Source organism: Fistularia commersonii, chromosome 22 (genome assembly GCF_037954325.1).
Source record: "Fistularia commersonii isolate RoL2024-O1a breed Wild chromosome 22, RoL_Fcom_v1.0, whole genome shotgun sequence".
In the NCBI taxonomy this organism is placed as follows: Eukaryota; Metazoa; Chordata; class Actinopteri; order Syngnathiformes; family Fistulariidae; genus Fistularia; species Fistularia commersonii.
In genome coordinates, this window is record NC_141305.1 from 5,035,512 (window position 1) to 5,104,769 (window position 69,258).

Sequence of the window (69,258 nt, forward strand, 5' to 3'; positions counted from 1 at the left end):
TATGTGAATGAAGGAGTGACTGGTTGTATGTTTCCAAGACATGAATGAATGGGTGAATAGTTGTATATCTCAACAGTAGTCGGGTTGAAATAAATTAGAAACTTTCATGGATAATTCAAACAAACAGAAGACTGCAGAGTAACACTATGAGTAGCAATCACACGTCAATATGAAATGGGCAAGGCGAAATGGTGAATGATGCTACTGTCGCTGAGCCAATAAGAGCCCAGGATACAGAACACCATGCTCAGGTTGCTCACCACCCTAGTACATGCTTATTTTAGCATAAAAATAATAGAAATAATATATTCATGTATTCCGCAAAAACCTGTGGTATACCAAAAATCTGCAATATAAAATTAAAGTTACAATAAATTGAGACCGCAAAAAGTGAGCAGCGATTTGGCAGGGGATCACTACACATGACGTGTGAATGACAGAGAGAATGGTTGTATTGAATTGTATATCTCTGTGATGAGTGAATGGTCGTATGTCTCGATATGACGTGTATAAGAGTGAACGGTTATGCGTCTCAGTATAATGTGAATGGTTGCACAGTGGCTATCGCCTCTGCCCTACTTATATGAATGAGAGAGTGAATGGCTGTACGTCTCTATGACGTGAATGAAAGGGTGAACAGCCGTGTCTCCTTATGACATGTGAATGACAAAGTGGATGGTTGTATGTCTATATATGTGGCCTTGCGGTCCAGCACGTGCCTCCGCCCAGCCTACACCGACAGCTGGCGTAGGCTCCAGCCTAATTTACCGTTAATCGTATTAGCGGTAAATTAGAATACACAAGTTGTTAACGCTTATTCATTACTAAAGCACTTCAAACGAGGGTAATGTGATTTTCATGTTGTTTGTACACATGATAATCAGGCCTGTACTGACCTGTGGTCATTTCTGGCTGCGGTGGTGTATTCAGCTTCCTGCTCCCACCTGAGGTCTGTAACGTCTGCTTGTTGTCTGCAGATGCTATCGTGTGGGATCCATGTGAGAACCGTATGTTAGCACATGCTCTTCGTCCCTAATAGCAGTTACACCCGTGACAGTTATCTGCCCCGAGGTGAAAAGCCAAGCACCTGCACCGGCGTAGCTTTATGTAAACAGGTAATTCGGCAGTTGGGTGAATGCTGGAGGGAATTGTGAGATGCAAATTGAATCATTTGCACACACAACATTGTCAGGGCGCACTGGAGCTGTCATACCTGAGGGGATATAAAATCCCTTATTAGACACATAAGATCAGTGGGAGTCAAGGCGGGGCCGACCCAGAGGATCGCCGATGCAAATGCGTGTGAAATGAGGCGAGAGATTGTGCAGATTACACCGAGGGGGGTAAACAAAACATCACCTCTGGGGAAGATTCAGCGTCTTCGGCTCCACATCCAGAATAAGTCAATGCTGATCGGCTTCTTCATACTGAGGATGGGCTTGTGAGAACAAATAATGATTTCAGTGTACACCTTTGCAACACTTATCTTTTATCTGGGATTTTCATTGACGACATTTTCAGTCCCTTGCATCTTTTACGTAATTTGAAATAATTTTATGTTGTTGTTTTCACATATGGACACTTTTTTGTCTAACTATTTAGAACCAAAATTAAACAAATCCATGCAAGACGTTAGGGACTCACAATAACAGATCCCAATATTTAAAAACTCGTCAACTCGTAACATTTTTCACCTAGAATAATAAGAACATTGACTTTTAACAGACCGATGAATTTAGGAAAGACATTTAGTTTTGTCACAGTAAGAATGAAGGTAGTCTTCGAGGGATTGAAGTCAAAATCTTCATATTCGATTATACACTGCTGACATTATTTGGTATAAAATGAAATAAACCCAGTGCCCCCATCTGAGGATTGTATGTTTGATACATTGAAAAACAATTTTAATGAAATGCTTTGCGTTCTCTTTTTTACATAAGTATTACCTTATCCAAATAATAAGGATAAATGAAGAGTTAGTATTGAGCAGCACTTTCTTCAAATGACAACATCTTCACTGTTGAGGTTAAAGCTCTACCTCACACAATATAGCAACAGATTTAAAATTCATGTTTTTAATAAGACAGACAAAGAAGGAAGGGGAGAAGGAATCGGAGATTTATGGATGTAGTGACAAGTAGTGAAAGAGATTCAGCTGAGCAAAGTAATATCAAGTATTTGCATGTGGTGTCAAAAATGTGGACAATGCCGAATATTTAGTGTGGTGTTCATAAAAATACTGTTCTCAAGTCGGATTCAAATTATTATGGAGCAACATGTCAGTGTGTTTTTGCCTAGAAAGTGACAACATTGCCTGAATTATTACCAACAGTCATGTGAAGAAAGTCAAACCGTGAGCACAAGGATACATGAAGCACAGATGCCAGTCTGACTGTTCCAATGCTAAACCTATCACGTCAAGTGAAAGTCTAACTTGGGTGTGGTACCTCTGGAAACCCCATCCAAGACAAAATGTTACCTAACGTCAACCCCGATTACCATGATTTTTCTTAGAAACCTTTCAGAAATAATGTTCTTCCTATACGTCAAGTAAATTGAATTCAAACTTGGTACTTGTACCAATAGAAAGCCCACACTGACCAGAGGCCAACGCCAAATCTGCCTCACCAACCGAAAGTCAGACAATCTTGGAAGCAGCACAGTTCTAAAGCCCACCTAGAGGTACGCTCAATTTCCATTGCAATCTCATATGGTTCTTCAGATAAATTATTTCGAGGATCACTACTTTGGATGGTGGTTTTAATCCCCGTACTTATTCTTCGCACTTAATGACCACGTTTTTTTTTTTTCTTAAATACTTCGAAATTTAGCAGGTGCATGGGGAACATGGAGACCCCGAGCATTAAGACCCCCAGTTGGAATCGGACCAGGAACCCTCTTGCTGTGTGGCAGAAGCACCAAATCCTGCACCGTCCTTTTGTTTTGTTAATTTGGTAAAAGGTGGTCAGATTCTGACAATCCCCTCAACACTTACGGACGAAGTGTACCATGATGTAGTAGTCCCTAATACAAAACTGGGCAGAGTTTTCATGACACTGTAAAACAAGCGATATCCACTTTACTTTTATAGAATTCAAACAAATAGATGTTGTTTTGTCGAGGCCCATGCCATGTGTCTGCATTAACAGAAAATTATTTTGGATTTTTCTTTCCTCAGCTCAAAATCTCTGTGCACAATGATTTTCTTGGGAGCTCTGTAGTCTCGGAGAGGGGAAAATGGAAACCTGCCAAAAAGCGGGCTCTGATTTTGAAGAATCCTGCCTCGGGTCAGAAAACAGTGAACGCTAGCGGGCCTTCATCTGCCCTCATATCCAGGCAGAATAACGATGACTCTTGTGAACACAGCTAATGATGTCTGGCGCGTACGGCAGAGGGGGGATTTGTTGTCTGACGAGCACCTTTAATGAGTTTTATTTGTTTTGCTTTATCCTCCTCCATATGCAGAGCAATGAAGAGGGAGGGGTTTTGATCCAGCCTCTCCACACCTGCACAGGGCTCATTATCCAACTCACACAAGGATCATCTCATAACTTCAACTGAAGGAAAAAGAGACCTCATGAACTGCCTTGACACAACATTTGAGAATAAACTCATTCCTTAGTCTAATTGGAGGAGTGTTGACATCAGTGCTGATTATGTTCTTCATCATCTTTGATTTTGACTGATAGAGCAGAGATGAGCAATGATGTGGGGGAAGAGAAGGTGGTACATGGTGACAAATATTGCAGCATCCTAATGGACTATCCTCTCCTACAATCCAACAGCCCGCACAGAACAAAGACATAATTGCAATTGGATCGCCTCGAGGTCTTAATGTCAAACTTGAAGTCCTGAAAAAACATGTTCCCATGAATGCAATGTGTTATTTCAAAAATATTATTTCTACCAAATCACTGCATGATTTTATATTGTTCTTTATACATCAATAGATTTTTTTGTGTTGGCTCAACGGTTCATACATTATAACTGTCGTCTATAAATATTCATTAAAGGTAAGATTACTAGTTTACCTGAACTAATTTGTTACCCAGGCCCTTTAATGAAAATAATGAAAATAAAATTCATTATTTATGCCATGAATTGAATTTAATATTCTTTTCAATTACAAGTTGACATTTCAAGTAGTTTTATCATGCAAATTTCCATTTATGTAAACTACGAAAGGGAACGCATGTATGTATCACTATGATCAGTTTCTCCCTGTGGTGGGAGCTGTATTTTACCAAACTGCAATGGATAGATTCCTAAAGCTTAGCAAATTCCTAAAATGTTAAGGGGAAAACAGTTATCAAGTCATGAAACCCTCTCTCACATTTAAATCAAACATTACTGACCCAAACCAAGCAAGTTGAACTGATAGATGATTGGAATACAAGGTAAAGAACATGGATCCTCTATATGTCAATAAACCAAACTGATGCCTCAAAAATGTTTATCAAAGAAAAAAAGAAAAGAAAAAAAAAGAAAAAAAACATTTTTTTTAACAATAAGAATTAAAAAAATACTACTGTTGAGGTTGCAAGCAACCTTTAGCTTGTAACGCAAGCCCTTTAAGGAAACTTTAATCGCATATATTTCCGCAATTGCACAAGGTGACCAGAAATCACTGAAAATAAAAACATTCATCAACTTCGTAGCTTCACAGTTTTTTGCACAGCATATATCCAGCTTATATTTTAAAGCGCAACAATGAAAACAAACCCACAATAATGCAATCTATTATATTTGCGGTAATGGAACCGTGTAACATCACATTTTGTGATCATTATCTTTATCATTCCAGTCTTTTGTTTTAGCCTCCTTGAAACATCTACTTCCTGCCTTTTGTAGAAGCACAGTCATTGATTCTGTCATCTTATGACAGCCAGTCACATGATAGATGTGGAGATGAGGCCAAGACCAGTGAAGCGGTTGTGTCCCATGGATATACATTGTGATTTCAATCAAGTTAACATGTTTACAGTTCTTACTATTATTCTATTCTGATACATCCAGTTTTGGTCAGATTTACATTTATTTATCTTTTTTAAGAGTAGTAAGTAATCCAATAAGAGCAATCACCCACGCCGTCCACAATAGCCATGACAGACTGACACATTAGAGATATAGTGGGTTTTTCCTCCCTGCTGATTTTAAGGTCAGTGGAATAATCTCTCTCTCAGTACATTAGGCCTTATACTTGAGTCTTTGGAGCATACAATCAGGATTTACAGTCCATACAATTTTATACAAAGAACCACTATATATGATTTTACATTCATGGATTTGGAACTGTTTTTCTGTATACTTCAGTCATGCCCACTCAAGATTGTAAAGGTAGAATCACGGAATGGAAATAATATTTTGTGTGCATTAACGCATATTAAATTTCCCCACTGTGAGACCACTATATCTTTTCATACATCTTTTGGTGTTGTTTAACGCACCTGACATTCAAATCCTGTGAGATTTATAGGTTCATATACTAATTTCTACATGTTTTTATGGGTTTGCTACTGTCAACGGTTTGAACTACTGTTACAGTACAAGCCAACCATGAAGCAGTCTCAAAAGTAACGGACGTCAATTTTAAGCTAACTGACATTAAAGATTATCTTTTAAAATTATTAACTATTCAGCAATAAAAGACTACCTTTTCATACATCTTTTGGTGTTGTTTAACACACCTGACATTCAAATCCTGTGAGGTGTATAGTTTTCTATTCTCATTTCTAAATGTTTTATGGGTTTCCCACTGTCAACAGTTTAAACTAATGTTACAGTACGAGCTAACCATGAAGAGGTCCCAAGAGTAACGGACGTCACTTTTAAGCTAACTTAACTTAAAGCTCAACTTTTAAAACTATGACACATTCAGCAAACCCCTTCCCAATCCACAAAAACTTACCATTAATATCCTGTTAGAGTTCTTTACACATTTTATTCCTCTTTTTATTGTTTTTCGCTTTGACGCCGACCCATCAATTTAATCGAAATTTTCGACTGTTGTATGTTTACAATTTTAAATAAAGTTTCCTTAAAAAAAATAGTCTAACTCATCACTTCGTCTCACCCCCGGCGAGCGCCCCCTAGCGGCGAGGAGCCACATTGCATGTATATTCGGTCCGCTCACAGTGGGGAAAAAGCCGTAAGTTATTTACACCAACTTATAAATCTTATTTTTAATATTTCTGGCGCTAGACCATCTTATAACAGATCCTGGGGAATCCCTCACACAATTGTGTTTCTCTCAGCTTCACTGGCGGCAGAGTTTAATCCAGATGTGCCACATTCTCAATGATTGAAGTGGATTTTTTTTTATTTATTTTTTTTTATAATACTCATTATAACATCGGATTTGACGGTGAATTCTTCGGGGTCTACTTTCCGAATCCAGATTACATCACGAGAGGTTTAATAACTCGAACGTGCTATTTCAACGATGAGAAATGACCAAAAACGTTTAACGATATCAATTGAGAGCAAGTGAACGCACCACCGAGGAGTGGGATTTCAGAAATACGGCGCTTTTGGAGAAGAAGAGGTCTCAAAACTTCAGTCATTAAACTTTAATCCGTGTGTCCCACATAAAAAAAAAATAATCTCCTTTTTGAACGGTATCGTTCACCCATCCCCACCCCAATCCGTCTGTAGGACCCCCGTCCCCAACCCATCCCCAGCTCCTCCTCATTAAGCATATGTCTAATTTTCCATTTCAGACAGGAGAGATAACGCGGAAGTGCACACAAAAGCACTTTTTTTTTACTCATCTTGTCTAAAAGTCTAATGAGAGCAGATCAAATGTAACTGACAGGGGATGGAGGAGCGGAGAGGAGGGGCCCTGAACGCACCGTCGCTGCAGCGGCGCGGAGCGGGACAAGTGAATGCAGATGATTCCGTAATGAGGGATTAAGTGATGGATTAGGGGTATTTATTAAGATGTTTCTGATCCTCATTAGGCTCGAAATCTCGTATCGGGGCATCGATTCCCCTTCTGCTCACCGGCCGGATTGGCTGTTCTGGAGGAGGACGAGAGAGAGAGAGAGAGAGAGAGATGAAGCAAATGTAGGGGAGGGAAGATGGAGAGTCATGTGCTTCTGATGTGGTCCTGAAAAGGAGAAAAGGAAAGAGTGAAGAAAAGTTGAAATCACGCGTGGAAGGGAAGAGGAGCGTTATATACACTTTTAGTGACATTAATGTGATTGTTTACATGTATTTATTTAAACGGATCCCTGTCGCATCAAACCAGGGACCTTCTTACTGTGAGGTGGAAGTGAAGTAAAAAAGTAAAAGGTGAAATGTAAAATAATAATAATAAATAAATAAATCATATATATATGATTTATTGATTATTATAATAAATGTAATACATGGATACATAATTAATTATATATATATTTTAAGTAGAATTAATTATTATTTATTTATTATTATTAATTATTCATATATCATAATATATTAATTCTGTTTTATTGACGTAATTATTCATTATATATACTATATATTTATTATATGTGTGTATAATAAATTAGTAATATATGTAATGTATATATTCATATAATATGTATATATTTATATATTATATGTGTATATATATTATATATGTTATATGTATATATGTATTATTTAGATATAAAAGCTGATTACATATAATATAGATAAATGATAGAATATATAAGTATTTATTTATCCATTTTATATTATGTATACGTATATTTCCTCGCAGTGAAGCAGCAATATGTCACCCTTTAAGAAAATGATACATATATAAATTAAAAAATGTTTGAAAAAAACGTATATATATATATATATATATATATATATATATACATGTGTGTGAGTGTGTGTGTGTGTGTGTGTGTTTGTGTTGCTTTTTAGTATTTCCTAGCAGAGTGAAGCATCATTTTATCAGCAAGTCAGGTCTCAGTATGAACTTTACATTAATCATTGTCTGCCATAGCAATATCAATATTAATATCAATTTCATTGTATGATTTGACACAAATTGCTGGTGTCCCCGGGGCCAGGGTTGCATGTTAAACTGTGTGACCGATGTGTTGATATATTCCTAATGAGAACAGGAAACACACATGGCTTGATAGACTCAAACCCAGATGGTGCAAAGATAATATTTAAGTTTTGAAACAAGACCGAGCACCGGTGGGAACGCCGTTAATAAAATCAGACAATTTCTGCCATCTTAGTATTTACATGAACCCAGTATTTCCCAATCCTCATACCCACTCTTTCACATGTTTTCTAATTGTCTTTGCGCTTTAAATATGTATATATATATATACATATATATATATATATATATATGTGTGTGTGTGTGTGTGTGTGTCTATGTTTATATACAAAATATGTATGTAATAAATCTATTTTTCTTATTTGTAATAAACAAATGGTAAAATATACAATCAGTTATTTATTTTATTGATATATATTTTGTGTGTGTGAATATAAAACACATATTCTTCACCATATATATATTTGACAAATAAATGCATTTAAAATATGTATACAATAAATGTATTTATTCATGTGTTATGTATTCATAATAGACAAATAATAAAATGTATAATTATGTATTTATTTCATTTATATGTAATTTGTGTGTGTGTGTGTAAATATAAAAGGCATTTACATATATATATATATATGTATGTATATATACCCATATACATATAGTATAAAGCACATATGAGGTCATTAGATAATATATACTACAAAATATATAATATATGCAGAGGTATTTTAGTGTTCACAATTACAAATTTTATTTTATTTTATTTTATTTTATTCTGCAAGAAATTACCGTTTGATAAAACACAACCGAAACATCATTCAGACCTGTTCAAAGCTGTTCAATAAAGAACCAAAAGAGACACGAACACAGCATGACTTCAGAGTGACAGCTTTATTCAGAGGCTTAAATGCAGGACTCAGTGATACGCTTCACACTGGTGAACCTAACGCCAGTCATCCCTGGCATCTGGAAGCTCTTGTACTCGCCGGTCCTCACGTACATCATCCTGCCACGGAAGTGGGGCTGTTCAAACAGCAGCCAATCTCCCTCGAGCACGTTGCAGGACATGCAGCTGGACATGCGGGCGTGATCGCTGATATTTTCGCAATCCTCCCTCAGCTCGTGCATCTGCCCGCTGAAGTTCTCCCTCTCGTAGATCCTCATCTTGGACGATCCTCTGTGCTGCGGTGGCAGAAACGCCAGGAGAACAATGAGCCTGCATTCACTCTAAATCGGGGAACGCGGGGAGCGGGTCAAAGGTCGCGACTGTGAACTTACCATGGAGATCATGCGGCAGGACCTGATGCAGTCGCTCATGCCCATCATGCTCATGTAGTCGGCGTAATCGCCCCTCCGCAGGAGATACTGGTTGCCCATGTAGTTTTTGCGGTCATACACCATGAAGCAGCCCCTCTCCACCCTGCAGGAGTGGCACCTGCTCAGGACAGAGGACATGTCGGGGCAGTCACTCACGCACTCGTAGGAGCGACCCTGGAAGTTCCTCTCCTCGTAGAAGGTGATCTGTGGGGAGTTCAAGCGCACATTAGAATCCACAGCCACATTTGGCCACAAGGGGGCGGTAGTGAATCGAATTCACTACACTAATTTAAAATTCAGGTTATAGAATATCCATCTATAATCAATACTCATCTCTCCTGGACTTTATATTTTAATTCAGATTATTCAATTCATCCCATTGGTTAGTTAGTCTTGTTGAGTATTTCGTTTTCAGCTACATCACACAGAAAACCAAAAAAAAAAAAAAACAAGTGGGAACCCCTTGCTTTAATATCGAGTGTGATCACATGTTTTAACGAAAATATTAATTTTCTACGGCAGGTTGAGTGTAAAGTGAAGCATAAAATAACACGGGATTAAATAGTCAAAAGCTTGTCTGTGAATTCCCGTTAGATACATTTTCACGGCGGCCATCATAGTTTACCTTGCTCATCGTGTTCATTCCAGTGGAAGTCATGTTGCAGGACAGAGGGCCGGCGGCTGTTGTCGCTCTTGCTTTTACACCAAACTGTACAGTACGACAGTTTAACCCTTTCCTTTTATACAAGGCCTGCATCCTGGCTCTTTGTCCAAAGCCCTGAGCCAGCAACAGTGTCATGGAAATTCACAGAATATGAAGGGATTGTGCAGATTTCCAGGGACCGGTGGGCTTAGAAATCCTTTCAACAGCTGCTTCTCGCACAATGTTTGGGCCGGTTTGGGGGGTTGAGGAGAGGGCGAAAGGGTTAACAATCAATGGTTGCCCCCTTGATAGTGTTTTTCTTTTTTTTTTTTACTTGTTCTCTTTGAGGTTTAATGATTTTTACAGAAGCTGACCGGTGCGACTGTATTTGTTCTGAGCACACGTGACACCTTTATAATGAATGTGATCCTCTCAACACAAAAAAATGACCACGCGTAAGGATATTCATGTCAGCGTAGTGACAACTTGTAAACTATCATATGAAAATTTTCTTGAATTTTAGCAGATCAAAACAACATTAAATGACTTACAGTGAAATCTGTATGGGAAAAAAATAAAGAATCTAATCTATTCTAATTAATCCACTTTTTTACATTAAAAAATTCTTCGGATGAAAATATCATCACTCTTTTGTACGGATGTAGTTCAGTTTAGATGAACTGTGTGTCGTGTTGATGAACAGAGGATAGTGTCGATAAAATGTAACAGTATTTTTCCATAATGTGAAAAAAAATACATAATTAAAAGGAAAAACAGCCAGACTAAATATAAAAAGAAAAACTGACGCATCCATAAAACTTAATATAATGTAAGTATATTATACTTACAGTCCCCTCGAAATTAAATTAAAGAAATAAATCCCAGTTCGGGTATTTAAAAGCTTTACTGAAGCTGTGATTTTTTTCTTGGTCTTTATAATTAATCATTTTTTCTATAAGCAAACTATAGTCAGTTGGGAGCTATTTAAAATCTCAAAAGTAGCCCTCATGGATCGATTAAAGAATATATACATATATTTTTTAAATATCATTGTAAATGAAAAGGTACCTTCTCGTAGGATGTAGTTCCTTTATTTGGCCACTGGGTGGCGCTGTGGCGCCTATTCACTCACAGAGAGACAGTCTTTTCTTAGTAACGAGCTAGAATGTTGTCAAACGTTGCTAAGGAAGTTACCGGGCTTAACTGACAAACAACAAGAAACGAGAGGTAACTGCTTCGGCGCAACCACAGTGAAACATACGAGGTGAAGGACACAAACACCGCAAATGTAGTCATACTTTCTTTAAACGCCGCTTCCCTGCGAGTTAGCCCGGCTAGCCGAGTCCGCACCAATGTTTACTGCTTTACTAGCCACAGATAGGTTAGCTTAACTTAAAGGATTACCTCGGGTTAGCCACACAGGCGATGCTTTGAATTTCATCGCGACTGCTTCAGTAAAGTTAAACATATATTTTCACATAATATTTGGGATCTATATTGGGATCGTGAAAGCTCATAAAAGGTAGCCGACGCTGATTTATCTGCACCCACTGCTGTAGTGAAGCTAACTGCTAATGATGTGAAACAACAAGTAGTCGACGGTTTGGCTTTTCGTTTGCAGTTACCTCAGCGGTTGGCGTCTATGAACCCTTTCGTCCCAAATATTTTTTTTTTGTGTAAGAGTAAGTGATCGGCACAACCCGCAAAGTAATCGATTTGTAGAGATAAGCAAAAATCATTTGCCTGGAGTATATCTAGCCCACACAGCTAACTTTAATTCCATTTCTCAGTCCAGTTCTGGAAACTTCTGCTGTCACCATTTCGTGGAGTATTGCATGCCCAATCTTAGGATCCCTCGTGACTATTGTTTTAGAAACTATTATCTAAAAGCAATTCAGACTCAAAAAGCTTTTTGAAATATGTCCTTGAGAACAATGTAGTAAAACAGTCATACCCTGTGATTTGCAGGAGTGATGAGACAGCTTCATCCACCTGGCTGGATCTGCTCCCAAACATGAGGAAAGGATGACTGAAGATGGAGTGGTCAGCAGTCTCAGTGAAACTCTCGGTAAAGGAGATTCTGCCTTCAATGACAACAGGCCACCCAAGACCTCCCTGGGAGATACCAAAGCGTGCAAGGAGCACGACGATGCACTTAAACTCCGCCAAGTTGCAAGAAATGCGGCAGGTGACATGAGTCCATACCAACCTCAGCCACCTTCGGTGCCCAAGCTGATGAAGGGAAGGAAGACTGGCTCGCTTGAGGAGACCATCAGAGCCAGGAGGATACGAAACAGCCAGGAAAGTCTGAGCGACCCGACCGAGACCGGCTCGTCCACAGACTCTCTGAAAGAGGACCAAGCGGGTCCACATTCGAGCGGGTTTGTCCTCAGTAGTTCCGCCATCCTCAAGAGTGACCAAGACTCCAGCATCGGACCCGTCGCTTTGACCCGCTCCCTGGTGTTTCGGGACAGAGGGAGCAGTCTCTCTGAGTATGAAAAGAGACCCCACAGCCAGCAGAGTGACCCCCTGGACCGCCGAGGGAGGTCCAGCAAGGTGCGTCTGTCTCCGGTGCAACCCGCAGGGCCACTTCCCACTCTGGAGAAGAGCTTCGCATCAGCCACTTTAAGGGCAGCTAATAGGATTGACAGGGATTGTTTGGATTATTGTGCGCTGACGAGAGAGAAGCTCGGGGAGAGGCTCCACAGGAACCTTAGTGACAGCCGGCTTCTGGAAAACATGGGGTCGGACAGTGCCTCGGTCAACTCCATGAGGTCCACCTACAGTGTACTTAGCCCCATCAGACCCCAGGATGTGAGAAACAGGTACTGTAAACCATGTAGGTGACGCTCCTTAGGTCAGGGGAGTTTTACAGTTTCTATTGCTCTCCAGAAGACCTAAACTCCTAACTTGTTCATTTTGAAAATTTTTAAGGTAACTTGGGACTGCACCGTGTAACTTCTGTTGCAATAATAATACTATGACGCAGCACATACATCTAGGCTCAGGCTTGACGGAGATGATCAAAAATTCAAAAACACTCCAGAGAGAGACGCTTACAAGCTTTCTTCAGCATCCTTTAAGTGTTACGTGACGGCGGTGTCCTCTCTTCGCACTGCATAGTGGGGGCACTACTGCTCCCCCTCTGAGGAGTGTGTGTTTCAACTATACTGACTCATTGACGGTTTACCTCTCCCAAGTTGCTCTTGGATTGTGTGCGTGTGTGTGTGTGTGTGTGTGTGTGTGTGTGTGTGCGTGTGTGTGCGTGTGTGTGCGTGACTCACGTTTCTAAGGGGGACGAGGGGAAAACTTGACCGAGCTGCAGATCAGAGTAGATGCCTCTTCAGCACAGTTTTTGACAGAAGAGTCAGTGTTTGGAGGAAAAGCTTAATAGCGTAAATAATTAAAAGCGTACTTCGTAAATTCGGTCCAGGTGTGAATCTGCACCGTCGTGATTCACAGTCAAAAATACAATCGGCGATGTTTTTTTTTCACAAACGAAAAAATGTAAAATCATGTTTGGCTCGACACGGAAATGTACATGCGATATTTCTGCGCCTCATTATGCGTGTGTGTATTTTTTGTCTAACCCCAATACACCAGGATCATTTGCTATTTTTGAATACTACTCCCACACTCAAACCAAAATAGCAGAACCGTGTCCTCCTGAATAATGAGGACTTGAACTTTGTTGTGTTTTTTTTCAAAAGGAGTTTCCTGGAGGGCAGTGTGCTGGGAAACGGTGCCCTTCTAGGGGCCGAGGAGCTTGACCGCTACTTCCCCGACAGACGGGTGGGCGTCTACATCGCCACATGGAACATGCAGGGGGAGAAGGTGCGGTGAAACTGCTCCATCTAGTCTCATTTACAAAAAAAAAAAAACATGATTGTAACTAAGGTGTGTTGTTTTTTATTTTCCCCCCTCAAGGGACTTCCGGTCAACTTAGATGACCTCCTCCTTCCTACAGACTCGGAATTCGCACAAGACTTTTACGTCATTGGCGTCCAAGAAGGCTGTCCTGACAGGTATGGGCTGTCCGATTTGAATAGATTGCCAAGAGAGAGTCGCAGCCTTTTCCGACCAGAGTGTGTGTTTCTGCATGAGCAGGAGAGAGTGGGAGGTCCGTCTCCAGGAGACCCTGGGGCCGTACTACGTCATGCTCTACGCAGCATCACACGGCGTCCTGTATCTTACTGTATTCGTCAGAAGAGACCTCATTTGGTTCTGCTCAGGTCAGTCGCCTTCATGTAATTCCTTTAAGTTATTTGAAGAATTATCTCGGAAAAAAAAAAGCAAATCAGAGCAATAATTACAACTGTCTATGATTAATCAATTAATCTGTAAAGGAATGCATCTTCCGAGATGACATCTTGAAATGTTGATGTTTCTATGTGTGGCATAGAAAAGAACTAATGAATATTAATAGAGTATGAAGGTAAAATCTGGGATCAACAAGCATTTTTGATGGTAAATTTGGAATACCAATGGAAACCGCAAGTTGCCATTAGAAGCTCAGAGAAATCGCACCTGAAAATCAAGGAAAATGTAACATTCAAATTCAGGTTTTTTTCTATTTTACTCGTTTTCAAAAAGAGTTTCCGAGACTGATTGCCAAGTGTTTTTCCGACACAGAGGTGGAGCACGCCACGGTCACGACCAGGATCATCTCACAGATCAAGACCAAAGGCGCCGTGGGCATCGCATTCACCTTCTTCGGCACTTCCTTCCTCTTCATCACATCCCATTTTACCTGTGAGTGCGAGACTCGTCGGGTCGCGACGGTTTTAACCGTCCTCGGATGATCGCGTAACGCGCTCGAATTGATTGTGACTTGTCGCCCAGCCGGAGACGCCAAAGTGTACGAGAGAATACTGGATTATAACAAGATCGTGGAAGCCTTGGGCCTTCCGAAAGGCCTCCCGGATACCAACCCATACCGCTCGACAGCATGTACGACCCCGTAGAGCCGCACGGCATTCATATTCATATCCATGTTTCTGTGTGCCGGCGATTTCAAAGCTTTGCCGTTGTCGATTGCAGCCGACGTCACCACGAGATTCGATCAAGTGTTCTGGTTCGGAGATTTCAACTTCCGGCTGAGTAAGGACCGAGGGGACGTGGAGGCCATAATGAAACGCACGGTTGTGGGGGCCGACATGGGCGCCCTGCTCGAGCACGATCAGCTCTCCAGGGAAATGAAAGAAGGTACGCTAAATTATAACGAAATAATACTTGTGTGGGGAAAAGCTAGTACATTCTTTTCTATGTTTTCAGTCAACCGTCAATGTCCGTTTCGCCTTCAGGCTCCATTTTCAGAGGCTTCCAAGAGGCACGGATTCAGTTTCTCCCCACGTATAAATTCGACATTGGCTGCGACGTGTACGACACAACCTCCAAACAGAGGACGCCCTCCTACACTGTAAGAGCAAGAAAAAAAAAAAAGCAAATCGGTGTCAATGTCAGCAGAGATAAGCTACTTTAGCCGCTAAACAATCCAAATCTTTTAATGACTCGCGCTGTAAATACAGACAACGTGCGGCTCTCAAACTCGTTTGTGTTCCCAGGACAGGATCCTGTTCAGGAACAGGCAGGCCGAAGACATAACGGTGGGTAAATACACCAGCTGCTCCAGCATCAAGACCTCGGACCACCGCCCCGTTATCGGCGTCTTCCGGGTCAAGCTGAGGCCGGGTCGAGACAAGTGAGTCCGGGCTGCTCGGTCCCCTCACGATCGGAAATAATCATCCAGAAATCGGTGACTCTCAAAATTCTCATCTCCCAGTGCTGTTGCCCCACAACGACCAGCAGGGGGCATGCTAATATAGGCTGTTGCACCCGCACACATCCTGCAGTTCACTTTCAATAATCATGTGATCAATATGAGCTTTTCATCCTCCTGGATGTTTCTTATGAAGTGGAACTGCAAAATTTTGTTATCAGATGGTTTTCTATAACGCTTCTAAATCAAAGTAAGATGATGCAGTGACATAGGTGTCAATGTAACACGCCGATCTAACTGTCAGAATCCAAAGTAGAGATGGTTGTTTTCCATATTGTAGGGAAAACGATTGTGAAAAATTCAGATTGTGGGAGAAAGTTCTGAAACTTGTGAGCGCTTTGGTAACAAGTAAAAGCCTGATAGTTTTAATAGTGTTTCGTTGATTGACAGATAATGTCATTGGTCAACAGTCATCAAAATTAACCGCTTGAATGGACCTCTACGTCACATCGAGGTTCCTTCCTAATCCTGTAGCTTTTAAAATACGATACTAATCTTGATGATTTGATTTTTATTCCTAGTCGCAAATTTTCACTTACCAAAGCCAAGTATTGGATACTGAAGTGTGTTTGGTGTCCGGCAGCATTCCCCTGGGCGCGGGGCAGTTCGACCGGGGCCTGTATTTGGAAGGCATCAGGAGGAGGATCACCAGGGAGCTGAAAAGAAGGGAGGCCATGAAGAACCAAAGCAGCAGCACCATCTGCTCCGTCTCTTAAAGCCCTTTGGAAACGGACTCAGCCGATCAGACAGGACGATATCGCCCCAAGACAGAATCCGGACCGCTCTGGCGTAACTGGGCAAAGTGGGCCCTCCGCTTGCCGCCGAAGGGAAGTGCACATCCAGGAGAAACGGATGGCTGGTTGTCTGACCTTGAGGGCAGGGACCTCAAGGTCAGACCGGTCCGGACCGGGGTGAGAGCAGTGCAGCGTTGGCAGTCTGACCCCCGCGGATCCGTGTCACTCCAGTCGGTTTAATTCTTTTTATATGTGTGTAAAGAAAACAAACATAACAAACTCGTAACATGGTTTTCCTGTAATCCCTCACCAGTGTTAAAAATGCCCTTTTCCAGCAAAAAGCCACTTTGAGCAAACCGCAGAAGGGATTGAGGCGCACTTTTGAATCTTGTCGTTTTTATCCTGTCATTTACTTGAACACGAGTGTTTGGGGGAAAACAAGACAGAATGTCAGAACATCGCTCCCGTTGTAGGTCACATATGATTTTAAAGCATGGCATGTTAGTTTTTTGCACTGTGGAAATCAGGGAAATGTTCATATACTGAAAACTTTTACAAGAACTCACTTTTTACACAAAAAAAAAAATAATACATTTTACTCACTAGACTCATTACTTTTCAGATTAGGCCAAGCGATCCTTTGCAATTTAACGCCTTACCTCTGGACCCCCACGTTGTGCGCCTGTAATATCTATTTACTGTATCACATTAACGTACTTGTTCCCCAGCATGAAGAGAGGCGGCGGCGCCCGTCCCCTCCGTTTCAAAGTGCCTGTCGGGTCCTGGTCGCCTTCTCAGGATTTGTGTATCTGTGTGACGTAACTGTAACGAGCGTTTGAAAAACGAGTTTTGTCACAAGAAAACAACACCCACGGTGATGTGAGATCTTTTAAAATATAATCTTTTTATTCGCTGAAGTAATTACATTTATTCACCGGTCGACCGGCAGAGGTTTGACGGAAGCTCACATTTCACTATCAATGGAGGGAAGGGAGATGTGTTTGGTGAACCAATGGCCTTCTGTGTCTCTGCAACAGTGAGGTTTTACAGCAAGTAGCCAGTTAGCTTAGCATTAAGATGACAAACTTGCTGCTTTAAGTTACAACCTTAAATCTTTTCAATTTCACCAATGTAAAATCATGTGTCCGCAACACTCTGTCAAGAAATGAATTGTTGAGTCTAGGCTGGGCGATGTGGAAAAAAAAATGTAACACTTATTTTTAGCATTTTGTGGCAAGAAAATGCAAGAAATAAGACTTGAGAAATAAGACTTGATCTATGTATAAATGTTCACAGTGAAATAATATACGTTTTACTTAAAAAAAAAAGAGGATTTATTATTTGATAGTTATCATTACAGGACCCAGCCCTAATAAGAGTATATTGGTAGGGTTTTAAGTGTCGGGATGATGAAAAGGCTCTCTGCTCCTTTACCAGCCTTGGTGCTACATGCACAGGCTACCGTTTCAGTCTGTCAGTCTTAAGATACTCCCGCTTGCGGAAAAAAGAAATAAAAACAACACACAAACGGAAAAATACAAAACAGAAAATAATATATATTTAAAGATCAGTATCTTTACAGTGAAACCGAAACACATCAGTGACAGGAACACCACTGCGTGATCATTTGGAAGAAAAAAATAAAATAAACTGCTGCGGCTGTAAAACCACTCACATTAACTCGACACGGTCTTCTAACTGGTTTACCTTCCCTTGTGTTTTGGATCGATAACAGCGAAGAAATGGCTGACGTGTCAGTGAATCAGTCTTCTTCTCACTGTCTTGTTTATCTCTCTAAAACCCAAGATATCAAGTGAAAATCCATTTTTGACCCAAAGGCAATGCTCTTTATTCACTGTGCTCTGTGACTGGGAGGTTCGGTTAGATTCAGTCAGCCTTGACGGCCAATCCTGCAGTGTTTATGAAAAGAGCCTTGAAGAACGAAAAAGAGAGCAATCTATAACTCCTGTTATTATCTGTTCTTTTTTTTTTTTGTGAGAGCACGTAGCCCTCACTTCCAGGCAGGGACGGCGTCATGAAAAGGCTCAGTAACTTATTTCTCAGGGTCACAAAGCAGAGCAAAATGACAAATTTGGGTTGCGGTGTAAAATCACAAGTCTGATAAATATTAAGTGTCAGATTCAAAAATTTCAAGCAATTGATTTCCCTTATATTCCGATTTCGGGGTCTTAATGTGGCCTCAAAGAAAAAGATGCACTGACTTCTGTCGCACCTCGAAGAATTGTTACATTCAGATTTGAATAGGAAGCAGATCTTTTGGTTTTTCGGGGGGGTCTGTCCATGTGAAATGACAAACGTTTTCAAGATAATGGGCTAAAAAATGAAAGCAGACCATATACACAGACGCATGATTGTATACGCGGTGAACGTATTGCGGAGTAAAACATGAATTTTGCTTCAATGTCCTCACCCTCAAAGAAGGCCTGTCAAGAGCCCGGGTATTAGTCCCCTCCCGCAGTGAACTGAGTTCCGGGTTGGGAGGCGACGCTAGCGTGAGTTTCCAGTCCGGTTTATTTACAGTGACCTTTGCTGCAGGCGGCCTATCGGAAGAGGCGATACATGCGGGGCAGACGGCCGTCCTTGCTGGACAGGGCGGCCTGGATGTGCTCGTACGACGGCAGCTCCGACAGGTCCCCGAGGGCCGCGACCGCCGGTTTGCTCCGCAGCATCTTGGTGGTCACTCTCTTGATGTCACCGGCCGACACGTTGCCTGAAAATCACACATTTAGCGGAACCGATGGCGATCACAATGCAGAATTGTCACATGCCCCCCCCCCGACTCACTTATGAGCGCACACAACTCGTGCGGCAGCTTTCTCTTTCCCGTAGAGAGAACCTGGCGGCCGACGTCTTCGAAGATGACCGGCCGCGACTCCAGGTTCATCATCAGCATGGACTTGAGCTGAGTTTTGGCCCTTTCCAGCTCCATCTGTACATGTGGCAGGCAAAACAGTTATTGTTTTTATCTTAAGTTTTGAGGTTTCTGATATACTGGCGAACAGGATGTCCCCGTTGACAAACAATGCAAAAAGTTGAATAATGGTAATATTAAAAATATATATATGTATGTACGTACTACAAGAAAGAATAGTAAAACAACACTGGTTCTCATGGGATTAATTGTAAGTATTCTAAGAAAAGGGCATGACAGGCCTATATAACAGTAAATACTGGAAACTTGTCCCAACTCCAACTGATGGGGATGTATGATTGTGTTTTCAGACAACTATATATACAGTTTGAACTCTAAACTTTTTTTTAATCCTTTCCGTTGTTTTCATTCCCATGATCTGCCAAATTATAACATTAAATGTATTTCGTGGGTAATATTTTCCTTTTTAATATCTTATCAGACCATCTAAATAATACCTTAATTTTCCTTTTTTTTTCCCCTCCCCCCTTCAAATTATTGTTCGGAATTTATCTTGATCTCATCCCACCGTGGAAAATACTGCGACAGAAATCAGCTGATAAGAACGCAGCCGAACCTCAGACGGGATAATTGTTTCCACGCCGGATATTTCGGTAGTTACACAACCTCCATGTCAGACCTAATGTTGGCTGTATTTGGTTTTGAAATTTAGTGTGGTCCACTTTCTGGGGCTACCCAGTCAATATTAATCCAAAAAATAAAATAAAAACAATAAAAAAAAAGCTTTTAAACTATAAGTAACCTTTACCTCCCCGGCGCTTCCCGCCATCTGAATGAACTCTCGGGTTATTATCTCCACCATTTCCCGCACCTTTGGATGGACGAGAAAGATATGATGAGACGTCGGCAGTATGACCCGGTTGACAGGTGGCATTCGTAAGCTTCTTTGGAGGATCTGCAGGAATTGCATGAGAGCATCCAGACCTGCCCTGCAAACATCTAGGACTTGACCTTTTCACATCTATAATTTTAATAAGGAAGCCATTACATGAAATGATGTTTATGTACAGTGGAACCTTGGAACCTTAGCTGTTTAATTGGTTCCATGACTGAGCTCGTAACTCATTTTCTCATATATCAAATCATATTTCTCCGTTAAAATGAATTTAAATTCTATTAATTTGTTCTGCCCCCCCCAGTCAGTAGATATAGTCGTCAAAGACAATGCAAACAAATAAACTTGTTTCAAGTGTATGTGCCTTGAAGATTGGAGGCGGCGGAGGAGGTTAACTTAAATTACTACAAACAAGGCAGCAGTGTATTGCTAAATTTAACCCGCACACGATGCTATACTTTATTGCGAAACTTAATTTTGCGACGCAGTTAATGCCTGTCTTCTTTTTCAAATGATCAAATCAAATCAAAAAAAAAAAAAACTGAGTGACGGCATGTATCTAGGAAAACTCATAAGTCAAGGTTCCTCTGTCAATACAAACCCTTCACGAAATGTAGCACTTAATACAAGTTGATGGGAAAATAATCACTTCTGATCTTAATTTTTGAAAGGTATCTACTGTAATATCTGTAGTGACTCTGCGATGCTGCAAGAGCAATATAGGACACTCATTTGCCGCTTTTGTCAGCTTATACGCACCTGTCTGGGGTCTGCGCTGGCGTGGATACACAGGAGGCCGCTGTCCTCGTAGCTGTGATGGTAGGAAGTAGCGTTGTACATCCAGTGATGCCTACAGCAGATCATAAAGATGAGGTTTCCTTTAAGTGAGGTGTCCGAGAAGCGAGTGGAGGCGGTGCTTTCGATGCTCACCGGTTGAGTACGTTTAGATAGAGACGCGTGAACATGCCTTTCCCGGGTCCCCCTGCAGAAAAGGAGCCTCCGCCGCCCATCATCATGTTCAGCACAGCGAATGGGATGAAGTCATCCTCCTGCGACGGATTGAAAACATCGAGTATTGGGTTGTTATGGTTTGCGCGTGTCCCACACCGAACAGGAGGCCAGAAAGTGAGCCGAGCACCCACCAGGAAGGAGCAGCTCTCCAGGCCGATCATGATGTGCGTGAGCTCGGGGATGGGGGTAGGGCCGAGGCTCACGTCTGACATGTCCTTCTCCATCTGACACATTCAAAGATAGTGATTAATCGTCGTCTTTTCCAAAGAGAACGGCAGGGGATTTAATCCACACAACATCCTGCTGCAAAATAATTCCGGGTCTACGATGACTTGTGTATATAACAAGAGGTCATCAAGTTCTGGAGCTGTATTTCTGAGTGTGCAGCATGTGTGTAACATGGTGTAAATACTATTATTACGTTTATATTTTTTACCTCTGCATGTTTTGTTTATTTATACTTTAGTGGTTGAGACAAAAACATCAGGTATGTCACAGCATCTGCATGCAGTGTGCCTTTAAATTTCATTTAAATGATTTTATTTTCATCAGAGATATCTCCCACAGTATCGCGAATTTTAGTTTCATATGTAAATAAATATATGCCACTTTTCAAGAAAAAACAACTTGTTTGAATTATTTTGGTTGATTTATGTCATCTTTTAATTTCTTTATTATTTTAATATTAACTCAGGCCCTATTCGAGAGGTAGAGTGGAAATCACCTTGATAATTCCACCGGTGTACTGTGCCACGGAGAGGTCTACGTTGGCTGCGGTGTTCACGCCCCACACTGGTTTCACGTCCTGCAGGTACTTCCTGGCGCATTCGACCAGCTGATCGTGCTCGATGCCCACTCCCGCCAGCACCATCCGTTCGGGACAGTAGTAGTTTTGCAAGTAACTGTGCAGCACTCTCTTGTCGATCTTGTCCACATTGTCGACGGGACAAAATCGAGGCAGTCCCACTGTGTTGCCACGATAAGCGGCCTGAAAGTAACCCCCCCGCCCCCCAAAAAAATATATATTATCCATCACACTTGAAACACCAAAAATAGGGTCTGACTATGAACACCTTTGAAAGATAAAGGTTATAATAAACTGATGTTGCTTTAACAGTAAATTTCATCCCAGTCTGACTCACAGCGTGAATCATCTCAGTGAGCAGAGGTTCAGGGTCTGGCCTCATGTTCAGGTCTTCCAACTCAAAACGAACGGCCATTCGTGTCATTTCAATCTCTTCGTCTACGAAGAAAACACACACACGCAGAGCATTGAAATCGTAGGTGGACGCTGGAACCACAGGATAAGATTCGAGCATCAGGCGGAGTGAGCGTGGACTCACCAAGCAGCCGAGGCTGCAGAACAGCATCGGAAAGAAGGTTGACCACCGTGTCCAGGCCTTTCACTTCTGCAGATACGGCGTACATGGTGGTGTCTCTGCAACCAGACATGCAAGATATGAGGACATTTTGTCATGCACGAGTTATTCAGCAGGGACAATACACATTAGTCAATATTATAGTGAATAAAAGACTGTGAATGCGTCACGGTTACCATCCGTTGACATCTGTTATTGCAGGCCATTTTCACATTTGGAGAATAAAATTAAACGCTGTCAAAGCCTTATTAGACTGAAAGGGGAAGATACCTTGATGTTTGGCAGTCACATATCCCTCCATGTTTTTCCAGTGTGTGGAGGATTTCATCTTTACTCCCATACTGAGCGGTGGACTAAAAAAAAGAAATCCCAACTTGATGAATGCGTCTCTTTTCTACTTCCTAAAATTGTTGTTGCTTTTTCAATAATCATAACTTTGTATTTGGAGCACAGGCAATACTGAAACAAATAAAACCGCAAAAAGCAAAAAGCTGCAATTGCTGTGACCTTCTTGTTTGAAGACACTGAATCTCTCCAGTGTTTGTCTGCCTCTTTATTTAGTTTAAAAAATTCAAATTCAATTACCTAATTATCAGTGAGAAATAAGCTGGCTCAGACATTTGGAGCACGTGGGTCACGAATCAAGAGAATCTGGATAGAAAAACCTTTAACAGATTTATAATCTCATTACTGAAGAAATAGTAAAAAGGGTTGATCAGAAATGCTGAATTAAGATGTTTTGCTTCTAAATGCAGCGTCTATTTTGCAGGTTGAATTCTTTGTGCAAATAAGATTCACTGATACCACTTTCAAAACTTTATCTACTGACGTGAAAGAAACTTATATAATTGGTTGAAATACTGTAACAGTTAATGAATGATGCATGTCGTTTGTTTCACTTCGGTTTCGTGATGAAAAAAAAAACATTGCATTAACACCACCACTCTTTTTGCATAGTAATTACGAAAGGTGTAAATACTTACTGAAAATGCAAGTTTCTCCAGGAAGTGTGCTATTCCACTTGGGTACTTTGCTTCATGCCTAGATCCAGAATTAACTAAAACTGAGGCACAAACACAAAGATGAGGAATTTCATCCCTTTACCAAGAGCAAGTCCAGTTATGCTCAGACGAATTTCAGAGCCACTTACTTCCAACAGTGCAGAACTGGCCAAACTTGTTTTGAGAGGCAACTTTGAGGCCATTTTCTAAAACAGTGATTTTGGTTTCATATTTCTCTTGTCCGTCCACAGATGCAAACACTGGTTTTGGGATGCCGGGCAGCGGCGCGGAGAGGGAGATATTTGGGTATCCACCGCCACTGCTGTACTTTCTGTAAGCTGCTATTCCAAACCTTTGGCAAAGATGAGATCACATCACCTCAAAGTCCACATCAGCATCACACATAAGACAAACTTTACTTTGAGAAAGACCATCAGGTTTTTGAGAACAAAATGGAACTCTATTAAAAGCTTTAAGATTGTTATTGAATTTCTGCGTTAACACCTCTCTCAGTAAGGATGTGAATAACAACAATGTCAGTATTTCTTTTCAATAAATCTGCATTTGTCCCCAAACTTTAACACAAAAGCCTTTTCCAATTTAGTCAACAATTGTACATCATGCAATATGTTTAGTTAATTATTCGTTTTAGCAGACCTACAGCGAGTAATAGACTGTAAATTAATAAAGTGTAACATTACATCAGCATCTGACAGCGGCACCATGGCGACTTTGACAGCTAGCGCTTAGCTTTATGCTAACTCCACTCCGTCTGCTCGTCTCGGGCGACGGGAAAGTTGACGACACTTTGGAGTCAAAGACAGCGATTGTACCGCTCGTCGCGTCCGAGTCGGGTCGCAAGACAAAACGAAACTGCCACAGAGACGGTTTGTTACCTCTGAGCACGACTCCAGCTTCTGTACCTCGACATGTGAGTCGCCATCTTCGCTTCTGTGTGGCCAAAAAAAAAAAAAAATTATCCCGGACGGAATTCAGTGAAGCACTTCCGGTATGACGTCACCTCACGAGGAAAAGACGGAACTCTGTAAACTCGCAAAATTAGTTATATTAGTCAAGTCTAACTAAAAAAACTAAACTAAAACCTAACTATAAAAAAATCACACTATTTTGTTCCTATATATCAGAAGGAAATTAAAAAGGTAAAACATTTTTAAATGCCATTATTTCTTCCCTAAACCCTAATATCCCTACTACTACAACTACAACTAATAATAATAATGATTATTATGATAATCATTATTATTGTGATCATTATCATCATCGTATTCATCATTATCATCACCATTATCTTTATTATTATCATTGTTATTATCCATATTAACTCACTCAATTTCCACTCAATAGAAAAAAGTTTTGCCCTGAAATCAATTCAGAAACTTATTTGTTTAACCACTGTAATGTACTGTTTTCAGCCATAAACGTTCATACCTGTTTTATGAACATTCAGACTTATGAATATTTTGTCCCAAACACAGTCAAAAACCTAAGTGAATATTCTCTTGCCTCCTTCTATCACCTTCTATGATTTCTCCACACAGAAGTACAGATGCTATAACTTGAGTCTGATGTGATTCTTGCAGAAACAAACAAAATTCAAAAATGCCACTTGCATTTTGAGTATTCAACTTTCTTCTAAGAAAATTGTAATTACCTTGGGATTCATGGCCATGAAAGCTCATGCACCATGTTAAGGGGGTGAGTCTTGGAGGTGTTTAGAGTGTTTCCACCTTTGAGGAGGTCCGGAGGTCCCAAAGGGATTATTCATATCATCTAATCCAGATGAACCACGATGCGCTGCTAGGAAGAGTATGAGTGTGTTGCCGGGCAGAGTTTCCCCATTGCCTCATCCAGTCTGAAAGTACTGTCATTAAATCCAGACCTGAGGAACTAAAGCATGCTTTTTTAAACCCTAAAGCGGTTTTTAACCACTGGTTAATAAATGTCTCTTAACACACTTTAATGCATTTAAATACAGGTCGATGTCAATGAATTCTGTTTTTAACTCAACCGCTCTAACTGTGTCACTCAATCTAAGTCATGTATTTTGGTCTCTGTGATTCGAAAGGGGAAAAATTGATTACAGCTAAAAGCATTCCGCTCCCCGTCGGTACATCAGTTTTCACCCAGAAAATAGGTCCTTTATTGAATAATTGCATCACTTGCACTTTATTTAGGAACAATCTGCATAAAGACGGAGAGTTCGTGGCCAGCAACAGCTGAGCGGAGGGCGATCACGGCCACAGCGTTGACCCATAAGCGATGCTCTGCCTCCTGCAAATCACTGCTGCGTTTTGGTTGAACTCTCTGTTTCTGCACAGCAGCTCGGCCTACGAGCTCCAGGACACCATCCACACTCTCAAAGAGGAAAACCTGCACCTGCAGCACCGTCTGGAAAACCTCACCAGGGCTCTCAGGGATCTGAAACACCTGCTGTCGGAGCATTCGAAAAGTAAGGGCGAGTTAATGTGAGCCTTGAGTTTTTTTATTTCTTTTGTGCAGATCTTTAAAATATGCGCGTCGCACGTGACTTTTGGAATATCTTGTGATTTCTTAAAGCATCAGCGGGGGAACATGACACCGAATTCCTTCATGCCTGGGAGGAGTGGTCCCAGCATGGTGAGACCTTCCTCATTAATACCTGTGGTAAACAGTTGTGTGATATTATGACATATATCTCATCTATAGTTTTAGCATTTGCCATTTGTTGCAAACATGCTGGAAGAGACATTTAAAGAACGGCTATCCATATTCGTGTTTGCAAACTTGGCTTGTTTGAAGGCCAGCTGCGCCTTAACTGTAACAGGGTTGCAACATGATGCATAAGAATTGCAATAAATAATACAAATCAAGAAATCCCCTGAATGTTTGCAATCCATTTCCCATTCTTATAGTTTCTCCTTTATTTGTTAAATGTGCAAAAATGAAAGAGAAAAGAAATGTAACTGAAATTAAGCAAGAAGAAGTATAGAAATCACAAAAAAACATAATATGTGAGTGTAAATATGACTTTGTCAAGGAAAAAAAAAGGAGGGACTTCGTAAACAGATAAGTTGCAAAGGTAAAGAATGAATGAATGACTAATAAGTTGTGTTGTATGTAAAATAAATAATTTCTTTTTTGGAGCATATTTGTGGTGTGCTGGTTTTTTCCAAGCTCTATGAATAGTAAATATGACGACGTGACTGCGATAAAAAGTCAGGGTCAAAAAGCTAACGATTATAAATGAATGCATTTAAAACAAATGAAATCCTTTCATTTAAAATGTCTTGGGATGAAAGTAAAACAGGCGCACTTTGAAAGAAATCGCGTTCCGGATATTTGATCTCAGCTTATTGGCCCTCACATCTGCTTCTTTGCACGTTTCCAGGCATCAGCGCTGAAACTCACCAGATGTTGGAGGAAGCCCTCTGCTACAAGGAGCTCCACGGAGCCGCCCGCTCCTCCGTCACCTGCCCCGGCCTCCTTTTGTTCCTCCTGTCTCCTCTCCTCTCCTCTAGTTTTTCATGATTCTCTTCCACTCATAAAGTAAATATTAGTGTCCTAAGCGTTTTTGACTTTGGGCCAAAATGAGATCCTCATCCATCATTCCAGAGTGGAAAGTTTTCTTAGCAACAGCCACATAAACAATCGGTAATATGTCCTTATGCTAATTTATAGCTACACATTTAGTTGTTTTTGTTTTTCCATGGATGTGACACTAGTGGTGAATCTGCCATTTATTTTGTTTTCATGTTTGCGTTTCCTTCCTGTCCGATATGATAAAAGCGATGAATCCAGTTCACCTACACATTAATTCATAGGTTTAGGTCACTCAACAGGTCACTGTTGGGTGACAACTAAATGTTTTTAGAACAGTTTGCCACATGTCACGGGTGAGATCTTATTTGGACCATCTTAATCCATTGAAACCAAATTTAATTTATTTTATAACGTGCTGATATTATACCATGCCAAAAGTAATTGATGTTTACCCTTAAACTTAAACTCTGATTAGAGATTTTAAAGTTGCATGTTTATTTAATGTTGTAAAATAAAAAAATGACTAAAAACATAAATTATGAATTCTTAGCTTTAAATGTGTTTTTTGGTGGGCCAATTAAAAGGATACAGGCTTGGAAGAATATAATTTGATATTACACAATCAGCGCAATGTCAGGTTACCACAGCACAAAGTGCACGTGTCAGGAGCGTGGGGGGGGGGAGCTCTCAGAGTGTGAGCTCTCGCGCGCACATGCACGATGTGCACCACCTTTGGTGGATTTTTCGTGTTTGATGTTGTCCTAAATCCGACGGCGTTACATTTCGCCCGCTAAATCTGTCTTTGTCTGCTTAATTAAAATCACCCCTTTCTGCATAGATTATAAATCGGTGCATTTGTACTTTAATTTCCATTTGATTATGCTGAACGGACTGTCAATTTCCATTTGTAAGGGACCCCCGTTGGACGCGTGGCGATGCCGCCGCGCTCGAACTGCAGCCGTGCACACGTGAGTGTGTGTAAGTTACAATGAGGCTCTTTTCGGAGGCAAGTTTATCCAAGACGGAGCAACGTTACGTGCAATTTCGGCTAAAAGTAGATATTAGCTAAGCAGGTGTAACTGTAGGCTCAAGTGTCATCATTCCATGATCCTCAATAGCAATAACAAACATGCAATATAGCATAAATACTGCAAAAGGAAGAAAAGAAGGATTCAACACAATGTATGATGATGAGCGACATCTTACACTGTATTTGGTTCTTGCCCTCAAAGTCTCAATATTGACCAATCAGCCGTGGACGTCACCCCCGCTTCCTTTCGTCCTGCCTTCGAGGGGAAACATTTCAGGCACTAAACCGACAAAAGTTGGGAAATTTGGATTGCTGAATTCAATTAAGTGCTTCACAATCAAACGGAAAGCTGGCAGGAACATTTAGAACTAATTAGATAATCGATATGAGATTTCACACTATGTGAGATGTGTTGATCATGCAACGTGGGTCATTCCATAATTGCATTCCCACGGTTGCAACAACAGCGAGACACATTTGCGACGTGTTGCATATTTAATTTCCAGACTCCTAGAGAACCTGTTTTGGTTCAAAGAGACCCTTGGGTTGGTTGACAGCAAAAAAATTAAACATTAATCAAAGGAACTCAAAGGATCCCCGATTTTGCAGATCTGGTGAATTTTGCTGTAATTTTACAGAACTCGTGATTGATTCGCCTCCATGTGGATCTGGAGAGGTTTGTGTCAACATCCCATTTGCATCTGGCCCCTTTTTTCCAAGTGATGCTTCGACTGGATTTTCGCTTCATTAGAGCCGTTCGCTTTGAATGAATGTGTGTGTGTGTGTGTGTGTGTGTGTGTTGGGGGGGTGCCCACGAGCAGCTGTTTGCTTGTTGTTCTCTCCCAGCTGGGAGCTCGGAGCGTCAGGAGAACAGAGGTTCTGCTCACGTCGGATGAGCCGAATGCAAACTCGCCTAGAGTCAACCTCGGATCCGTGCAGAGTGAGTATATTTTCTATTGATTGCAACGAAGCGTCTCAAATACGGCAATCCAAGTTTTAGCTTTCCAAGTTCGGTCATTATCCTTTTTTTCGATCACCTTTCACTTTTTGTCATGATGTATTTTTCTTTTTAAACGCTAATTATGTAATCCACGCTCATGGCCTGATTCACTCACATGCAAATTCAAGCTTATCCATTTGTTTGCATACACTTGATGTGAGATAGCCATGGTTTTGGTGTGTGTGTGTGTGTGTGTGTGTGTGTGTGTGTGTTTGTGTGTGTGCATACATGTGTGTTCACAAGATTGATGGAGAAAAAAGGTGGAAAAGGGAGAACAATCTGCCGATCGGCGCAGGAGACAGTCATTAACATAATACAGATAATTATTTTACTTAAAAAGAAAAGATAGCAAGACCTTTTCAAAATCCTTTCTGATCAATTCACGTAGTAAAAGTTACAAGATCCAACCTCGTTTTTGGATATCGGTTTTCCATGATGTGCGGCCTTTTCTCAAACTCGCAGTAGCTTGAACGGGCTGGAAACGTTACACCGCACCTCGGATTTAGTTTGACGTTGATATCCTCAGCACGTAGGCTGATGCGTTTCACGATTTCACCGAAAGCGGGTTATCATTTCTCGGCGTGTTGGCCAAGAATATCTTAATGATATGCTAAACGGTTGTAAACGATCTCTTGTGAGCCTCGTGAGTCAAACTAATTCACACCCCCGCGGCTCTTGTGGACTCTAACCCGCCACTAGCCTGCCGGACGCATCAAGCAATTCACCAGCGCGTGATTCATGCTCTTTTACCCGCTGCACTTTAGCTTCCATTACGCCGATGCAATTCACATTTTGATTAAGTTGGATTTTAGAATGATATAATCAGATTTCCAGAAAGATTCTACCATAAACCCTTGCATTAGCCCCCCCGACCTTGTCAACATTTCCTTTGCATAGGCGAAAAGTGCACGGCGCCGACAGTAAAGGTGCACGGCGAGGATCATGAAAGCCTATATGATCAGACGGCCTTCTCTCCTGGCAGGGACCAATAACTGATCTTCCCAGTACAAAGCTCCCGCAACCTCTTTTCATGTCACTTCCATTGAGTGGAGGGCCGCCGCACGAGCTCTATAAAGTGGCCTGGGCCCATTCAAGAGACGAAAAGAGGACAAAGCTGAGGTCGCCGCCCGAGCTGCGGACTAACCGCCAAAATAGGAATGAAGCGAAGAGGATGGGGGGGTGGAGAGCTGGAGAGAGTAAGAGCAAGAGAGAGAGAGAGAGACAGCCGTGTTAAATTATTCTGTTGAATACATTTTCTGGAAATGGATTAGAAATGTTTTTTTTACATCCAGGGAAAACTCTCTTCCTCGGTTGCTTCGCCTCGCGATCGTGTATCCAAACAGGGACCTTTTGGGAACAAGTTGGGTAAAAGTCGACAGCTGCATGTAAACAGATAAATTATGGGGTTGGAATGAGTGGCGGTAGGAAACGCTGCGGCATCGTTATGATTATTTTAAATTACGTTTGACGGGATGGACAACACATGTCACGATTTTGTAAAGCTAAGCTAACGTCTCCCCGCCTCCCGTCATACAAGCCGCCATGGCTCCGGTTTGGCCTTCGCTGTTTGATTGATGTTGGCCAAATTGTTATGAGGAGAAGTTTTGACTGCATTGTCCTTCTATCAATCCATCTATCCATCCATCAATCCGTCTATCCGCCCATCCATCCATCCACTCATCCATCCATCCATCCATCCATCCATCCATCCATCCATCCATCCATGTGTCCATCAATCCGTCCCTCTATCATCCATCCATCCATTTTATTTTATTTTTATTTGGTTGGGACAGTGCACCCTCCTCCATCCATCCATCCATCCATCCATCCATCCATCCATCCATCCATCCATCTTCAGGCTATCATCCATCCTTCCATCTATGAATCCATCCATCCATCTTCAAGCTATCATCCATCCTTCCATCTATGAATCCATCCATCCATTTTTCCATCTATGTATGCATCAATACATCCATCTGTCCATCCCTCTATCAAGCCATCCTTCCCACTGTGTATCCATCCATCCATCCATCCATCCATCCATCCATCCATCCATCCATCCATCAATCTATGTGTCCATCAATCCATCATCCATGCCTCCACCCGTTCCTCTATCCAACAGTCCCTTCATCTATGTATCCATCCATCGGTCCCTCCATCCATCCATCCATCCATCCATCCAGCCCCCTCTCTGGGGGAATCCCGAAGCATTCCCTGCTAGCCAGGAGATCTTGGTCCAGGGTCCTGCACGATCATCTGATAGGAGAGCTCACCAGGGGAGGCGTCCAGGCGGAATCCTGACCCGAGGGCCGAGCTCTGAACGCTGGGGCCCTTTCCAGTTCAGAGGATACATCTTCACAAACACACGGAAAAGGCAGTTATCTAATATACAAGTCGATCAGAACACTTGATCTCACTAAACCTATTAGCCATTTCAGTTCTTTAACCGTGTTATCCATATTTTATTTTGAAAGCTATTCGTCTTCCTCGGCTCCTCACGCTCCGACAAGAACGCCCGAATCACCGCTGAGAGTTTATCTCCAAAGCCATAATAGAAGTTCAACAAAATATGATGTGTGGAGCAGCTCGCCGCTGTTCCAGGCAGGGGTTCAATCCCTCACTCTGACGTCCCGCCACGATAAACAAACCAAATTTTTCACTTTCTCTGACAACACAAGACATTTGTTGATGTTGGACTCTGTCGCCAAGAAGGCTCTTGTTCCTCACACGGTCTAAACATCTCCCAGCAGTCACAAACAAAGTGTCGACTGCTAACAAGCAGACGGTCTCCATTAATATCCAGATGGATTGTGCTTCTCTTCTCCGGTCCTTCATGTGTACAACCTGGTCTTCCAGCTGGCACCATGGATGAGGCTGCATGGCGGTTTCCTGTGGCCCCCCGCGGAGCGCCGCAGTAAGATGCATGTTTGCGTTTGCATCGGGACGCCACCACAGATGATGTCCCACCTTTGCTTACTGATCCTCTCTGGCCTGGCGCTCTCATCCCAGCGAGGTGAATGACTATCTATCTATCTACATTCATGGCCAAAAGTTTTGAGAATGACACAACCATAGAGACATCTGGCAAACACCTAAAAACACTGAAGGAACAGACTTTGTGAAAGTGTTTTTCTCAAAACTTTTGGCAATGACTGCAGCTGTCTATCTGTCTATCTATCTAAACATCTATCTATTGCTATATAGACAGCTATCTATAGCACTGCCTATGTAGTTTGCATAGATATATATTACACATATATATTTATCTATACGTTCATATCTATCTATCTATCTATCTATCTATCTATCTATCTATCTATCTATCTATCTATCTATCTATCTATCTATCTATCTATCTATCTAGTTTGCTAGCCAGTTTGCCAGCTAGTTTGCTAGCTAGCTGGCTAACTAGGCAGCAAGTGGTATTCAGCTACCTATCTAGTTTGCTTGTTAGCTTTCTAGCAAGCTAAAACTGGTATTCACATCACTATCTATCGATTAACTTTGCTTGCTAGCTTGGTAACTAGGCAGCTAGTGGTATTCACATACCTATCTAGTTAGCTTGCTAACAAGCTTAAAGTGATATTCGCATTTCTATCTATCTATCTATCTATCTATCTATCTATCTATCTATCTATCTATCTATCTATCTATCTATCTATCTATCTATCTATCTATCTATCTATCTAGTTTGCTAGCCAGTTTGCCAGCTAGTTTGCTAGCTAGCTGGCTAACTAGGCAGCAAGTGGTATTCAGCTACCTATCTAGTTTGCTTGTTAGCTTTCTAGCAAGCTAAAACTGGTATTCACATCACTATCTATCGATTAACTTTGCTTGCTAGCTTGGTAACTAGGCAGCTAGTGGTATTCACATACCTATCTAGTTAGCTTGCTAACAAGCTTAAAGTGATATTCGCATTTCTATCTATCTATCTATCTATCTATCTATCTATCTATCTATCTATCTATCTATCTATCTATCTATCTATCTATCTATCTATCTATCTATCTATCTATCTATCTATCTATCTATGTAGTTTGGTTGCTAGCTTGCTAACTAGGCAGCAAGTGGTACTCGCATGCTCTATCTAGTTAGCTACAAGTGGTAATCGCGTATCTATCTATCTTGTTTGCTAGTTCGCTTGCTAACAATCTAACAACTGTCATTAGGTGAGAGGCAGGGTTAGTCAGGGAAAGCAGTATGGAAAAATGAAGGAATGAATACAAATATAAGTATATATGTATATATTTGTTACTGTGATCTCCAGGTTTGGAGGAGGTGTTCTTCAGTCCCAGGGATCAGACTGTGAGAGAAGGGGAGAGTGTTTCCCTCCGGTGTGTCTCGGGGGACAGCTCCGTCCCAGCGAGCATCACCTGGCTCAAAGATGGACACCTGGTCACGAGAGGAAGACAGATCCAGGTAGTTTATATCCAGATTCAACTCGTCTTATTCCAAATAAGTTGTGATCAGCATGTGTTTTTCCACGCTCAGGGTGAATACGGGGGCGGTGACCAGAAGAAGACGTCGGGAACTCTGCACCTTTTCAATGTAACACGGGAGGATGACGGGACGTATGTGTGCGTCACATATAACCCTTCGTTGAACATCAGCAAGAGGAGCAAGCCGGCAAAATTAAGCGTGCAGGGTGAGCATCTTCCAGGTTTTTATTTTCCCTCTCACAGTGACCGCCACAGGTAGACTTTCAAAAGCACTCACTACTTTACGAAAACAAAGTGTGCATGTGTTTCGTGCAGGGATCCCCAGGAGACTAAGGATCATCCAGGGCCCGGAGAACATCACCGTCGCCGTGGGAACCGAGACCTCCATGCAATGCACTGTCCGTGGCTTTCCTGTTCCCATGGTGCGCTGGTTCAAAGACGACTGCCTGCTAGAAAACGGCTCCGCTCTGCTCAGCGTCCTGGACAACGGACAGCTTCTCACGTTCAGGTGTGGCTCCTTGCATGTTTTCGTGCAAGGTGTTCATTATGACCAGGTTGTGATCACGGTTCTGGTAGTTTCATTCGATGTGCCGTTTCTGACGCGTCTCACACCAGTGACATCCATCTTGTCTTCCTCAGGAACGTGACCAGGGAGGATGAAGGTTTCTACCACTGCGAAGCATCTAATCTGAAAGACAGAATTAAGTCGAAGCCAGCTTACCTTCTCCCTGCTGGTTCAGTATACCACTTATTCAGTTTTATTTATTTTGTTGTATTCAGAACATATCCAAAATCTGTATTTTATATATATATAAAATATATCAAAATATCAATATATATATTACATACACACATATCTGTGACACATACATGTATTTCTAAAACAATATAATCATAGCATTAAATTATGAATTAATAAAATAATAGAATAACATAATACATTGTACTTTATACAAGTGTATTAATATTTATTATATTACATTATTTTATTTCATCTTCTGTAAAATGTGCTGACAACAATATCAGCCGCAGCCACACAAAGCTGTTTCACTATTCATTTTTCGGTTGTTTAATTCAGTTTTTGACTTTATGTCATATAATGATTTAATTACTGATGTTGTCCAGCCTTTCGATTACTCAACCCGGCTCTGGAGAGTTTTCCGTGTGTCTGTTGCTGTAGATCCTTTAAGTAAATCCCAGTGGAAGGGCGGATTGAAAAACATTGAATCTCCTCACAGTTTTTGAAGAACTATTAATTTGTAGCAGCTGCAAAGCTGGAGAGACATTATCCATTCTACAGAGACACTGACGGGTTTTCCATTTTATCCCTGTAGAGATGGACTGGGTTTTCACCCGGCAGCCCGAAAACACCACGGCAAGGCAGGGGGCGAACGTCACGTTGTCCTGCGGGCCCCCTCGCAGCCGACCCCCCGCCCAGGTGTCCTGGTTCAAAAACAATCGGCTCATCCTTCGGGCGGCGGCGCTTCCCAGCGAGGACCTGCTTCTCTACAAGTCGGTATTCGTGCACGCTCGTTGACCAAATACGTGTTTGTATTTACACGTGTTTATTGGTGTGAATGTATGTTTCCAGTCCATTGTGAGTTGATTATGCAGCCAAACTGAAAAGACTGTTAATGTTTCCCTTGTTGTTTTTGTGTGGAAGCTTATTTCATAGCTACAGTATATATAGAGACAATTGATTCAGCTATAATTTGGGCGTATGTATGGTTTATGCAGGAGGAGGACAAGAGCTTTTACAAAATTCAGTTTTCACTTGTGTGTTTTTTGCATGTGAGGTATCTGCACTGTCTCTCTTTTTCTGACATAAGGAGTTCAGAAGGTCACCACCACACCTAACAGAGTTTATGACGTCATGCAAGTTTGGCCCAAGTCAACGACGTCATAGAGTCAGAATGTGAGATAGGACAAAATATTCTATATTAATATATATAATATTTGGGGTCAATATTTCATTGATTCCCAATTAGGGAAATTGGATAAAGATTAATGGCGCTTTTTCTTGATCCCCCTGGGAATGGGAGAATTGATAACCATCATAGTGAGCTCACAAGTATTTCTGTAAGAAACACCCCAGATGTCCAGATTGAGACTGCTGGGCTTTACAACCTGATGGGGTCCACAGATGGAGACATTCACATAGGCAGACCATAGTGCCTGTATGATGCCGTCCTTTATTTTAATAGAATCTTTTTATATCACCAAGACAGTGTCACTGGTATCTTCTTGGTAAACTACACGTCTCCCCTGCAGCGTCCAGGAGGACGACAGCGGGAGCTACTTCTGCAGAGCCTCCAACACACACCTGCAAAGGTTTCTCACCTCCAGGAGAGCCGTCGTCACCGTGCACGGTACCGCCGCCTCCACCGCCGCAGGTTTGCTCCCATAATACCGGCAAATGTCTAACTCGGATGCATTTCTAACTCGGCAGCCCCGCCGTCGGTGAAACTGTGGCCACGGGCGCTGACCGTGCCGCTGGGCGCCCGAGCGGCGCTGCAGTGCGAGGTGTCGGGTCATCCCCTGCCCTCCATCAGCTGGATCAAGAGAGGCCAGTCCAGGCAGACCGGCGGGAGGATCGCTTTGGGGTAATGAAACCAAATGACAATGCTGCGTTCTTGTTTTTTTTTTTTTTTTTATCTTGTAGCCTCCATGATCTCGTGATTAAAATTAATATCACAAACAGCTATTTTTTACTGCACATTTTCAATCCCGCAGAAGAAGAAACGCCACGCTGAACATCCAGTCGGCTCGGAGCTACGACGAAGGGGACTATGTGTGTGAGGCCTCCAACGCGCTCGGTCACTCGAGTGGCACGGCCACGCTGACAGTCGCCGGTAACTTTTGACATTTTGCTGAAATTTTTTTTATGCGGATCAGTCGAGTGAAACGGATCCGCTGCTGCTCGCTTTTGTTTCCCCTTCCTCCCAGTGAGCCCCGTCATAGTGACGCTGAAAAGCCGGGCTACCTGCGGCCTCGGCGCCGCCGTGCTCCTGCCCTGCAGAGCTGTCGGGGTTCCCCCAATCGCCTACGTGTGGTCCAGAAACAAATCGGACCCGCTTTCGCTCGAAACCACAGCAGAGAGGCACGTGGATGGTGAGTTCCTCACCGATGAAACTGATAAAAAAAAAAAAAAAATGTTTTCAAACCGGGCTTTCTCTGTGCTGGGCCACTTCTGATTAAAAAAAAAAAAAAAAAAAGTCAGACAGGAAGTACCTCAACATTATCTCGATAGGAATACTTTTTAATTCTTCTTCCCTCACCCGCAGGGAATCTTCAAATCTTTGTACTTAAGACCTTAAAACACTTGATAGCCTTAACCTTGACAATTTATATTTTGTTGTATTTCTTATCCTCCCTCCTTTCTACTATTATCTATTACTGTTATGTTTTTGCTTGAAACTCTGGCACAACAATTTCCTCCGGGATAAATAAAGTTGTTCTCATCTCATCTCATTTGTCTTCTTTGTCATCTACCTGTTTCTCAGAAGAAGGAACTCTTCACATTTCTGGCGTGCAGCTGTCGGACGCGGGGGAATACTACTGCACGGCTCAGAACCGAGCAGGGCGCCATCAGATGCGTTCCGTCCTCGTCGTCACAGGTGACACTACGTGCAGTATATTTCCCACACAATTTTTGCTTAATTTGATATTTTACCGCACCCTCAGGCCCGGCGCGGCACTTATCAGTCACAACATCGGTACCAGGAAACGGATGAGATTCTCTGATGGCTTCTGCTCATGTCGCTTCCTTTTTTTCATTTTAAGCTGAAGATCGACAAGTCGATAGAGGCGTGCAGACAGGACCAGTTCTGTCTGCTGTGAGTAATGATGTGACCCGACGATGCTGCTGCTGCTGCTTCTGTGGTGGCGCTATTTCACTGGCTGTTCCGCGCGAACGCTCAGTATTGACTTTTTCACGCGTGCTTGCATGTGTGTGTGTGTGTGTGGACATACGTGACGGCTGCATCGCTCGTAATATTCACTAAATAACAGAAATGATCAGTTCCTGGGAGCTTCCATCCACTGTTGTTATGGTAACATTATCAACCGTCAATCTGTTAAGTTTGAGATGACACAGCAGGATATGAAAAAAAAATTATCTTGCAGCTGAAAACCAATGGATGGAAACTCTGCTATTGCAAAATTGTAGTTTTGCTGAAATAAAACAATTCACTTGCCCCCGACTTTCCTTAAATGTTTGCTTCTTTTACTTATTTTGCTAGGGTACGAACTCCAGCCTGGACCTGCAGCGCCACACGTTAGCCAACCCGCTGCTTGAGCAACAAGTCAAGAAAACATCTCCCCTTCACATCCAGTCTGAGGAGTTCTTATGTACGTGCTCCAGTAACAATATCCAGATATATGATACAAGCAAAAAAGGTAGTCAGTTGCAGTTGATGCAAGATGGTGTGAAATTTATCTCTGCGTCCACTCCGGACCATCGAACAGAAAAGTCTTGTTTTCCTTTTGTGCACCTCAGTAAATTTCTTATTCCGCGAGAATGATCAAACAATAAAGAAGCAATAACCTGAAAAAATTATAATAGATAAATAAATAATTGAACACATCTATAAAAAAAACAACATTAATAGATGATAATATGATGAATAAATAAACGAATAGATAAATAAATGATGTCTATTTTCAAGGAAAGACATAGCAAATAATTAGCAAAAAATAGGGAGAGGGCAAAAAAAATGGAAAACGTTTGAAATTCAGACATTAACTTCTTTCCCCCACAAAATCAGAATGTATTATCTATAGTATAGATAATACATGTCATTGATCTAAGAATTCTCCTAGACCAAAAGTGTAGATTCTACACTTTTGGTCTAGGAGAATTCTTAGAGTGTGCAATAGTGCAATAGCAATACCGTTTTATATCTTAGATTTAAGAGTGACCAAAATGCACCTGTGTATTTCTTTGTTTTTATTTGTGCAGCATGTTTGTCACAGGGCTTTGCGCAACTGTGGATTGATAAATTGATATTGATATAAAAATGGGGTGGAGCCTGAGTATGGTAGTGTCTATGTTATTCTACACCCCACGGTTCTTTATTGACTGTTTGGTTTTAAAACGCTTTCAGGTCCCTCGTCGCTTTGTGATCCGACTCAAAAAAAAGGGCTTTCCCGTGGGAATCAGCCCGGAACGACTTCATCCCACCCGCCCATCACACACCTGCACCCCCCCCTGCTGCCGCCTCCCCCCCGCCCACACTTCCAATCGACGGTCTCCAACTCTCGGCTGCCGGTAACAAGGGACCCTCCTCCGTTCTTCAATCCCACGTCCGGCCACGTTCAGTATGAGCTCCCCGAGAGGCCGAGCCACTTGAGAGTGAGACGATTACAGCAACCAGTGAAAGACGGATCGTCGGAGGCTGCATCCAGTAAAGTTACAGAACCAACTACTGAGATGTTCATGGCACAATCACAGCTCCCAACAAGCCAACCGTCTGTCCGCTCCAGCACAGTGATGCTGAGGTTTCCATCCCAAAATGAAAGGAGACAGTCGATGTCTTTATCTTCTTCTGCACCGGGAACAAGACAAACGTCAGCAACCAGCCGGGATCAATCCAGTCAGACTCTTACACGAGTACCACCATCTTCTTCTCAACCATCTCTGGTAAAGAGGCTCCTTCCCAAATTTCAGCTTGACGTCTTGCAGTCCATACCACCGCCCCCCAATTTGGTTGCCAAGCCTCCCCTCGCCGAAGCCTCACCCAGGATACCAACGTCTACATCCTCAACATCTCCAACACCTCATCCACAGCTTTACTCGAGAACTGTCTCCCCAAAAACGTTCACCTACCCACTTCAGCATGGAGACAATGTTAGATCCCAGTCTCGGTCTCCCGCCGTCTTTTCTGCCAGTTTGACCACCGACCCTTCTCAATCCAACCCGGGTACTTTTGACGGCCGAGAGGTCAGCGTCCCCAATCAGCTGAATACGAGCCAGACGGGTGGGCCAACCAAGCCAGACAATGACACCAAGCCGATGGAGTGGCTGAAGAGGAACACGTCGCAATCACCGATCAGCGGCAAAGACCCGCGGTAGGCGAAAGAAAAAAACGCAGCGTGTCGATAAAAGAAAAGCAAATCACCTCACCTTCCTCTTTCGTTCATCCTCCAGAGTTACGCAGCAGTCGCCGTCGTGGCTTCCGGTCCTGGAAAAACGCGACATCCCCATTGTGGTGGGAGTGGGTGTCTCGCTGGCCTTCATCTTTATCACCGTCACCTTTTATTCTGTGATACAAAAGAACGAGCCTGCGCCAACAAGCCGAGCAGGTCAGACTCCTTGGCGAAAGTTTTGACATAATCTTAGTGACTAATTTAATTCACATAAAAACTCATTTGTTGTGGTAGTGTTTTCTTTCTTTCCATTGCTAAATACTTCTTCACCAGATGGTGAATAAACATAAACTTTCAATGTATTTGTCTGACCTCGACAGCACAAAGAAACCTGGGCGTCCCCTTGCGACACGCCGAACGTCGAGCCGCAAGGCGGACATATGAAAACAGGTGAATTTACATATTTGGGTTAAAAGGGGCTCGAACAAATGCATTTCTCCTTCAGGAATAATTGCATGAAAGCTTAACCTCGCCGAAATACACAGAGCGTTTGAAGATGACGAGTGCGTGGGGGTGATCGAGCAGAGCTCCAACACAACAGACACCCGTGCCCGACCCCCGGGGCCGAGCCTGGTCACGATGCAGATGGAACCCGCATCGGAGAACCTTCAGGAGAACATGCCGCCGCCGCTGGACAACCAGACGATCACTGTGGAGACGTATCCCGAGCCCGTCCTCGACACAAAGGTTCAATAGCAGAGATATTTGTCTTGCACCACAAGCTGGATCAAACCAGATCAGGCTACCCGATTGAATCACGTAATGCTAACATGCAAAAGTACCGAGAATACTTGCCTGGCGAGTGCGTAAAAGCTCACCTGTGTGTTGGTTCTTCAGCACTAAATGAATCATGATTTCAGGTGAAAATATAAGAAAACAAGACACAAGTCTGCTTTTCTGACGCTTTAGATTGACTCCTCCTTGGAAGAGGAGAAGAGCTGCAGTCTGCAGCAGCCAAGCATTCAGCTACAGTGCGCAGATGACTGGCCCAGCATTGGAGGAGACAACCACAGCTCTTGTCCAGACACATTGAACCCCCCATCGACCTTACCCTCCCGCTCGCCTTCCCCGTCTCCGACACCCCACCGCGAGGAGGGCCTCCGCTCCTCTCTGACCCTGCACAGTCCAGAGGCCTTTGTAGCCCCCCTCCACCACAGCCTCAGCATCACCCACGGCAACTCCCCGCTGCTCCTCTCACAGCACCTCACCTACGGCCTCACTACCGTCACAGTGGACGTCCATTTGTACCCGGCGGCCACTGTTTCCAATGCGGTGGGAACCGGCAATCACATCAATTCTGTCTCTAATTTCACCTCGGTGGCTACGCCTCTGTTTAGCCCACCGCTATCTAACAGCCAGGAGAACGAGCAGTCGAACACCAGGCTGCAGTAAAAGTGACAGCTGAGATATTACAGAGGAGATATTACACATTATTCCCTATGTGTTTCTTGATAATTCCCATATAAGTGTCTTGCCAAGAGAGAGTACAACAGATGCCATATTTGCTTTGAGAACGTCTATAGGGAAGTACAGAGGTCAGAGGGAGCTGCATTGTGTCTTTGTAGATCTAGAAAAAGCATACAACTAGGTGCCAAGGAACTACAGTACTGTATGAGGAAGTCTGTTTGTTACAGGGGTGCAAGACATGTATGAGGACCTCAAGGTGAAGGTGGATGTGCATCAGGGATCAGCTCTGAGCCCCTTCTTGTTTGCCATGTCAAAGGGACAGGCTGACAGGACTGTAATGAGATCAGGAAGCAGGATAAGGCAAATCTAGTGAGATGGACGTATGCTCTGGAAAGGAGAGGACTGGAGGTCAGCCACAACAAGTCCGTGAATGAGAGGGGCCCAAAAGGAACAGTGAGGTTGCCGGAGATAGAGAAGGAGGGGGATTTTAAGTTCAGAGATTCAGGAGTCCAGAGTAATGGACATTGGGGAGAGGAGGTGAAGAAACATACGCAAGTAGGTTGGAACAAGTGGAGAAAAGTGTCAGAGGTCATAAAAACAGTATCAAACAGAGTTTTTTGGAGACACTGAGAAAAGGACAGGAGGCACATCTGGAGGCAGCAGAGATGAAGAGGTTGAGATTCACTGGTGAGATCTTATGTTGATAAAGCCAGATTGAGATGGTTTGGACATGGACGGGGAGGGGGTGAAGATCCAGGTAGGAGGATGCTAACGCTAGAACTGCCAGGCAGGAGGTCCAGAGGAAGACCAATGGATGAAGTGAAAAACAATGTAAAGTAAGTTGGTGAGAGACAAGAGGACGCAGAGACAAGGGTTAGATCAGGGGTGGGCAAACTATGGCCTGCGGCCCACATCCGGCCTATTGGTTTTTTTAATCCGGCCCGTCAAAGATTGGTACAGAATTCATACTTGATGTGAACGATTGAATGATTGGATCAATGAATGTGGGAGCTCAAACAGGAGCTTACTTTATTTTTGGAGCTACTTGAGAACATTTGGGAATTTTCCTGCGCTGAAAGACACAGATTGGCTTTGTGATTTGGCCTTTACTGTGGACACACTGACACACTGACAAAAACGGTTTGTGCGTGAAATGCAAGCAAACGTCAGAGCCTTCAAGACCAAGCTGGTTTTATTTTCAAAGCAAATGTCAGACGAGTATGTGTACTGTTAACAAATGCGTTTTTTTTTTTTGTTTTTTTTATATGTATCTTATCTTGTGGGGACCCGGCCCCGTTTTTCAAATGTCAAAAGTCAATGCGGCCCCTGAGCCAAAAAGTTTGTCCACCCCTGGGTTAGATGGAGGCAGACGATTGGCTGTAGAAGTAGAATTTATAAATGGACGCATGAAGGGGTCTTTGGGCGGAGTGGGTGCGGACACCCACTGCAGCGATACTCTGTTTAATGTTTGCACAAAACACCGTGCATAAAATCGCACCACATCTAAAATAGTGACAATTGTCATAGACCAATGCGGTATACCTCTTTGGCCTTGACGTGACCTCAAAACAACGATAATCATCAGTATTATCTAATCCGTCTGCAACTAACTATATCTATCTATGAAGAACTCGACATTTGACTGGTAAAACTTTGACTGTGAAGATAATCGGATAAAAATACAGATTGAGAATAATGATTTAATGTTGAACCGCACCCTTTAAAGAATGCAAGATTTCATAGTGTTGTGAAAATGTTTGGAGGCTTCTTTTAGAAAGCTGTTGAATAACAAAGAATGGTCAGAATAGCCTCAAAAGGTACAAGTCTTGCAGAGCACAGAGTAGTCTGCAGGAGAGTACGAAGAATACATGTCGAGACAGGGTTTTTAAGCATAGAGGAGGCATAGAGATTACTTGGTTTTTGGTATGACATAGCGAAGGACACATTGTTTGGAGAAGGACACATTGTCTGAAAGACAGATAAGCAAAGACATCTCCTTCGATGCTGAGTACATGCTATTGTTTTGACTTATCGCCACCCCGAATGGTGACATGGGTTCAGATAATAGGCATTGTTTCCCACATTACAATTACAAAGTTTCATAAAATATTTCCACAACACTAGCAGAATTCAAATGCCATTTTAAAAGATAAATAAATAAAGCATGACTTCTCATTGTGATCACATTAATGTTGTTACGTTCAAGTTCCGCCCCAGCCTGTGACCCCCTTGCTCTTGTTCCGTATCATCGCCTCGCTGGCCGCTGGGGAAAAGGAAGGACACATTTATGCGTTTTTATTAACTCTAGTAACGTAGGGATGTTTTACTCGTGAGTCTCTCGGTCTTTTCTTTCCAAGTCATGGCGTTCCGGTTATGTCTCGAGCGGATTGAACAGCAACCGACTCAGCTTTATTAACCTGACTGTTACACCTTTATGAAACCAAAGGTGGAGGTTGTGGGTCAATGGATCATATTTTTACATGAGGTTCTTGTTGTAGTAAAATATTAAATCTTTACATGCCTTCCGAGACTTCCTGAACTCCTCAATTCAGATTTTATACAAGGTTGAATCATTTGACTAAACCAGGGGTGTCCAAAGGCTTTGCAAAGACTTGGTAAGGTGAAAATGTACAGGAGCCAATCATTCAGCGGGACATTCCTCAAACCATTACCATTGTAAATATGCTACCATATCACATTGCTGTCTACAGCTAGGTTGACATTGCAAATGAGAATTTGTTGTCAATTGCATTACCAGGATAGTTGAAGGTTAAAACAATGATAAATCAAATACAAATGGAGAGAATATAATTAATAGCCTTTATCAACGGCATATCTCAGATGTTTGGCACATAGAACCCGTTTGTGAATAATACAGTGGAGTTTTAAAGCTTCTGTCTGAATTCCTGGCTTTTTTGAAATTGTGTTTAATATTTTTTATTAGGTGCCGATGATACACTTTTTACGCACAGTCTTTCAAATAAATGATATACAAGTGTAAAATGACACCCTGCTATGCCATGATATGATTGCTAATGCTATTTTTCTCAATTTAACCATTTAAAATACTTAATGTCACGGGGAGCGGGGGCGAACTCGGGCAGGGAACCACACCTCAGAGCAGGAATCTGGGTTGAAAGCGCTTTATTTGGATTGAACGGCAGGTAGGGTGTCGCTGGTAAGCCCCTGGCCACGAGACAGTTGCACAGGGCTGGGTCTCACCAGGACGGGCCCCAGGCAGGGTGACGGCAGGATGGGTCCCCGGCAGGGTCAAGGCTGGATCTCGGGCTGGGTCAAGGTCCGGTGGTCCACCAGGGGGTCCCAGTCTACACGCAGGGTCTGGTGGCTCACTTGGGTCAAGGCAGGATCTCAGGCTGGGTCAGAGTTATACCGGCCAGCTAGGTCCGGTCGTATCGGGGTAGGGGTCCGATCATGGCAGGACATCCGCAGTGATCTTGGATAACCACAATCCTCCGGCTGCAGGCAGAGCATGCCGCTGCCCTTTATAGGGCTCTTGATTAGCGGCAGCTGCTGCCGCTGGCACCGATTGCGAATAAATCCCAGCCGTGTCTCCTCTCGGCAGCCGAGAGGAGATCCTGACACTTAAACCCACCCTTATCCGAATCAAATATATCTGGTGACTCTGAATATGCATGGTCTTAATCAAATAATCTTTAAATCTGCAGCGACACCTGCCTATGTTATGCAATGCTATGGCTGACTTTTTTACAGTCGATACACTTTGGTCACCAACCACGGCAAGTGTGCCGACCGTTATAATTCTAGTGATTTTATTCCAGTTTCATGTCATCTACGGTGGAACAAACAGAAGCAAACAAATCTATTCCTCTCGTTTGGTCCTTAAGCCTCTGAGGGTCAAATACCTCTTCACTCACGTTCATTTCATTTTCCACTCCTCTCAAAAAAATCAGTAACTGAGCGGTTTCAGATGCATCCGTGCTTTCGTTGCAGGCTAACAAAAAAAAGTCAAGCTCCACTTCTTTCGCCTGTAAGTGTCCCTCAATGTTACATGACATTTCTTCAGTCCTCCGTGCAACAGTGCTACTAGCCAGGCTAATGTTGGCAAACTTTTGCTTTTTCTCAGGACAAATTTTCTCCACCATTTCTATCACAGTCTTTAATGAATTACCCTCACTAAAAAGTTTGCAGTGTTTGGCAATCAGCATTGCCACCTTGTAGCTCACCTTTTTAGCATTTTCATTTGAGGCACGGTTTCCAGTTGCTTCAATTTTTCAGCGTGTTCGTTTGCTCGCCGTTTTGCTTGTCATAGTTAGCATGTTTCGTCTGGTAGTGACTCTTAATATTGAATTCTTTGATTGAATTCTTTGAAAACAGCCACAGTCTCTTGGCAAATTAGGCACACACAGTTGTTGTATAGCACAACAGGGGTAAAAGTTCACACAGGGGTCACACGACAAGAGTGCGGTCACAGGTCTACTGCCACCTTCTGGTGAAATATAAAAATGTTTTTTTTGGAATTTGTGTATTGTTCACTGTGGCGGGCCACAAACTATTGATTTCATGACACGACACTTTGGGCCAGTGGAAATTTGGACCCGGGCCGGATTTGGCCCGGAGTTCAGACTTTGGGCATGTCCGGCCTATGTCACTAAGGCCGGGGTGTCAAACTAATTTCTTATCACGGCCGAGGTAGATGTCATGGGTTGTACCATTAAAATGATAGCATACTCAGCAATAAATAACCAAGATATCATGTCTTTCCTCTGCTTTGGTGTAAAGAAGTACAAGGAGATTAGGAAAATCTTGGAATTTAATGAACAATCTTTTTAAAAATATTTCATGAATCACCTCTTATTTCCTTGGACAAACGTGTAATTTACTTTTATCATTCACATGTATGCAATGCAACTGATCCCACGGATCGTACAAAGGCACAAAACTTTAACAAGTAATTGGTATTGAAAAATATAGTAATGCACTTTAAGATTAGATGAGATTTATAAAGAATAATAAATTTATTCTTTCTTTTGATTTATAAAGATTTTTTTAACCATTTACACATGTGCATATGAAATCTAAATTGAATCCCTGCCTACACCTTACAAACTAAAGAGTATACTATTGAGTGTGTAAGGAAGAAAGTATTTTCCTGTAAATGTGTAAACTTCATCAATGAAACATGCATACACATACAATACATACTGAAAATGTATGGAATTGCATGAACAGTAGAATTCCACCATTCTCTTTTGTTGTGAAGCTGCTAACTAACTTTAACTTGCACATTTTCGCTAGCAATTAGCTAGCTGGCTTTTACCGCTGCTTCACTGATTTCTCGGCTATGGGTGAAAGTGGACCGCTGTTTCCTCAGACCCGCCAGCAATTCGTTGATCTTATCTCTTCTCAGTTGTCTTTGCAAGCGGTCAGATTTTTCGCTCTGATGAGTCTCGTAGTGGCGCCAAATATTATATTCCTTAAATACCGAAACTTGTTGCAAACACACCAAGCACAAAGGTTTCCCGTGCGTCTCCGTAAATAAATACGACGTAGCCCATTTTTCTTTGAAAATTCTACATTCTTTAACTACTTTTCTCTGTTTTGATAACGACATTTTGGCTAATGAGGGAGAAGCAGGGAGGTAGAGAACAGGGTAGAAACAATGTCGTAACAAGCAGCAGATGGCGCATTGATAACATCTGCTTATTGGTCTGTGTCAGTGATGCTGCTTGTCTTCTGCTCTGACCAAAATAGTGTGCCCCTTGCGTAAAATTCTTGAATTGCGTTTAATTTAAAAAAAAAAATCCTTGTCTTTTATGCATTTTTTCACTTTCAAATTATCCTGCGGGCCTGATCGAACCTCCTTGCGGGCCAGTTCCGGCCCGCGGGCCGTATGTTTGACACCCCTGCACTAAGGCATACAAGGACAGGGGCGTCACAAAGGATTCTAGGGGCCCATGACTGATGGGCATCTAATGAATTATAATACATACAAAAATATAATAAGACACTAAGAATCATGCTTATGCCAATGATGACAAATAAATATTATTTAGAATATTTGTTTAAATATCTTTGGGGGGCCCAGTAAGATTTCTCTTCAAATCCATGGCGGCGCCCCTGTATGTATTTGCACACGTAATTGATCCCAAGAACAACACATTTGTTACTTTTGACATTATGTGTGTATCCAACCATTTAAAATCCCTTATATGGTGTCGATTTTGATTTCAGAAAAACAGACTGACAACAAACGCACCTTTCACATGCTTCTGGGTTTATTCGTGAAACTCCGGAGAATCAAAATGGTCATTTAAAGCTCCGCTGAAGGTTCCCTTGTCTTGATTTCCTCCTCTTCCTCATTTTGTGGAACGTAGAATCCCACATACGGACACCACTTGGTGTTGAGACACACAAGTTTCTTCAACGTGGCGGTTTTGACTATGTTGAAGCCTGTCTCTCCCCCAAAGGTGCTGGGCTTCCAGTACACGGGAGAGCAGATGGGATTTCCCATCAGGCCTTTCAGAGAGAAGGGAGCCCCTATCTCTACCATGCTCTCACCAAATATGCTGTCTGGAAAGCTCTTCTCCAGCAACATGCCGGGGTAAAACTCCAAAGCGTCAATGTCGCCATAAAGCTCCTCCAAACCTCTGGCAATTTCCTCATCGTCTGTTTTGGAAAAGAAAACCCGTTGCCAGAGGAGTTAGCATAGCCATAACTGACTATCATGCAGAAAAAGCGATGAAATTCAGTCTGACTTTTAGAATTTGCTGCCTACCTGAGAATTCGTCGAAGGAGGTGTACGGCTTCAGGTTAAATTTCTTCCTGTATTCATTGAAGGGCTGAAGGCGCGCCGCCCTGGACTCTCTGATGACCAGTTCAGACACACTGAGCACAATTTCAGGGGAGTTTCGACCTCCCCCTACCTAAAAATGAAAAAGAAAAGAAAACATACCGTTACCACAGTGTTCAGATGAAGATCAGCATTCCCAGCCCTCCTCATTCACAGTCAATCAATCTCACTATTTGAAGAAAAAGCTCTGCCTATAAATAGCCACCTGTTTGTAATATACATTTGATTTAGGGACGGGCCAATTTTAGGTAGTATTTCAAATGGCTGAATTGAAAAACATAGCATAGCGTAGCATTGCCGTGGAGGTTCTCAATCATCCAGATCACGGGGAATTCTTGTTAAAATCTTGTTGCCGTGGCCACTGGACTTGAATTTATTCATTTGAAGATGTTTCACCCCTCAGTTCTGAAGAAGTACTGAAAAATTCAAGTCCAGGTGTCACGATTTGAAGATTTCAACAAGAATAGCATAGTGTAGCATAGCATAGCATTGCATAACATAGGTAGGTGTCGCTGCAGATTTAAAAATTATTTGATTATTTGAAAAAGACCATGCATATTCCGAGTCACCAGTATTTAAGATATATTTGATTCGGATAAGGGTGGGTTTAAGTAAGTATTTGAAATGGTTGAATTGAGAAAAATAGCATTAGCAATCATAGCATGGCATAGCATAGCATAGCAGGGTGTCATTTTACACTTATATAGCATTTATTTGAAAGAGACTGTGCGTAAAAAGTATATCATCGGCACCTAATAAAAAAGATAATTTAACACAATTTAAAAAAAAAGCCAGGAATTCAGACAGAAATGACCTAGATATCACAAAATAATTGGTTGAAAATGACGTGAAAATTAAAACAGAGCAACATTTCAGAAAATTGAAAGTCAAACTATTGATAAATGATGAGAAAAGCACACAATTATGCAGTTTGGCTTTTCAAGAAAACACACATTTTGGTAACAGTTTCATTTCCTCCTCATCTGTCGCCAGTAATCCTAATCTAATCCATTGTTAAAATTCCCCGCAAGCTGGTTCTGTCACCTGTCCCGCGATCTGACGAGAGAACGCGTCCACCAGCCTCTCCACCCCGTAGTGCGTGAGGACCGAGGTGTTGTAGAGAAACCGAGAGTAGGGGATTTCCTCTCCCTCGATGACGATGTTGTCGGGCATCAGCGGGTGCCAGTGGTAGAGCTGGCAGAACTCCGTGGAGATGCGGTTGGTGTACTGGAAATTGCTGTTGAAGAGCAGCAACGGGTCGAACTTGAGCTTCAGCAGGTAACCGCTCAGATGCTGCACGTATTCTTCGATTATTATTTTGATCATCTGTCCTGGGGGGGGGGAAACAAGGTTAGTCTCGAGGTCGCAGCTACATCAGGGATCAACTCTGAGCCCCTTTGCGTTTGCAATGGTGATGGACAGAATCGCCATGGAGTGTAATGTTTACAGATGATATTGTGATCTGTAGTGAAAGCAGGGAGCAAGCGTTGTATGTCCCCGAAAGGTGAGGAATGGAAGTTTCTAGCAGAAATACAGAATATATGAGCTGATGTTTGAACCGCCTGGGGGAAGACCAGGGAGGAGATTTATGGATGGAATCCCATTGGTCATGAAGTTAGTTGGTGTGAGAGCAGAAGATACAGAAAATAGGGTTATATGGAGGAAGGGGACTGGCTGCGGCGACCCCTGAAGAAGAAGGAGAAGAAGAAGACCACAACCATATGTGACTGGATGTTTGTCCATGGTCTGTACGCTACGGTAGGCTACTTTGACTTCTTGAGACTCTTTACCAGTGATGATTAGCCTGGCGGTCTGGAAGAGCTGCTCATCGTCCCAGCTGGGATGCTCCGCCTTCAGGATGTCACATATCCGATTATGTTCCCTCAGCCATATAGTGGCGTACATGGAGAGACTCGGAAGGATGCTGAAAAACTCTTGGCCGAGGGCCAGTTGCTGGTGCGCGGGGATATCGTCCGGGTACATCATGTGCACGGGGGTGTCGGACACGGAGGGCGGGTACATCTCGCCATTCACCAGCTGTGGACGATCGAAAGAGAAGGGACGGAAGGAAGAGTCAGGGAATGGAACGTTCGGAAGGACCGGCCGAGATATTCGACTAATATGAGTTATTGTCTCTAACTGCATAAGGAATGCAGACTGTTTTAATACCTGATATTTCATCTTTCCATCTTTGTGAAGACGAAGATGCAACTGCCGGTCGAGTTCGATCCCGTATATATTGCTTGAATCCACCTGCGGATGAAGACGTACCCTGAATGCTTCTGGGAGCTGAGCTTGAACTTACGGAGACTGGGTGAAGTATAATTTTGAAAGTTCGGGTAAAAGTTCAATTGCAATGATACACGTGCAAGGCCGAAGTCTGGATTCAGGTAGCAATATTTAGTTATGTGACATGTATGCCCGGGGATTCGCAAGAGCTTTGTCTCACCCCGTGGCCCAAGCCCTTGGTAAAGCCGCCTGGGTTGTTGTAGTCGGTGTGAAAGAACTGGTGGGTGAAATACTGAGCCATGAAGGCGAACATCAGGTTGGTCCCCTGTGGGTCCGGTCGGAATTTCCGTCTCCTGAAAAAGCGCTCGGCCAACACCTTTGGATCGGGGAGGACGGCTCTCCCTGCGGCGAGACGTTCTCTTCGTCACCCGACGGCTTTCACAAGTGGGTACGCTCAGGACAGCTGAGGGGGCTCACCTTTGGTTCCCATCGGCAGGGGACAATCCTTGGGAACGGGAGGTAAGATTCGTGTGTAGTAGGAGGTGTTGTAGTAAGACTCCCAGCTAAGGTATCCATACTTGAGATTGTAGGTTGGAGGGCTTGGAATGAGGTCAGATCTGACTATGGGGTGATAAAACACAAGTGACAATCTTAATTTGGGGAATTCTGAGAAACAGCAGAGATGTCAAGGACTGATTGTTTTTCAAAGCTGGAGGCTTAGCGCCAATCATCGGCGATATCGAGGTTAACTAAAGACGAACAAGTCGGAATTATCCGACGCATTTCACGCCTGCACCTACCTGTCAGTACCAGTTTCATAAAGACATCTCGCAGGAAAGAGGTATTGATGAGATCCCAGATCCACTGGAAGTGTGTGAGGAGGTAGTGGGACACCACGGGACTGGGTCTGAACATGAGCCCGAGCCAGGACCAGAACTCAGCTGAAGACATGTACCAGGAGACAAGTGACATACTTAGACCTGTTTTTACGGCTGCTCGTAGGCCTAGAATTGACAAAGATCTTCATGAAGCATCGCTTTGGCCTCAAAATCTACAATTTCAGGCTTTTTCCTGAGACCTGCTTGTGAAAAGACTTATGATTAACTTGTGATGTGTGAAACAATGACCTGGTACGGCCTCGGGTAAATTGTGATGTTGAAAAAGATCATTTGAAAATAAAAAAAAAAAAAAACATGACCAATAACAAGCAAGCAAAAGCAGATAAATTCACCGCTATCTGCTTTCCTGTGACAATTTTCCTTTTCCTTCTGTAGGTTTTTTTTTTTTTTTTTTTTTTAGTTCAAATTTCTTATCTAACACCAGCAGAAAAACAAAACTAACATCATTGTATCGATGTAAAAAAAAAAAAAAAACTTTCAGAATCTTTTACTCGCCTCGTAAAGTCACCATGGAAATAATATATCGCCGTTTTACTCACGAATAGTGCAGTTTTCCCCATAGAAGCCCGTGTGAGTGCAGTCACATTCGTAGCCGTCAGCGCCGTATCTCACACAGACCCCCGAGTTCTGGCAGGGGTAGTAGCAACAAGGGTTCACTGCAAACAAGGCCGCCGGGTCAGTTTTGTTCATGTTTTTACCTTGGTAATAGCATTCTTGCATGGAGGAGATTTAAGTAAACGGTCAAGGTGAGACTACTTGAGTGCATTAAGTGGCATTTTAATTAAGGAAGAAATAGAAATCACGGCTAACAACCCTTTCTCATTTGACTTCATCCTCAAAAAGGAAGATTTAAATTTTGATTGAATTGAAATGAATGGAATGATTTGAATTAGATAGCAAAGGAATCCACAAATAAAAAGACATAATTCGAGGAAGCGACAACAAGAATAATAATAGACAACAGAATGGAGAAAAAAAAATGATGTAATGAACTGTTATTATAAAATATCGACTCGGTAGGGACCCTTAGCCCGGACAAAACAAGCCAACATCTGGCTTCAACCTTAATAATAGTGAGAAAAATTGAGAAGGGAGAAATCAGACTTTTGTGTAATTGGATCATAGTGATCTGGTCGCAGGTGCCGGTAGGGTTTCCCTTGATAGATTTTTTTTTTTTTTTTAAATAGTCCTACACAGGCTTTTTGACCTTCTCGTCACAGGAAAGAACTATAACTTGAACACAGTTTCCTGAGTCGCAATCTAATGCCAGTTAGATTATGACACCACTCTTCCAAATAAGCTGTGAATGAGGGGATAGATAAGAGTGAAAGTGGAAGTTGCAGGAAGTCAATGTTCAAGTCGTTGCTATCGGAGATTAATAAAGAAAAATAAAATCTTTACTAAACTGCTGCCAACTTTCTGCCTCTTTCCTCCAACATCTATATCCCCACTACACCCCTTTCTTTCACTTGGGGAATTATGTGAAATTTACTTTATTGACTTTGTAAAATTCAGTTGTAGAATATGGTTAAGAAGCTCAGAAGGAAAGGGGACGAAAAGTGAATTAAAATAGACCAACATCAATAATAATAATAACAACAATAATGATAATGACAATAATAATAATAATAACAACAACAATAATAATAATAATAATAATAATAATAATAATAATAATAATGCATAGTATGGTATATTCTGTTAAAGTACAGTATAATGTAGTAAATTTGTTGTTTTATATGGATAAACAATTGCAATCACCACACATTTAACTGAAAAACTAACATTGTATATTGTAAATTTATTTATCTAATACATTGTATGTTCATATAACGTTTAGGAAGAAATATTTTGTCTTTTTTTTTTTTTTTTTAAGTAAAAACTGTTCTTAAAAGATCAACGTGAATGTCACATCTACAGGATGTGGTCATTTGGAGTCTTCAAATGTGCCTGATGGGGCCGCGAAAGGAGATGCATATCATTTGCGAAGGCAGGAATTTAACAAATGTTTTCACCGCTCGTCTGCAGCTTTCGTCCAAGCCGTCGAGCCGTCATTTCAGTCGAGCTTGAAATAAACCGAGATCATTGTTTATCCGTGAAGAACCAATGGATGAGACGGAGTAACTCGGTTAACCTTGACCGACTAATGGGAAGGTGACAACATTGACGCCAGACCAGAAATAACTAGGATCTCACCAGCACCCAAGGAGTTCTCCAGCAGGAGGAAGATGATGAGCACCAAGACCAGCAAGATGTTTAACCCTGGGGAGACAAAAAAAAAAAACGAAAAAAACAGAAAACAGAAAAAAAAACACAAAAAACACAAAAAAAACAGAAAAAAAAACCAGAAAAAATACAAGACAGGGCGAAGTTTTAGAATTTTCAATTAGCTTTCATTTACCGAAAGTGTTTTACCGAATGCTTACCTCTCATGATTTCCACATATGGAGAATGAATAGCATTTAATTTGCAGTTCTGGTTGATCTGCTTTAAACCTTATGCCCTGCGTTAAATAGAAAAAATATATACAGGAAGGCCTGATAGGTGGAGATAATGGGCGGTTACCCGTTCTCCACATCCTGGATGTAAGAGGCGAGAAAAGGAGGCGGGGGATTAAACCTCCTCGTAATTATAACAATTTATATACGAATATTGTCGAAGCACATTAAATTAATGGTGCTTGCTGATTCATTTGCATGCAGCGTTGTTATATAACAGCCTTAATACAGGTGCATTGTGGGCATTTTTAGGAAGATTTTACTGCCACCTGCTGGTGAACTATACTACAAGTTATTGTGGGGGCTTTATTTTTCATTTTGTTTACATTTTTTGAATTTAAACAGCCAACTTAAGACTATAAACCACCCCCCACAATGAGAAGCGTATATTTTCAAGATGTTACAACTGCATGCTGTGACATCTTTGTCCTCAGGAAATCATTTATATCCCCATGTGTTGCCGATACACCAGCCATATTCCTTATTTTTTTTTCAAGGGACTGGTTTCTCCAGTTTTAAGCCCAACCAGCTTGATGTGATTTTCAGAGCGATTTTTTTTTTTTTTTTTTTTGAAGCTTAGTTTTCATCTCGGAAGCCAAACCTGAGTTTTTTTGGCCGTTGAAGTAAATCTCCTGCATAATTCTCCACACACTGTAGCAATTTCAGGACTAGTTTGTTTGCTGTGTCCTTGCATAGACAAGTTCAGTTTTTTTTTGTTTTTTTTTATTGTAACCGATGCGAAATCCCCTGATTGAATTTATTTTGCTTTATTGATTTTGTATGTTTGAGTTCAAACGGGGTCAGTGTAAAAAAAATAATCACTCGGCTACCCGAGCGCGAGCTGCGGGTCCTAAACGCTTTATTTAAATTGCGACTTGTGCAAAAACCCATCCAGTCCTTAGAGCCCCTTATTAAACATCAGGCCTTCCTATCCTTTAGCCTCAGAAGTGATTGGATTTCCTTTAACCTGTCCACTTTCAAGGGGGGAGCCAAGAAAATTTCAGCCTTGCGTACCTATTTTAATCCAATAGACATGAAACATTCACTCTCTTCATGTCATATAGACATACTTTCGTTCAATCCTTCATTCACACAACATATAGAGACATGCACGCATTCACTCATTCATACTTTACATGGATACTTCTAATCATTCACACTATCATTCATGTCATAGACATACAACCATTCACCCTCTAATTCACATGTTCTATAGACATCCATTCACTCTCATTCCCATCTTATAAAGACAAACATGCATTCACTCACTCACTCACTCATCCATTGTTCAGAGATATACAACCATTCACTCACTCATTCACGTCATATACAGACTTACAACATTCCCTCTCATTCATTTCGTACGGACATACCAACGTTCACCCCTTCATTCCAACATCATTTAGAGACATATAACCCTTCCCTCTCACTCACTCATTCACGCTTCATATAGAAGCCGCTCAGACTTTCATTTACACATCATTCACTCTCGCTCATGTCAGATAGACATACATGCATTCACTCCCATTCAAAGGTCTGAGCAATGTGGGGTCTCCTACTTGATGTTTTTGGACTGTGGGAGGAAATCCACGCTGACATGAGGAGAACATGGAGACTCCAGACAGAAATGCCCCCCCCCCCTCCCCCGCCCGTCGGAGTCCAATCGGGAACCTTCTTGCTGTGAGTCGGAAGCATTGAGTCACCCATGAGCTGCCAAGATAGACTAAAATCACAATTCAATAATGATCCAGACTCCAGTTTCAGTATGATGCAACTGGAATACACACAGGGTAAAAAAAAAAACACACAGATTAGCAGAGACTCAGCCACTCTTTATGATCTGGTTTTGCCTGTCACAATGGTCCCCTGTTTGCAAGTTATTTTATTTACTCACAGATAACACACATTAAATCATTTCTAGTATCCTGCAAAATAATGAGCTGCGCCCTTCCCTCAATCTTCCAAAACAAAAGCATGTGCTCCTGCAGGCAGAGCCAGGCAGCTCAAGATCTTTATGATAGGAGGAGGTGGTGTTCCCTTGTTTTTGTTTTATATTTTTCTTACTTTTCCTCTCACGTGACATCACGACACCGGAGACCTGTCCTCTTATTAAATTTTTTTAGCCCGCTATAACACAGTATATCGTAATGTTTAAATGTGTTTAAATAATGCAAAGCTCTTGAACGCTCGCCCACTCTGTTAAGCGTGAATACACACACACACCGAGAGTATTTTAAAGCTATCACATTAATAGAAACCTATTTCAAATTGAGCATGTTTCTTTTTCTTCCCCCTTGTTTCAATACTGTATTCACAGAGAATAGATTTGTGAGCATCCATTAATCAGCTGACTCGCTCGCTTCGGCCCCGAAACTGCATCACAATTACAATTCTACTCATGCCTGCTTTGATTGATATGAAAAAAAAAAAAAAAGAGAAAAGAAACGCATCAGGAACTAATTATCGAATCATCGTTCCCCGCTGCACAAGTGCCTTTTAAAGGACTTCTATCTGCGCAAAGCTTGTAGACATCAAGCTGGTTGCCATGGCGCTACTGGCGCAGGCCCACTGCTTCCTATAGCATTCCTGGTAATTGAGATCAGATGCTCCTCTGAGTGGAACCTGGTCCGAGAGTAACCTGGAAGCATTTATTTTATGGAGAAGATGTTTAGTTAAGCCGTGCTCCTGCTCCAGAGCCGCCCGGGTCCGGCTCTGGTGATGAATATGACTGGTGAAAGCACTGAAGGCAGGTTCCTGACTTTTTTTTTTCCTTCCTCTGGATCGGGTTACGCATGAGCAGACTTCCTGTCCGGTGAAGAAAACCGGCTAATCCGAGTGATGGAGCGCCAGCGGGGGTAGGTCGAGGGCATCGTGTGTTATCTCAGATGGGTTTTCTGACAACCGTACGGCGGTGGGTCTTTCAAACAGCCCTTCAGGTACCGTTCAGTTGATTGTAGAGGAGGACGGACCTCCTCTGGAGTCAGCTGGTGGTCTGGCGATACCCCATCGCACCGCCCGTTTACACAAACAACGGCTCAAATAGCAGGCACGAGTGGGTGATAGCTTCACGTCGTACCCTTGAAGGACATCCAGGTGCCATTTGAGTTCAGCTGTATTTGACCGCTGAGATATTTGAGCCGATTTAGAATGCGGGTCGGGAGTCACGGAAGGTCGGCGGCAACTGGATGTGGATACAAATCCCAGTGGTGCCTTTAAGGTTTATGCAAAAGTGCGGCTATTACATGATTGCTGTCACGTCTGGTAGCAGGAGACATGAAGAAGATGCGAAATGTCACAAGATATTGACTTTTAATTTGCATGTTTTATTGTTTTGAAATACGTTTTTGAGTTGACACTTTTCAGGTGGCGTTCAGAGCTGTTACTAAGATTACATGCCGGCCAAATTTGCACGGAAAAGGGTCCTAGCTTAGAGGCTAATCTATGCATATTCAATATTTTTATAGCTTGGCCGGCGCAGAAACCTGCAACGAAATGCCTGCAAACTCCTGCGGGCATCAGTTGAGAGATGTAAGCAAATGTATAGTAATCCAAAACAAAAACGAAAAAATAGGAATAAAGCTAATGTAGATGCTGATGAGTTGCGGGAAAAACTACAACATCCGTAAAGCACTTTAAAACTGCAAGATGTGGAAGAGCTATGGAAGTGGAGACAGTTAATCTAAATAAACTATTTGAGCTCTGTGTTCACAGAGCTCCAACACATAGAACATATAAACATTGAAATAAGTGTGAAATAGGTGTATCTTCCATATGATCATTATAGAAAAGTCCATGATAAGTCCCAGTGAGCGGTTTTCATAATGTTCTTCAAATTCAATTGAAGAATTTCTGACGCATCAGTTTTGGCCTTTCCCCAAATTGAGATTAACTTTTATTTTTTTTTATTAGCCCTACACTTTTACTAGCCCTACATGCATGTTATTTTAGACTCATCTTTATTGAAATCTGACTCGACATAACACAACAAGTGAAAAAATTGTGATAGTGATACATTGTGCGTTCTTAAATTAAAACTCTGTCAGACATACTTTGCAATATCTTATTTTTTGTCTCTATACAATTTTATTTTTCCACATGGGGGCAGCATCAACAGCAACATGTATATATCAGTGTGCACATTGTGCCGCCTATGGATACTATCTGAGTCTGCAATGACTGATATGTAGTTTTAATTCATTTATTAACATTTCAGCAAACCAAAAGATATTGTGTTAATTGATCTAAAAAAAAAATCTTCATTTTTTTAAATACCTAAGTGGAGTGTAGTGATAAGACATTTCATGTTCAGCCAGCAAGACTGATCATTGTTTTCTTATTTCTATTTCTAATTGAATTACTTTGTCATTTTTCATTATATATGTGTATATACATTATCTATTTTAGTTTTATTTTCACCTTATTTAAGTCCATTCCAAAGGAATTGGATTGTATTCCCACCCCTGTCATACATTTTAAATGGATGCAGAAAACAGTGATTTTGGCTCAGACTGGGTCCTTTTGAATTATTATTTTTAAACTTTTAGTCGCACTCCAGCTTTTATGCTCACCAAAACAACTTGATTATGGAAATACGAACACGCATATTCAAAATACAGGAAATGGTGAACATTATCTTCGATCGGCATCTCAAAATATTAAATGATTCACTGTCTGCCAGTCATCAACCTACTTCACCACTTGGACTCAGATTCAGCATTATTTATAATTTGCCCAGTTGCCGCAGAGAAATTGTGCATTGTAGCGCTTGTGGCCGACAGTTTTTTTTTGGTCACCACTCCACTTTCAAAGTACTTGCGTGTAATGTAAACAACATAGTGGTGTTTAAAAAAAAAACAGTGGGAGGAGCAAGACTTTGCAGTTATTCATCAGTTGTCGGGGAGCTGGCACAACTCAATGTGGAAAAACAACGCGCCCCGTCGGGCGAGTTGTAGATTCCCTACGTGCACATTGAGGTGCATGAAAGATAAAATTAGCAGGTACTTCTGTCTAATATCCATCCCGTTCAGCTGTATGCAGCCATTAAAAAGTATCTGCACACGCCAGTAGACACGGGACAGGATTCCGGAGCTTTATCGCACACTCCTGCACAACGACTGACCTGAGGTAGTCTAACCAAAACAAACACGGCCCTGGTTGTGCTCGGCGTTACAGCCGCTCTGCCCCACCTTTTAACCCCCCACCCACCCTCAGCATCGGTCGATCAGAAAGCAAGCGCACCCCCGCTCGGCTCTTCAGCCACGATCACAGCGGCGACAGGATATTGCAGTCGGCGTCGAGCTAAACACACAGACTGTCCTGACCCTATTTGAAGTGACAGTTTACACACTTGAACTCGGAGAGGGGTCCGTTCGGAAGGGGGGGTCGGAGGAGGTCGTGGGGGGGTGGGGGGCGTGGAGAGCCGCGGTGACCTCGAGAGGTTTTCTGTGATTAAGAGCCCCACTCACCTCTGATTGCTGCAGGTCAATGCAGGTGAGTGCAAGTGGGTCGGAAGGAAGCAATTTTCCCTCTGGACCTGGTTGCCTGATTGGATAAGTAGCTGATCTCTGACACCGACTCGAGTCCCTCTAACATCTCTGAGGCTGAGACAACAAGCTGGATCCTGATCAGAGGCCGGGATTAAATCGCACGGAGCAATAACAAACGCGTCCTGTTCGCGTAACTGAGCTTTACCATCAATTATTGACATATTTGTGTTGTCACGCCGCGGAATCCGTATGAACTCGGCATCGTGCGCCCAAATCCACGCTCATAATAAACAGTGCACTGTCACCAAACCAAATACGTCGAATCCATCAGGACGCCAAATAAAATGGCATTTTCATCCATCTGAGGCCCTTTTAAGTATTTCAAACGGGAGAATTTTTTTTTTTTCCTATTCGGGGGTCTTGGGACTTTTAAGGTCCCAACCTACCGAAAAAAATAAAACTCATGACCTGCATTAACCCCAGATGGCAGTGGCTGACGCATACAAATGTGGCGAGACATGATTATAAAGCTCTTAAAATGTCAGAGTAATTTGTAATATTAAAAGTTATCGGACAAAGATATCCGAAATTAACTAATCGCCGATGGCCTGTCTGATATGGCCGTGCTGCCTTTCTCTTGTTTTGGGTTTTAAAACCGTATTTAAAGTTACAATGAGTGGCTCATTACCTCTAAGTAGTCATTTGTAAGAACACTTTACATTGCTGTTTGCAATATTTAACCTTTTGTATTTTGAAGCAATGTTGCTTCTTTGACAGTGCTCAATATTAATAAAAATGTAAAAAAAAAAAAATTAAACATTGTAAGACAGCTAAAAACAGAGAGGAAAAACCCATGAAAACTATTTAAATGTGAGTGAAAAAATAACAACTTCATAGTTTGCCAGTAAACAGCATCTGAATTTAAAATAAAAAAATCATGAAATATTGGAGAACCAGCGGGTTGAAGTCTGGTTGTTCCTTCTCTCTATTTAAAAAGTTTACTTTCTTGGAAAAAAATGCTAAATATGTTGATTGTAGTAGAAACCACCGCTGCAACAATCCCCTCGGTTTTCAGCATCTGGAATGCACTCTTTCACCAAATAAATGAATGAGCGCACGTTAAACTACCTGCTTTCCAGAGTATCGCCTTCCTCAGGCAAGCTTGACTTATTACACACAGCCTTTCTTTGGCGTCCAACATTTAACTGTATAATTTGTACAAAAATGTACAATTTATTTCAGAGTCTTGATGGAACCACTTTGCCTCCGGATTAGACTGACTCAATAATCTGAAGATGGCAAACTGTAAAAATGCAAAGATACCACAGATCCTACCTAATTGAACATGACACCCTTTTCCTCCTGTTCTGACTCTTGTGATTATCTTCTCTGTCCCTCCTATTTCTTAATATTCCTTGTGCAGCCCCTTGCCGCCCAATCCCAGGCTTACACCTTATGATTTTTGCAGTCAGAAACTTAAAACTAAAATTTTAAGAGCCTTAAAAGCGCGCTCCCGTCATCTCGGCCGATCAGAGTGAGTTGGTCATCTTACAGTCTAAGTGCAGTTGTGGCTCGTTCTATTCCCAGTCTTGGCGCTTTACGAGAATATCGAGCGTGTTTGATATTATCTTAAGTCTTTCGGTCTTTATGGTGACGTAACACATTCAACAAACAATAGATGAGCTCTAACAAAACCTTAAAAGGAAATCTGGTAGACGAACCAGAGCGGTATTTATGGCAGAGAAGGTATTTCGTTACAGTACGGGTGAACGAGAACGGCGAAGGACATCACGATCAATAAAGACCGTCCAAAAAGAGAAGTGGATAGCGGAGCTGTGGACAGAACTGCCCGGGTTGTACGATGCTAACTCTCCAATGTATGTTGGAAAACATTTCTGAAAGAATCGAGTTGTAGTTTTGCACAAGCCTTTTCAAAGTCTTCATATGGAAGATACAGTCTTTTTAAATTTTCAGCCTAATTTCAGAGTTGAAACTCTTGAAAATTAGTCTTTAGATGTGAGCTGGTGTGAGATGTTCGTTTCAGGCGAGTCTTTTCAAAAGTCTTAAAATGTAAGCCTTTGACAATATGGAAAAAAAAAAAAAAAAAAACAATGGCATCATTTTTAAGCGGCATTTTCTCTGTGTCAGTATATCATGGCATCTGCTAAAGGAAAAACAAAATGTCAATAAATGATTGTGTCTGTCTTGCATGATGAGCGGTTCAATTTTAGACGTATAGACCTAGGTGATGCTAAAAATACCCACAACAGTGTTGAAATAACATACAATGAAATACTGCCAGCCAAATTGATAATTAGAAATTACTACCGATGTTGTGCAAGTTGTAATTTACCCTTCACTCTCCCGAAAACAAGTAGCAACCATTCTTCATCCCTCTTCAGCCCAAACCATCATCTGCATGGGTTTGTGATCATCCCAAGCCATCTGTATTGCTGCATGTTGTCTCCACTGGTGGTAAAACATGATGCATTTGAGGATACACTTAATTGTTCTGTGTTTGCCGGCCACTTGAGGGGTTTATACTTTCACCCAGCAGAAGAAAAACATCAGCTCTCTTTCCTCCCTCCGTCAGAGGAGTTGATCAGCTGCTTCCTGGCTGTAAATAAAGAGGCATACTGTAATCCACTTGATAAATATCAAGCAGAATACAGCAATCAGCTGAAAGCAATTTGCATGTCTGTGCTCAAGCCAGCGGCTTGTGATTTTCTCTCCTGTCATCTATCATAGACCACACGCCTGGGCCAAAACACACAATACCCCCAAATTGCTGTCATATGGAGTGCAAGCCTTGAAAAAAAAGCCCTTCATTTTTCCTTGTCTGTACTTCAAATAAACTTGTATTTGTGAAATAACAGCAGAGGGTTCTCTCTCCTTCTCTCTCTCTCTCTCACTCTCAAATGCAACTTTCAGAGAGAGGGATGTTGTAATGTGCCATTTCCTTTGTTTGTTGAAAGCTTGGCTGCAGGACCGTAATCTAGATGGGTTTGATCTCGGAGTGGATGCAGCCTGTTGAATGCTGGACTTTTGCTGGATGGGGAGTCTTCAAATGTCAAACAAGCACCCACGGGCAAACATTGCCTGAGCTAATACTGCCTTTATTTTTTTATTATTATTATTCATGTGCTTCCTAACATCATCCACAGCTAAATGCTAATTTATAACAGCTCTGCTCTCATGCAGACATCATCTCGCCGCCTCATGCAACATGTGGGCTTACAAGGCGGGTTAAGTGAATCATTAAAGGTCACCTCCTTTTTCTTAAACCGATGTCGAACCTGGACCAGACTGACTTGTGTTAGAGCAGAATTTGTCCCATTGCACTGCAAAAGAGGTACGATTTTTTATGTTGTTTATGCACATTTCACCAGCTAGGAAATTCAAATAATCCTTGGGCACTTTTGGCACCTGGCTGATCCAAAACCCAATGGCCGGTTACCTCCGGCGCAGGCGCAGAGGAGACTGTCAGTCTCCTAGCAGGTTGACAAGCAGTTTAGCGCCGTTAGCATCGCTGTCAACACCATCACTGCCATTGGACTGTGACACTAAGCCCAAACAGGGGGCGTTTTTTTCCACGAAATACGCCGTTTTCTTACCGTAGCGGGCTCTCCGCCGATGTTCCCGGGCATATCGGGGGGAGGGGGGGTGCTCGGGAGTGTATTAACAGCGGCTGCCGGTTCCGAGCACAGAGTGTTAGCCGAGCTCTGCGGCGCGTTCGGCTAATGGGAGGTAACGACTAAAGCTAATAGCTTTAACTGCTAAAAGCAAAAGCAGGAAGCTAGCAGCAAAAGTGGGCGGGGCTTCGTTAATGGCAACTCAGTCCATAAATCATAAAGAATTAATGTCGTTCCCACTTTTTTCGTCTTTTATAGGGGAAAATCTTAAAAATATATGAATGACCACTGAGTATTTTTTTTTCAACATCCCTGTGTTAAATTCTGAATTTGAGTTTCTTTTTTTTAACTTTTTTATTATTTTTTTCTATCTTGTCTGCTGGGCACAACTAAAGCACAGCACATTTCTTGTATGTGAAAACTACTTGGTGAATATGGGATTTCTGATTCTGTGATCGGATTTTGTCAGTCTCAACAGGACCCTACTGCTGTCTCAGGATTCTTACATTATCCACATAAACCACAGTGGCAGAAGTTCTGCAAACGAGATAAGGCTGCTGTGCTGCCTTCAGGCCTCACCATACCCTTCTCCAAACACTTTCTTTCAGCCAACATGCCAAGTGGAGCATCCATCATCCCATTACGTTACTTTGAACTGGCTCTCCGTAACACGCAACCATTGAAAGAAAGCGCAATGAATCATTCCCTTTGCACTCTTCCCGCGCCTCGCCCAAAACAGCAGAATTTACAGAAATGTTGGGGGAAATCATGAGCGGCATGCGTGCAACCTCTACAGGAGCAGAGAGAAGAATTTGTTTGCGACTCTTTTATCCCTCAATCATGTCTCTGTTTTCCATTGGTTCGCATTGATACAACACTCAAATCCAGAAGTGTTGAAAATACATGATGAATGCATTGTTTCATTCAGGGACCGGAAAGTACGAGATGCAAAAACTAATGCTTACCACTTGCGTAGGCAGATATATGATATCAAGGTTATAAAGCTGCTCTCCTTACATATTGGGGCCAGTTCTCGCTCTGAAAAAAAACTTTCTTTACAACTGGATTTTGGTTTTGCGTTCTTATAAAGTGCATGTACTAATCTGCCAATTTCTACCGCACCATAGTTGAAGTATTACGGCTGTATTAAAGTGTCATGATGCTGCTGATATTCCCATGATAAAGTTTTTGAAGTGGGTTCAAACCGGCTTAAATGAAAGTTTGGAGGAATATATTTGTATGAAAAGTTTTTCCACACAAAAAAGTAATTACATTTCTTTTATTTTCATATTATCAGTAAACTAGTTTCATTAATCATTGTACTGTCATGAATTTGAATTATCTCATCCTAGCATCAGGGTCTTAATGTTGCATGTATTGAGACATTTAATTAAATACAGGTCTGTACAAGAAAAACCTCTGTAATGACTTGATCGCAAAGGACAAGTCACACTTATCATGGCTCTTCCAGATGTGTTCACGGCCGTATGATCTGCTATTATTTATTTAAAGAAAAAGTGGTTAGCGCTTCTGACTCCCTTGGAGACGGTCCTTCGTTCGATCCCGACATGGGACAGCTTGTTGTCTGGAGTCTCCTTGTTTTTTCCCTGGTTCGAAAGATATGCAGGAGGTTCAGTGGAGACTCTGAATTGCATACTTGTGAATGAAAGAGTGAATGGTTGGTTTATAAATGCAATTTGACCGGTCTGGAGTGAACCCAATGACAGCTGGGAAAGGCTCCAACACCCCCATTATGAATGAATGTACAACTTGAGAGTCTTTTCCAATTCAAATGGTTATCAAAATTCCATCAGAGTTCCATTTTTTTGTTTGTTTGTATGTTTTTGTGATTGTTGTTGTTTATACTATTAATCTTTTTTGGTGGTTTAAGTTTTTCAGGGACAAGAAATATGCGGTAAGTGTGTTTTTGAGTGTTTCCTTTTCATTCAAATGTTCAGTTATGCGTGATATGGATGGATGTGCAATTGATGTGGTCAAGCTGCTTTATCACCACATTTTTTTATCTTTTGAATTACACTGATCCAAAGTCAAATTCCCCCAGTACCATCATATTCAACGTCATTGCACAAAGTCAATAAACCCTTGTAATCTAATTCCAATCTAATCTGATCAAAAGTCATTTTCTTTTGAAACTGTATTTATGGTATTGAAATCTCAATGTTCCACCAAATGTTTTTTTGAAATATCCACATCTAATCTAATTACACAATCGCTCCAAATCAAGCGCGTCTCATTTTTTGTGGCTAAATGAGCAGCATTTGGTTGTGTTTAATCAGCAGGCATGATAAGCAACCTTCCCGAAAAAAAAATAAAAACAGATTTCACATTTGTCAACCACTCTTGGGGTACAGACAAATGTCTCTAAGGTTAAATGGAAAATAAATAAAAAAGCTCTATATTTGGCACATTGTCTTCACTATTAGGATAAGGAGCTAATTTAAAACAGTGTCTCGGTGATACATGCATGTGTCTTTGGAGTTACGAGACCAAAGATAATATTTTCCACTGCCACAGCTGTGGCCTGTTAGCGCTGGTGCTAAGAAGGTGCAGCGATGGCCGTCATCCTTTGTTTCCTGACAAAAAGCCAAAACGCACCAAACACCAGACGTGTGAACACCCCGGATTCTTCTCATTTCCATTTAATGATATTTAGAGGCAGGCGTTTTCGCAAAAGCGTGGTGTATCTACACACCTGCAGCACCGCTCTGTGGGATTCCCTGAGGTTTAAATAAATGGAGAGTCAAATCAGCATCTGCACATGTCGCACTCATGGCTGCCGGTCTGAATGACAGGAGGCACAGGACAGCTTTCTGTTACCACATGTAATTGTTGGTCAAAAGCCGATTTCGGAGCATATTGCAAACGGCAATAAAAATGAAGATTGACATTCATGCGGTTTAGCATACAGTAAATCCAACAAAGTGTCTTGTCGCGGAGATGGTAACCTAATAGTCTGTCTGACAAAATGAAAAGAAAAGTACTCAGCAGAGAGACTCGAATTTTTAAACTGTGACATAAATAACGCTTACAAGGACAGAAATGTGGATTATTTGTTTTCAGCGACACAAAAAGGAAATTGCTCTGCTTTAAATCAACACGTGACAGAGAAAGTGACAGCGAATGAGTGTGCGTTTCTGCAATTAACCGGCGGCGATCAAATCCCGCCTCTCGAACTAATGCCAGCTGGAATTGACTCTATAACCCCTCCGAACATTTGTGTTTGCAGAACGGCGTTAGGGAAGAAGAGAATGAATGAAAAAATGGATGAATGAAAAATGTAGGAAGAAAATTGATGCCATAAGGGTAACTCTTTTGTGCCTGATGTTACCTTCTCTGGCCTTCGTGAATCCTCCAGAGTGGCTAATCTTGCATGGGTAATCCAATAGAAATACAAAGAAGCAGAAACTCTTTGATTCCAACAAACTGTTGACAATTGGCACAGAAATCCTGTTTCTTAGGGATTTAAAAAAATCAGTTTAAAACCAAAAAGAAAAAAAAAAACCCAAAAATAAAAGTTGTTTATTTTTGCGCTGAAAACCCTGAAATGTTTATCGAGCTGTCCGGCGATATTGTTTTGCCAGACGAAACCCAAGCTGGATCAATCCTGTGAAAATGAGCCGCAGCAGTTTGAAGGTTTGGCCAACCTCAACTCCAACTCTGTCTGAGAAAAAGCCAGAATGTTATATAATCTTTGTTTTTATGTAAAAACAGAGAGACCCCACCTTAATGCCGTGTGTTTTCCAATGTTCACCGCTGTCAATAAGATACTTCCCTCATGTGAACCCATATGCACCGACACGCACGCGTCATACATTGTTGGCACGCAGGCCATAATCTGTCCATTGGGGCTTATTGGATGAATCTAATAGCTTTAGCATGTGATAGAATTTGTATTGTGGCGGTGAGCTCATTGTTAGCGTGGGGGTCAGACAGCTGCAGCTAGAGGAAGGGCAGGGCTGCAGGACGGAGAGATCACACTCACACACACACACACACACACACACACACACATACACACACACACTGGATGCAACAGGTGACACATCCTCAGGTGTCACATATTTGTATACTCACATTTAAAATGAACATACACACTCAATTTTGCTCATTTGAATTATCATTTAATCTCCATTTCCTGCAAAGGTAATCATTAGACTTCACAATATATCAATAATAATTGAGTGTCCCCATACCTGCAATGTCATATGATTCATATGATATAACATAATATAATGCAATGTAATGGATATAATGTAGCTTGATGTAATGAAGTATAATATGATACAATATAATTCAGTACCATACCACATCCTGCCATGCCATATACTTTATTACACTTTAGTATACTTTATTAAGAGATTTCATCATACTATATGAGTTTACTATAATTGATTACAATAATACATAGTATAATATGTGTTTAATGGGATCATGGATTAAATGGATCATGATTTCTCTTCATTTTCCTCTCATTGCAGTATTAAACATCATCCCCGCTGGCCGCCGATCAGTCCAAACTGACACTGGGTGTCATTAGTCAGATTGATGATAATGGAGATGCAATAACACTCTTTTCTCCTTTTAGGTAATCTGTCATGGGTCCAGCCCACTTCCACTTTCCTCCATCCAGTAATTATGGTTAATGCGGCGAGTCGCCGAGGTGCATTAGACTGACAACACAGCAGGCTGGGGGGGGATGTCCTGATGTAACAGGTACAAGGCCAAACACTTGTCACGGGATCTTTTGTCATGTGCCATTGATCTCAGGGCATCTTGCGCTTTTAGGCGTTTTATTCACTCCACGCGTGGGTGATTACAGAGGGAGAAAACAAAACCTGTGGTCGAGGGGTCGATCTGCCATCAGAGACAGAAGCCCTCTGTTTGCTAAAGCCAATGCAGAAAGCCTTAAACAGTATATTATCTATATGTCAGGTTTATTTTATTTTATTTTATTTTATTTGATGGTATTTTTTTTGTTTAATGATTTTAATTGAATTGACCTTTTCATTACTATTTTTTTATTATTTTCTTTTCTTTTTTTTTTCTCTTTATTTTAGTTGATTTTTCAAGCTGTGCAGACTCAGGTCAGCGGCACAGTGTTCGATCCCGACTTCATGTAACTGTCATTTCTGAACGCTGGATGGCTTCTGGATCCATCAACATCTTTAGTTTATTGGTTCATCATCGACTCAAGGTGGTTAGCGCTTTTACAGGAAGAAGGTCTCTGAGCTTTTCCGTGTGGCGTCTAAAAAATGCAGTTAGGAGACCCTAAATTGCCTGGACGTGTGAATGAGAGGGTGAATGGTTGCACATCTTTATCCTCCATGACCATGAAGGTCGGATAAGCTGTGGAGATGATAATGAATTCCCAAATCAGCGCTTTCTTTGACTGGAATGTTGACTTTCATGCGATTTTTGATAATTTATTTCCTTTCGGGGGGGGGATCATTTTGATTAAGATCAACCTTTTTACATTTCTCGCTGTGAATTCCTCCATAATGGATGTCTTATGTGTATTTCAGTGATATCATGTACCCATATAATACTGCGCTCCCTTGAAATTATGTATGTATATTTACAATATGACTCAGATGCCTTGTGAATAAAACCCATCAAGGGCAAATAGAGAAATAAAAGGGAAAAAAATATGTGTCATGTGCAAACATTTTAGGTTTTCATTTTATTCATATGCAAAAAACAGATGTTTTTTTCTTCCTGAGAGGAAAGTTCGTCAGTTCGAAATGAAGACGCCTCTTATATGAGATGTGAAACATCATCAAGGGAAGTAATTCAAGTCTAGTTGCAGGGAACAGATTTCGACAAGATCTGGATGAACCAGAACTTCCATCGACTGCAGATATCCATGTTTTGTTTTATTTTGTTTTTTACAGAAAAATGAAAATATGCTCAGGGTCAGCATCAGAAGAGAGAAGAAATAGACAGAAATGTATTGAAAAGATCCTGAAGGTCCTATTAATAATCAATAATCGGTCCTTGAACTTTTGGATTGTCATCGCTCCTGGTGTCTGAAATTCCCCAGGAACAAAAAAAAAGTTTTTAAATTAAATCCCCTTTGAGATTAAGATTACAATCTGGGAGGAAAGGGGAGTGAAGGGGGGGTTAATCCCAATTATTGGGGAGGGAAAAAAAAAGAAAAATGGGGTTCGATTCCAGGCTATAAATACCATCTCGGAGGAGGCGAAGCCCCGGTCCATCACATCCTGTCAGAAAGCGAACGGGGGTGTAAACTTCCAGCAGGAGGCAGGACCAACACACACCGACACACACCGACACACACCGCCGCCGGGAGTCCGAGGGAGAGGGACCGCCATCGCCGCCGCCGCCTCCAAGGACGACCCATTGGATTTTTATTTTTTTTTAAATCAATTTAATCTATTTTATTTTGCATCTCGAGGG

At 41.9% G+C, this 69,258-nt stretch overlaps 7 protein-coding genes across 10 annotated transcripts in view; 4 read left to right on the forward strand and 3 right to left on the reverse strand.

The window, feature by feature from the left end:
• Positions 1 to 8,905: 8,905 nt before the first annotated feature.
• On the reverse strand, positions 8,906 to 10,292 carry LOC147221362 (gamma-crystallin M2-like). The gene is made up of 3 exons (XM_086169247.1): positions 9,972 to 10,292; positions 9,308 to 9,550; positions 8,906 to 9,211 (listed from the first exon to the last, which is right to left on the reverse strand). The coding sequence occupies exons 1-3, from the start codon at positions 10,143 to 10,145 to the stop codon at positions 8,933 to 8,935; spliced, it is 696 nt and encodes a 231-aa protein (XP_086025373.1). The 5' UTR covers positions 10,146 to 10,292; the 3' UTR covers positions 8,906 to 8,932.
• A 105-nt stretch (positions 10,293 to 10,397) lies between these two features.
• Positions 10,398 to 18,521, forward strand: inpp5e (inositol polyphosphate-5-phosphatase E). Of its 3 annotated transcripts, none has more exons than XM_086169243.1 (11): positions 10,398 to 11,253; positions 11,958 to 12,814; positions 13,700 to 13,823; positions 13,917 to 14,014; positions 14,097 to 14,221; positions 14,622 to 14,741; positions 14,832 to 14,939; positions 15,030 to 15,194; positions 15,293 to 15,408; positions 15,554 to 15,690; positions 16,352 to 18,521. In XM_086169243.1, exons 2-11 carry the CDS (start codon positions 12,015 to 12,017, stop codon positions 16,482 to 16,484), a joined length of 1,926 nt encoding a protein of 641 aa, XP_086025369.1. In that variant the 5' UTR covers positions 10,398 to 11,253; positions 11,958 to 12,014; the 3' UTR covers positions 16,485 to 18,521. The 3 variants fall into 3 exon arrangements, with proteins under 3 accessions (XP_086025369.1, XP_086025370.1, XP_086025368.1); XM_086169244.1 differs by having other exon boundaries at positions 10,398 to 11,216; XM_086169242.1 differs by having other exon boundaries at positions 10,398 to 12,814.
• pmpca (peptidase, mitochondrial processing subunit alpha) lies at positions 17,384 to 24,752 on the reverse strand. Of its 2 annotated transcripts, none has more exons than XM_086169246.1 (13): positions 24,578 to 24,752; positions 23,831 to 24,033; positions 23,664 to 23,743; positions 22,951 to 23,033; positions 22,645 to 22,739; positions 22,444 to 22,544; positions 22,026 to 22,289; positions 21,433 to 21,525; positions 21,221 to 21,339; positions 21,050 to 21,140; positions 20,204 to 20,266; positions 19,308 to 19,452; positions 17,384 to 19,233 (listed from the first exon to the last, which is right to left on the reverse strand). In XM_086169246.1, the coding sequence occupies exons 1-13, from the start codon at positions 24,622 to 24,624 to the stop codon at positions 19,064 to 19,066; spliced, it is 1,554 nt and encodes a 517-aa protein (XP_086025372.1). In that variant the 5' UTR covers positions 24,625 to 24,752; the 3' UTR covers positions 17,384 to 19,063. The 2 variants fall into 2 exon arrangements, with proteins under 2 accessions (XP_086025372.1, XP_086025371.1); XM_086169245.1 differs by having other exon boundaries at positions 20,198 to 20,266.
• Positions 24,753 to 25,879: 1,127 nt separating this feature from the next.
• LOC147221365 (uncharacterized) lies at positions 25,880 to 28,040 on the forward strand. The gene is made up of 3 exons (XM_086169872.1): positions 25,880 to 26,151; positions 26,259 to 26,318; positions 27,070 to 28,040. The coding sequence occupies exons 1-3, from the start codon at positions 25,962 to 25,964 to the stop codon at positions 27,207 to 27,209; spliced, it is 390 nt and encodes a 129-aa protein (XP_086025998.1). The 5' UTR covers positions 25,880 to 25,961; the 3' UTR covers positions 27,210 to 28,040.
• A 3,995-nt stretch (positions 28,041 to 32,035) lies between these two features.
• Positions 32,036 to 44,831, forward strand: LOC147221366 (uncharacterized). The gene is made up of 18 exons (XM_086169205.1): positions 32,036 to 32,264; positions 33,519 to 33,670; positions 33,743 to 33,896; positions 34,006 to 34,198; positions 34,330 to 34,424; positions 35,025 to 35,202; positions 35,962 to 36,059; positions 36,140 to 36,293; positions 36,424 to 36,542; positions 36,637 to 36,801; positions 37,194 to 37,307; positions 37,474 to 37,526; positions 37,932 to 38,040; positions 38,832 to 39,759; positions 39,839 to 39,993; positions 40,158 to 40,227; positions 40,323 to 40,524; positions 40,747 to 44,831. The coding sequence occupies exons 1-18, from the start codon at positions 32,120 to 32,122 to the stop codon at positions 41,227 to 41,229; spliced, it is 3,567 nt and encodes a 1,188-aa protein (XP_086025331.1). The 5' UTR covers positions 32,036 to 32,119; the 3' UTR covers positions 41,230 to 44,831.
• Positions 44,832 to 47,493: 2,662 nt separating this feature from the next.
• Positions 47,494 to 54,135, reverse strand: ptgs1 (prostaglandin-endoperoxide synthase 1). Its single transcript, XM_086169444.1, has 11 exons — positions 53,631 to 54,135; positions 53,401 to 53,466; positions 51,744 to 51,860; positions 51,106 to 51,246; positions 50,783 to 50,926; positions 50,526 to 50,707; positions 50,246 to 50,329; positions 49,867 to 50,113; positions 49,121 to 49,407; positions 48,002 to 48,149; positions 47,494 to 47,892 (listed from the first exon to the last, which is right to left on the reverse strand). The coding sequence occupies exons 1-11, from the start codon at positions 53,635 to 53,637 to the stop codon at positions 47,537 to 47,539; spliced, it is 1,779 nt and encodes a 592-aa protein (XP_086025570.1). The 5' UTR covers positions 53,638 to 54,135; the 3' UTR covers positions 47,494 to 47,536.
• Positions 54,136 to 69,049: 14,914 nt separating this feature from the next.
• Positions 69,050 to 69,258, forward strand: part of lhx6b (LIM homeobox 6b) — an 8,384-nt gene continuing 8,175 nt past the window's right edge. Inside the window, exon 1 of the mRNA XM_086169483.1 lies at positions 69,050 to 69,258. This exon is cut by the window's right edge and continues 114 nt beyond it. The gene's annotated coding sequence lies outside the window, so the exon portion shown is untranslated.

What these genes read in the sequence shown, in the direction of transcription:
- inpp5e (XM_086169242.1), top strand. Translation starts at nt 12,015, where the DNA reads ATGACTGAAGATGGAGTGGTCAGCAGTCTCAGTGAAACTCTCGGTAAA. An exon ending in CCCATACCGCTCGACAGCAT is followed by an intron (nt 14,940 to 15,029) that starts GTACGACCCCGT and finishes TGTCGATTGCAG; the next exon opens with CCGACGTCACCACGAGATTC. An exon ending in CTCCAGGGAAATGAAAGAAG is followed by an intron (nt 15,195 to 15,292) that starts GTACGCTAAATT and finishes TTTCGCCTTCAG; the next exon opens with GCTCCATTTTCAGAGGCTTC.
- LOC147221362 (XM_086169247.1), bottom strand. Translation starts at nt 10,145, where the DNA reads ATGACACTGTTGCTGGCTCAGGGCTTTGGACAAAGAGCCAGGATGCAG. An exon ending in GAATGAACACGATGAGCAAG is followed by an intron (nt 9,551 to 9,971) that starts GTAAACTATGAT and finishes AACTCCCCACAG; the next exon opens with ATCACCTTCTACGAGGAGAG. An exon ending in CCTGCCGCATGATCTCCATG is followed by an intron (nt 9,212 to 9,307) that starts GTAAGTTCACAG and finishes CTGCCACCGCAG; the next exon opens with CACAGAGGATCGTCCAAGAT.
- ptgs1 (XM_086169444.1), bottom strand. An exon ending in TATGAAACTGGTACTGACAG is followed by an intron (nt 50,927 to 51,105) that starts GTAGGTGCAGGC and finishes ATCACCCCATAG; the next exon opens with TCAGATCTGACCTCATTCCA. An exon ending in ATGGAAAGATGAAATATCAG is followed by an intron (nt 50,114 to 50,245) that starts GTATTAAAACAG and finishes GATCGTCCACAG; the next exon opens with CTGGTGAATGGCGAGATGTA.
- LOC147221365 (XM_086169872.1), top strand. Translation starts at nt 25,962, where the DNA reads ATGCTCTGCCTCCTGCAAATCACTGCTGCGTTTTGGTTGAACTCTCTG. An exon ending in GCTGTCGGAGCATTCGAAAA is followed by an intron (nt 26,152 to 26,258) that starts GTAAGGGCGAGT and finishes GATTTCTTAAAG; the next exon opens with CATCAGCGGGGGAACATGAC. An exon ending in GGAGGAGTGGTCCCAGCATG is followed by an intron (nt 26,319 to 27,069) that starts GTGAGACCTTCC and finishes GCACGTTTCCAG; the next exon opens with GCATCAGCGCTGAAACTCAC.
- LOC147221366 (XM_086169205.1), top strand. Translation starts at nt 32,120, where the DNA reads ATGAGGCTGCATGGCGGTTTCCTGTGGCCCCCCGCGGAGCGCCGCAGT. An exon ending in GAGGACCTGCTTCTCTACAA is followed by an intron (nt 35,203 to 35,961) that starts GTCGGTATTCGT and finishes TCTCCCCTGCAG; the next exon opens with CGTCCAGGAGGACGACAGCG. An exon ending in CAGGACCAGTTCTGTCTGCT is followed by an intron (nt 37,527 to 37,931) that starts GTGAGTAATGAT and finishes TTATTTTGCTAG; the next exon opens with GGTACGAACTCCAGCCTGGA.
- pmpca (XM_086169245.1), bottom strand. Translation starts at nt 24,624, where the DNA reads ATGGCGACTCACATGTCGAGGTACAGAAGCTGGAGTCGTGCTCAGAG. An exon ending in AGCTGGAGTCGTGCTCAGAG is followed by an intron (nt 24,034 to 24,577) that starts GTAACAAACCGT and finishes TCTTTGCCAAAG; the next exon opens with GTTTGGAATAGCAGCTTACA. An exon ending in CCAGCGCAGACCCCAGACAG is followed by an intron (nt 20,267 to 21,049) that starts GTGCGTATAAGC and finishes GTCCATCCAAAG; the next exon opens with GTGCGGGAAATGGTGGAGAT.